Source organism: Schistocerca serialis, chromosome 2, assembly GCF_023864345.2.
Source record: "Schistocerca serialis cubense isolate TAMUIC-IGC-003099 chromosome 2, iqSchSeri2.2, whole genome shotgun sequence".
Taxonomy (NCBI): Eukaryota; Metazoa; Arthropoda; class Insecta; order Orthoptera; family Acrididae; genus Schistocerca; species Schistocerca serialis.
The window spans coordinates 783,016,258-783,088,346 of NC_064639.1; positions in this window are offsets into that span (position 1 = coordinate 783,016,258).

Genomic DNA, 72,089 nt, shown 5'->3' on the forward strand with positions numbered 1-72,089 from the left:
ACTCGAGATTTCAATATCTATCACTTGCTAAGCGCAGACTATTGATCCTACAGAAAAAATGGATACTATTTTTGCTATAAATTTAATGTAGGCCGGCCGGTGTGGCCGTGCGTTTCTAGGCGCTTCAGTCTGGAACCGCGTGACCGCTACGGTCGCAGGTTCGAATCCTGCCTCGGGCATGGCTGTGTGTGATGTCCTTAGGTTAGTTAGGTTTAAGTAGTTCTAAGTTCTAGGGGACAGATGACCTCAGATGTTAAGTCCCATAGTGCTCAGAGCCATTTAGAGCCATTTAATGTAGGCAGGTTTTGTACTGGGATATTTTTTTCACTAGAGGCCATGGTTTACGAGTTATTGAAGGAAAACGCGTTTGAAGATCACTCTTGTAAGTTTTCACTGAATAATTCGAAAAGTAAGGCCTCTACAGAAAGTGTATCCTAATACAAAATTTAACTACATTACATTTCCTAGACAACAGTCCAAACTTTGAGACCTACCGTACATTCGCGCCCGTGAATGAGGTACCAAAATTTTTGCATCCTTTCTGTTACTCATGCTATTCATCTATGTAGAATAATGGCACATGTAGTGCCGTACTATAATACTATAGCAGTTGCAATGTCTGTACGTTATCTTAGTTGGTGTACATAGTGCTCACAGAAGACTTCAGCTGAAAACAGTTGACTGAATGATCAGCGTACGTGCGTACGTTTTCTTTGTGTTTCCATTCGTCAGCTGTGAACTGTAGAAAGCGGACGAGATATGTTGAGTCGGGTACTTGCGCAGTCAAAGTCAGTTTTGGGTTATATTTTTAATGATGTCATGCTTACGCGAATGATACATTGTGAAACGTTCTTGAACAAGTTTTGAAGAGAGAAAGTAGATTAGTTAATAAACAATGTATGATGGTATTAAAAGAAACATATTCCTGTTTATATCTGCGTAATGAACAAAGTTACAAGAAGAGGGATCATAAGCTAAACCAAATTTTGTGTATACAATTTTTTATTTAACTTTTGGACAATAAGTGGTTAGAGGTGGTCAAGTTATATGAGACAAATTGCATGTGGCCCTGGCAGCGATGGATTCTGTTTGAAACCTAGAAAAAACTTAAGAGTGAAGAAACATCCGTCGAATGTGAAGAGTATCTGCAGCTGTGACTACTACAATGCTGCGTGGGAGAGAATTTCCTTGCCTGAGAAAATAAAAAAGAAGTCTCGCTGCACTACAAGCATTGTATTAACTTTGTCAATGGAGGATATGATAACAAATATTTGTCTGTTTTTATTTTGCAAACAAAATGATTAAATTTACTATGTTTTGTCGCCGGCCGGTGTGGCCGTGCGGTTCTAAGCGCTTCATTCTGGAACCGCGTGACCGCTACGGTCGCAGGTACGAATCCTGCCTCGGGCATGGATGTGTGTGATGTCCTTAGGTTAGTTAGGTTCAAGTAGTTTTAAGTTCTAGGGGACTGATGATCGCAGATGTTAAGTCCCATAGTGCTCAGGGCCATATGTCTTGTCTCGAAACTATTAAATCACCTCTCGTAATCTCAAACGTCCGTTTTTATGAAGCAGCAAAACACTGATTCCGTTTGCTCTCTTAACTCTGGAACTATCCAAGATTTTTACGATCACTGCTACCCATTCGTCGATTCGACGAACACCACCACTTTTCATGGGTATAATCAACAATAACAGCAGTGTATGTGGATTTGATCCTCGGAATGTATGTAATACTCGTGTAAATCAATAAGATATCAAAATTTCAAAATAAGTAGGGTCAGACGAGGACTAGTATGGGGATATAGGTAAAGAACTATTTCAGAAGTGGGTTTGTTCCGCCGTTTATTAATGTAAGAGCAAACAATTAAATGGCTTCGGTCTTTTGGGCAACCACAACTTGAAAATCTGTAAGGAAAGAACAATATAACTATGTAACAATAAGCATTTCAATGGATTCCACTGTAACAATCAGAGTAATACTGCAAGAATAAAAACACATTACTGTATAGAGATCTAGAAACAAAAAGAAACACCTATTCTTCAGAGGCTCCTCACCATGCATGTTCGTGAATTAAAGACTAGTAAATAAATACTTTTAAACGTGTACTTTACATACTACAACAACCAATCAGTCACGGTAAATTACGAGTACACAAATATTACACACACACACACACACACACACACACACACACACGCACACATACACATATATATATATATCAGAGCTCACAAAGAAGCCAAACAATCTCCACAAAGCATGTGTTTATGATCCCCACAAATATTTTTATTGCACTTTTCGCATATTGATTTTTTTTGTAAGGACAGTATGCACATATTTTTCTATCGCCATGAAGACGACTAGGTTGTTGGATAGGTTGTTGGTGGCTATTATTAGCTGGTTGCATCACATTCAGGCAGCTGTATATCATACTGTTGAGCAATCGTGGCGAATGCAAACTTTGTAGGTGCTCTTTGGTTATTCGGAAGATTGGCAACATAGATGACATAGGAGTTGTGAAGAGCTATGTTCACCATGTTATAGAAGAGGGAGAGGGGCCAACGTCTAGTTCTTCTACCACAACTCATATTACTGCATACTTGGTCCAAGGAATCCACTACTCCTTTTGTAGAATTATAATTCATTACAATATGTTGTTTGCCAGTTTCTTCATTTATGTTGTTGTCATAATGCATCGTAGAAATGAAAATAAACATTTTATTTTTCCTGGTTGATTTGAACGAAACTCTGGTGACTTCCTCGGAAAACAAGAAGCAGCTTGAGCCGGGGCCCCTATTCATGAACTTGGGATCTGTAAAATCCTTCGGTAGTTCTCGCTTGTTTTTCTTTATTGTCCCAAGCATAGTTATTCCATGACTGGTGAGTAAGGTCTTTGCAAGAGTTATGCTACTGAACCAGTTGTCGCACGACAAATTACGGTCAGAATTGCTCAGAGGCTCCACGAATTTACTAGTGATGAATTCGCTAAAGGACATTTCTCTTGGGAGCGTTGTTTTGCCGGTGTATATTTCAGCATTGAACATGCAGTTTGTTGAATGATCACATATCATGAAAATTTTAACCCCGTACTTATTGGGGTTAGATGGTTAGATGGAAGGTACATCTTGAAAGGACAACGGCCTCGAAATCCAACCAGCTGCTCGCCAGTAGTAACATAAGGGATTGGTCTGTAGTTGCTTTTACAATTTATAAGGAATGGGTCCCATATGAAAGACAAGAGGGCCAATCTGTCTATCTTTCACCTTTCTGCTCTCGTTTCTTTGTCATTGAATCGCAAGCAATTTATGAGAAACTTGAATCTTGATGATGACATTGCGGCACGATATATTTCTCCGTACCTCGTTGTATCAAACAGAACGTCAACTGACATGTGATTGCCCTTTTTAGCAGCACTCATCACAAGCAGTCCAAAAAGGGATTCGAATTCAGCTTTTGGTACTTCTTTTGTGAAGCCAGGCGAATTTTTGTATTGAACGTTGTGTTTTTATTTCATCGTTGGTGTAAGTAATCATTGCGTCCAAAATATTTGAAACAAACAATAAATGAAAGCACTGACGTGGACTTTGTGCATTTTTCGCGTGACCTGCAGGGCCTGGAGTGAACTGAATCACATTCCCCTCGGGCGTTTTCCCCGTTTGTTTGATAGGTGTTGTCTTCCAGCTGTAGCTACCACCTTTCCAGGTACTAAGAATTTACCCGTCTCAGGTGACACAAGAGGTGATGTAGTGGTTGAGCTGTTAGTTTCAGATACCCTTTTTTATGACACTCTGTTCGTTTGTTTTTCTGCATGGGTTCAGAAGTTGAGGTTGAGACTTGAATGATGTGGTTTGCACATTCCTGTTCCACGTTGTCGATGGGTCGACGATTGGTCTCATCTCTATCCGACCCTGAACTCGAGGAAGGCTCACAGTTAGGGTCGGCCTCTTCTGACATGTTCAACAACTCATCTTCAGAGTCCTCTTCCTCCGACGACAGCACGTCGCCCAAATATTCTTCTAAAAGTGCTCTAATTTCGTTATCGTCCAAGCATCTTCTACCCGAAGCCATGTTCTGTAGGCAAAATGAAGAGTGTTGTTATTACTACCAAAATATGTGACGAATTTACTAATGGAACTACACTACTTCTAGTAAATGTGCGCTGTTACTGCTAACCCTTCGTCATATCAATGAAGGAATTTTGTTCAAATGTGTGTGAAATCTTATGCGACTTAACTGATAAGGTCATCAGTCTCTAAGTTTACACACTACATAACCTAAATTATCCTAAGGACAAACACACACACCCATGCCCGAGAGAGGACTCGAACCTCCACCGGGACCAGCCGCATAGTCCATGACTGCAGCGCCCCAGACCGCTCAGCTAATCCCACGCGGCGAAGGAATTTTATTCTGCAATGCTACCCATTAGTCGCTCTGACGAGTATGGTTTCTTCTCTTACTGCTACTCATTCGTCGTATCGATAAACCGACATCTAAACTATTGAAGGAAACTCACCAGGGGCTGAGTGCCGCCGACTGCTCGTGCCAAGGTCACGTAGAGTACTAAACTGCGCGTCATTTACGACGGCGGCCGAGTTTAGGTTCGTTCTGCGCATCTGACGTCACAAAACACAGTCAGCCAATGAACAGAGAACGACGTTGCCAGAGTTCGACTGGCGAGTGTCTTCAGTTTTAGTAATGTTCAGTCATAAATAACGTAATTGTACAAAAGCAATGTCATAATAGCAGACTTTCTATAAAAGAAAATTTGGAAAAAGCATTCTTTATACCAATTACTTCATATTCTATTAATTAATTAAACCAAACAAGCAATTAGCCTCCTAATTCAGGCGATAGCAAGAAAAGGTGTTTGTATCATTCTCACAAACTTTTCCGCAATAAAGAACAGAGGTAATTGTTTATTTCCTATTGTACTTCGACAAAACGTGAGTAAGTCATAGTCATACCAACAGTGTTTGTCTGTATTTTGCGTGACATGTTAAAGTCCTCCAGGAGCTCTCTTAAATGACAAGATGCGTTAGCGTAATGGTATTCTTTTGCAACAGTATTGAAAGTATTATTTAGAGCAGAATCTCGATCATACATTGCCGAGCTACTTGATTGTCGGACGCAATTCTTTGCTTCACTGCTTTGGCAACATGATCGTATTCAATGTTTTCGTCGACTGATCTATGTTTTGGCAAGTATTTGCTGTCTGTTATGACAAACACAAATTGCTTGTGCACTGTGCCTCACTGACAATATATTTTAGTTTTTTCTATGTTTTATTACGTCCATAGCCGGCCGAAGTGGCCGTGTGGTTAAAGGCGCTGCAGTCTGGAACCGCAAGACCGCTACGGTCGCAGGTTCGAATCCTGCCTCGGGCATGGATGTTTGTGATGTCCTTAGGTTAGTTAGGTTTAACTAGTTCTAAGTTCTAGGGGACTAATGACCTCAGCAGTTGAGTCCCATAGTGCTCAGAGCCATTTGAACCATTTTACGTCCATAATTCAGTTTTGTGTACTTCGCCAACTTTGTTTTAATCAGAACATTTTAGAAAAAAATCGAAATAACTCTGGTATAAATAAAACTTTTATTACAGTCGCGAAAGACGGAATATTTCTCAATATTACATACGACACCTATGTGGTACTTAAATGAGATATTGTTATACAGTAAATTTTATATGAAATTTAGGTAACTTGTCCACATTTCATCCTCAACATTGTGGTAACTAAATTCGACCATACGGAAAGTATACGCTATGGACTTTTACCTCTGCAAACGCTTCAGAATTTCGTGCAATAGTTTACTACAATTAATGTTGCACAGTAACCGTGTTGAACATCGAAACATAATTAAGTCATTTTTGGGGGGAAGGGATCAGTCAAGAAGATGTGCAAAAATCAAATTTTTGGGCCAAATAGTTTTTGTGAAATCGAATGATAAGTGTGTCAAAGCAGTCGGAACACAATGTGTCTGCACAGCCGAGCAGTGCAGTGATGACAGAATCGCGCGCAGCGTGGAATGCTGGGAGCACATCTCTGTAGCAGCGAAAGGGTTAATGCGGCCGTGAGGCTTTACTTCACAATCTGAGCACTCCCCCCTAAACGGAAGTTTGTGAACTATACTACACTATGCCGCTGCTTCTCTTGGGGCGTACAACTGGCAACGCAGCAATATCCCGCGTCTGGGCGGCCATGCGCGATCTGCGAAGATAAAAGAATTGAACTATAATTACTCGAAGCATAGCTGAGCGCGCACGACGCTAGTCAGCGGTACTGTGGCTCAGTACATGCAAGGATGTTAACTGTACTAGTAAACATCCTTGCATATTCGTCGCATCGACGACAGGTGCCATGCCAGGGTTGAGCTTAACCTTATATTACAACGTATAGCGCACAGTGACATTAAGGCTCGTTGAGCTGCACTCGCATGCCCTTAAAAGCCTTAAATGTTCACACACACACGCACACTACGTGGCAGTCTGCTGACAGACGTCGCTATTTTTCGTGCACTCAGTTAACGCAATCCGTCACGGCAGATGGGGCCGACGCCGGGCGTGCAGCACACGCCATTATCCGAGCCAACGTCATGTCGCTCCTTGCGCTCGGTTGTTAGCCGGGCCGCCGTCGGCCAACGAGCTCGTTACGTTAATTCTGTGTCCGCATTTGTTGCCTCCAGCGCGGGAGGGAGTGGGGAGTCTGTTATTTAGGTTGCGCACTGCTTCAGGCGCCCATCCAATCTACAAGTATTTACCAACTGTGCAAATGAATTTGCCTTTTCCCGAAACTAATCAAAATATCTAATAACTCAAATGCGAGCTGCTGCGTCTGTGTACTCGCTGTAAATGAGAACGGTTTCCGATTCAAATTCTGTCGTTGCCCTTACACGAATACCCCACATTCAGCAAATCACAACCTACAATGGAAGTACAGGACCTTCTGTATTTCACCTTATTTTTACGGACGTTTGTCATTTATGTCATACACGTTAAGTTTAGTCCTTAACTTCGTTTGTTTTTTTATACAGCTTTGTATTTCGTTATATTGTTTACCTGCATTCAGTCCTCATTACGCTACTAGCAAATGCAGTCGATAGAGGATATTTAATGACTGCGCCACTCATCATTTGAAAAATCTGTAACTAGAGAGAAACGGTGAGAGTAAAACAAAATGAAATATGAGGTTCGAAAACAAAATGTAAGCAATGTGGCAAACATATATAAGACACTTTTTTACAGTGACTTCATTATTTCCATTCTGACGACACCATCCATAGTCAATAACGTTGTTGTTGCCCGATAAAGTGAACATATGCTACGTGAGCAACATTATTAAATTGATTTCTAACCTACTTTGCTAGTCGTGGTATTGTTAGAACTGGAAAACGGGAACTGAAAGTAATCGTAAATAAAGGCAGATTTCCTGAACACAAGGACAGGACGGTTAACCAATAACATAAAAGAGAATCGCAATTTATTTCGTATGCTGCGACCAGACGTTATTGTAAGTCTTAAATGGACTATTGCTGAAAGTCTAGGAGAAATAAATGCAATAGATAAGGATATGGTAGCATTTACAGAAGAAACAATGAAACAAACAAATGAATAACAAAGCAAAATCTCAAAAGCCTTGTACGATTGTTTGCATAATGCTCCAATAAATACAGGCATTCAGTAAATCTACATCTACATCTATACTCTGCGAGCCACCTTACGGTGTGTGGCGGAGGGTACTTATTGTACCACTATCTGATCCCCCCTTCCCTGTTCCATTCACGAATTGTGCGTGGGAAGAACGACTGCTTGTAAGTCTCCGTATTTGCTCTAATTTCTCGGATCTTTTCGTTGTGATCATTACGCGAGATATATGTGGGCGGTAGTAATATGTTGCCCATCTCTTCCCGGAATGTGCTCTCTCGTAATTTCGATAATAAACCTCTCCGTATTGCGTAACGCCTTTCTTGAAGTGTCCGCCACTGGAGCTTGTTCAGCATCTCCGTAACGCTCTCGCGCTGACTAAATGTCCCCATGACGAATCGCGCTGCTTTTCGCTGGATCATGTCTATCTCTTCTATTAATCCAACCTGGTAAGGGTCCCATACTGATGAGCAATACTCAAGAATCGGACGAACAAGCGTTTTGTAAGCTACTTCTTTCGTCGATGAGTCACATTTTCTTAGAATTCTTCCTATGAATCTCAACCTGGCGCCTGCTTTTCCCACTATTTGTTTTATGTGATCATTCCACTTCAGATCGCTCCGGATAGTAACTCCTAAGTATTTTACGGTCGTTACCGCTTCCAATGATTTACCACCTATGGCATAATCGTACTGGAATGGATTTCTGCCCCTATGTATGCGCATTATATTACATTTATCTACGTTTAGGGAAAGCTGCCAGCTGTCGCACCATGCATTAATCCTCTGCAGGTCCTCCTGGAGTACGTACGAGTCTTCTGATGTTGCTACTTTCTTGTAGACAACCGTGTCATCTGCAAATAGCCTCACGGAGCTACCGATGTTGTCAACTAAGTCATTTATGTATATTGTAAACAATAAAGGTCCTATCACGCTTCCCTGCGGTACTCCCGAAATTACCTCTACATCTGCAGATTTTGAACCGTTAAGAATGACATGTTGTGTTCTTTCTTCTAGGAAATCCTGAATCCAATCACAAACCTGGTCTGATATTCCGTAAGCTCGTATTTTTTTCACTAAACGTAAGTGCGGAACCGTATCAAATGCCTTCCTGAAGTCCAGGAATACGGCATCAATCTGCTCGCCAGTGTCTACGGCACTGTGAATTTCTTGGGCAAATAGGGCGAGCTGAGTTTCACATGATCTCTGTTTGCGGAATCCATGTTGGTTATGATGAAGGAGATTTGTATTATCTAAGAACGTCATAATACGAGAACACAAAACATGTTCCATTATTCTACAACAGATTGACGTAAGCGAAATAGGCCTATAATTATTCGCATCTGATTTATGACCCTTCTTGAAAATGGGAACGACCTGCGCTTTCTTCCAGTCGCTAGGTACTTTACGTTCTTCCAGCGATCTACGATAAATTGCTGATAGAAAGGGGGCAAGTTCTTTAGCATAATCACTGTAGAATCTTAAGGGTATCTCGTCTGGTCCGGATGCTTTTCCGCTACTAAGTGATAGCAGTTGTTTTTCAATTCCGATATCGTTTATTTCAATATTTTCCATTTTGGCGTCCGTGCGACGGCTGAAGTCAGGGACCGTGTTACGATGAAATCAGATGAATACAGACGCCCACAAAAGAAACTGCAGAAAGCGCAAATTCGCAAAGTAGAAATGGTTAAAGAAGATACGCACAACTATAAATGTATACGTGACTATAAGCTATATCCATGCGACGCAGCCGGCTGCTGTGGACGAGCGGTTCTAGGTGCTTCAGTCCGGAACCACGCGGCTTCTACGGTCGCAGATTCGAATCGTGCCTCGGGTATTGATGTGTGTGATGACTTTAGGTTAGTTAGGTTTAAGTAGTTCTAAGTCTAGGGGACTGATGACTTCAGATGTTCAGTCCCACAGTTCAAGCCGGCCGCGGTGGCCGAGAGGTTTTAGGCGCTACAGTCTGGAACCGTGCGATCGCTACGGTCGCAGGTTCGACTCCTGCCTCGGGCGTGGATGTGTGTGATGTCCTTAGGTTGGTTAGGTTTAAGTATTTCTAAGTTTTAGGATCTGATGACCTCAGAAGTTGAGTCCCATAGTGCTCAGAGCCATTTGAACCATTTTGAACAATAGTTCAAAAAAGTGGCTCTGAGCAGTATGGGACTTAACTGCTGTGGTCATCAGTCCCCTAGAACTTAGAACTACTTAAACCTAACTAACCTAAGGACATCACACACATCCATGCCCGGGGCAGGATTCGAACCTGCGACCGTAACGGTTGCGCGGTTCCAGACTGTAGCGCCTAGAAACACTCCGCCACTCCGGCCGGCAGACCCATAGTGCTTAGAGGCATTTGAACCATTTGAACCAGCAACCGCTCTACAACTCCGAAGAGGAAACAGAAGGGACACTGTTTTTAGGAAGGTTTAAGGAAACACCAATGTGCGCAAAACAAAGAATGCTGTGTTTCTTTGGAACATTTCGGAAACTATAGACAAACTATAGAAAACAGAGGGAGAACCCACAATTTGGCGTGCCTCTGACAGCGAGCTATGCTACCAGACACTGACTTCACAAAAGTTAGATGTTTATGCAGTAAAAAAATTACCAGGATTTGCTAATGTTAATAAACTGGAGATTAGAGAGAGAGATACTCGACTATGCTTCTGAGAACCCACTTCCTTGGCCACACTGAGAGATAGAAAGAGAGTGAGATGCCGTTTTTAAACACAATGGTAGGATGCACATGACTAGTTACCTGCCTGAAGAAAAACTAGGAAGGGGAACAGCGTCTTCTTAGAAACATTTTTTACCGGTTGGTACTCAGAATAACCATAGCCTAGCCAATTCAAACAGCATAAGAAATACAGGGTGGAGGAATACGAGTATTCGTTTTAGTAAGCATTCAGTAAAACCATACTTCATCTCCAAATAATTGGGTGCCTTGACCTCTGGGAGCCTCCACTGTCAGGCTTCACTTATACCAGCTTGTGGCACCACTAGAGGAGATGAGCTGAGGGATTTAGAAAGATTTTCGGTTGACTAGAACTTCACTGCAGTCAAGGACCCTTGGTGTGCCGCCTATGACTGATTCTCCAGCCGCAACAGCCTCCACCTATAGTCTGATATGATGAGATCGAACTACGACCATGAAATGACGTGTAGTGTCAGTAAAGACAATTTTATAGCGTTTTGTTTTCAGAATGAAATGACTAGCTTGCTTATAACTGCGGTAACTGTTACAAGCATTACCTTCCCTACTACTATCGGTCTTTTATACTAACATCACGACTATCACAGCACAATTTCGTAACAGCAATTGTTTGATTTTCGACGTGATTATCAGGATCTTTATGTAGACACTCTTGTCAGATGTGTCAAGGTTGTACTAGAGCATTGTTATCGATATCAGGTGATTTATGGGTCACTTTAATTGGAATAAACCGAATTAATTGCGATTCTTGTTTCATTTATTAGTCATTGAGGGTATCAAATCAATTCATGTCAGACCACATAGCCAATTTGCACACTTCCAGTTTAGAGAAACCGGTAGTTTACAATAAATAGATTGGCTGTTTCAAGGAAAGAAACATGAGAACTATTTATGGGAAGGGAAATAGAAGTAGACGAAGCAGGGGAGAGTTTGACCGACCACTGAGAAGCAAAACTAGAAACAAAGCACTTGGACCAGACAAGATACCCTTAGAATTAATATCCTTGGGAGGACAGCTGTAAGAGTACGTTGTAATGATGTTCACTAGAGATATCAAAAATGGCCCTGTTGATTTGACATTATTAAATCGTTTCCCACCAAAGTAATGAACAGGAAATTCGTGGTTCAAATGGCTCTGAGCACTATGAGACTTAACATCTGAGGCCATCAGTCCCATAGAACACAGAACTACTTAAACCTAACTAACCTAAGGACATCACACACACCCACGCCCGAGGCAAGATTCGAATCTGCCACGTAGCGGTTGCGCGGTTCCAGACTAAAGCACCTAGAACCGTTCGGCCACACCGGCCGGCAGAAATTCATGTTCTACAAAATAAAATAAAAATCACAATTAAATCAGTTTACTAGATTAAACTGCTGGATAAATGTTTTGATAAACATTGACAGTGCTAAACGAATACCTCGCCAATCGGGGTCAACGGATTTGGAGACAGGCTGTAGTAAACGCATATGAGGTTAAAACAAAGAAATTCTTGAAGTTGTACCACGGTTGCCGATACGGTAGCACTAAAATGCAGATAACGCTATAGGAAGGTATGCGTGCTTACCTATGACCATATTTCAAAGCATTTTGATCATAAAACTGTAAGCCAGTCTTCACAATGAAGCCTGAAGTTACTGAAACACAGTAATAATGACTTGACTGTCCTCAAATTTTGTCTCACTGTCAAGGCCAGATCTCACCATGATAATCTGCAGATGGTGGCTGAAGTGGCTGCAAAATCAATCATTGGTTCTGTACCAACAACTTGCTCCTCCAGCTAAATTCAAATCAGCCGGGATAATTTCTAAGTCCCCAGCTCGTCTACCTGTGGAGGCACCTATTGCAAAGATGCTCAGCCAAATAGATCGTCCTGTGATGACTGCAGAGGCTGCCGGAGAAGTGAATGTGTCATCTGCTTCCTAAAAGGAAGACGCGTATCTCAACGTTCTTAGTGCGTCACTTCATTTTGATTGTCTGAACTATGGATATTCTGAGTGGAAAAAGGTCTTAAAAGACGTTGGTTCCGTTCCCTAACCCTTATTTCATGCAGAAACAAGCTACGAGGGTCACTCCAACAGAAATGCACGCTATCTTTTTAAAAAATCCATCTTTTATTGTACATGTTTGAAAGTTTTACAGTGTGTAGATACATCCTTTAGGAACAATATTTTCATTTCTCCACATAATTTCGATCCCTCTCAACTGCCTTACGCCATCTTGGAACCAGCGCCTGTATACCCGCTCGGTAAAATTCTGGACCAGCCTGTTGGAGCCACTGTTTGGCAGCGCGTACAAGGGAGTCATCATCATCAAACCTTGTTCTACGAAGAGAGTCTTTCAGTTTCCGAAAGAGATTCGTCTCCACCAATCTCGTACTGTTCCAAAAGTTCGATGCATACCGTTTTTCTTGTTTCTTTGTGAGCTACTGCCAACATCCTGGGAACCCACCTGGCACAAACCTTTTTTAACGCCAACACTTTCAGTATTCTGCAGACGCTTCCTTCACTTATCCCAACGTAGCGTGACAATTCGTTCACTGTGATGCGTCTGTCAGCAGTCACCAATTCATTAACTCTCTGCACATTGTCTGGATTGTGTGCAGTACGACTCCTGTCGCTGCGAGGACAATCCTCAGTATTGCCGTGCACGCTGTCATCACGTAACCTGCTTGCCCGCCGACTAACTGTACTGCGATCGACAGCAGCATCTCCATACACCTTTTTCCACCTCTTTTGGATGTTTCCCACTGTCTCGTTTTCACAAAAAAAGAGAATGGTTCAAATGGCTCTGAGCACTATGGGACTTAGAACTACTTAACTACTTAAACCTAACTAACCGAAGGACATCACACACATCCATGCCCGAGGCAGGATTCGAACCTGCGACCATAGCAGTCGCGCGGTTCCGGACTGAAGCGCCTAGGACCGCTCGTCCACCGCGGCCGGCTCGTTTTAAAGCACAGGAATTCTATGACAGCACGTTGTTCCTGACGAACGTCAAATGTGGCAGCCATCTTGAAGACATGCTGTGAGGGCGCCAGTCACGACAACGGGTTGAACTAAGTTTGAAAACAAGCGGGAAGGATGTATCTACACAATGTAAAACTTTCACACATGCAGAATGAAAACTGTATTTTTACAAAAATAGTGTGCATTTCTTTTGGAGCGACCCTCGTATTTCACAATTGTTAACCAGTCTTCCTGGCTCTGATATGGTGTTAAACATTCTTGTCTCGTACTGTCTAAGCTGGGTGGCGACGTCCCATGCCTTTGTCCTACCTGCTCTGGCCTTCACTGCGCTTTCAGAGGTTATCTATAGTGGCCCTGCTTTCTATGGTTCTGGACACAAAAGCATTTTCCCGTGTCCTGACAAAAACCGCACAGCTCCTCCAACCAATGGCGCAACTGACATAGGGCTAAGCGGGGCAGTGACCCAGGGCCTTCTGGCCTCCATGAACGACTTTCGGGAAAGTGACATAATATCTTAGCTGAATCAATAATTTTAGACTTCCAAACTTTTGATACTGATCAACAAACCCCTAACGGCCAAAACTGAAATATAACTGGGTATAAGGCGTATCTGCTAAGACGTGTATCTTGCCGATATTCGGGTGTTGTCGGTTGAACTCAGAGTTGCCATGGCTGCCAGTCTTCGGGAATGAACGGTGAGTGGCGCTGAATTACGGTGTGTGACCACATTTGAATATGAAGACTCTGCAACATATTATTACGGAACAGTGTTGCTGCCGCGTGTCATATCAAACTTCGGAAGCGATAGGTACCGCGCACCAAGTCGCAGGTCCTGCAAAGCACCGACCTTTCCTGCCTGCGTCTGACAAGGCCTTGCTCCGCAAGTTTCCAGAATCCCACGCGGCAGCGAGGAGCTACGTCGTAGTGGACAAGCAATAACACGGCATTAAGCATGGTAACTCAACTGTTTGTTTACGGAATTCCCCAAAGTGAATGATTCTTAGTCATCGATCCCGATAAAGTATTGTCACCACTTGCACTCTGAATTTCATAACAGAAGAAGAAAAATGTGGATCTCGGTCTTGGATTGTTTTGTGTTCTTGTTACTGATCGGGCCGTCATCAGTGTAGCAAATCACAGCTTCAGTGGTGACCTGTACAGCTGTATCCATCGGATTCACACATCGAGGGAGTTGAAGAATTACTATATGTGTTAATGACGGTAAGTACAGCCTTCAGTGGCTTCACTTTCTTGACGTGCTGTTTTTGTGAAGTGACATATGCTTTCCGCCTGGCTGTTGTAGTGCGGGTTTTCGAAGCTGCGCCGTATTTTAATTAATTGTCTTAAAAAAATTATTCAGCTAATTATAAACAGTAAAAACTTTTTTAAGGAATAGTATGGATCGAGCTCGACTCCGACGTTTGGCACTCATAGCAATCGAAAACAACGCTCCATGAACTCTAGATTTAAAGGTACTTACTGACGATTTTGCAAAAACTAAATCCAGAAAAGATATTGTAAAATAAATTGTCTGTTTCGTTTTATTGTCTACCTATGTTATTAACTGTAATCTACTACAGCCACGAAAAAAAAGGCCGCTGCCTCCGACGATTACCGAAGATTACCGATAGGAAATCGTAGCTCTAAACGAAATCAGGCCGATTGGAGCGGCGCGCTGAGCTGACAGGGCACTAGTCTAGCATCCCGCCCCGACCCTTTGTGGCGCAGTGGATGCGCGAGCCTTCAATTGACTGTTCCCACCGTGCTTCACAGCAAGGGTCCATGTTTTCATGGCTCAGTAATGCTTCTCCATTGTTTATTGTCTCTTAGCTTCTGCCCGTGACTTCGTACGCCTAGTGTAGGCCAACATTAAAAATTATCCCTCGGGATCGTTTCATCAGTATGAATGTATCCATTGTCCTGCCCAAGAACTTCATCTGTGTGCAAAATTTCATCGATATTCAGCCAGTGGTTTTTGCGTGAAGGCATAACAAAAAAACAAACTTTCACATTTATAATATTATTAGTTAGTACGAGTAAATATCACCTGCTGCGTTACACATGATAATTTACTTAGTAGTATGTAGGTTTGCCTTACTATGCCTTGCGGTGGGCGTTAAGTAGCTGATGATGATGTAGTTTTGCATCTGTAAATTATTTAGTTTATTTTAAATAGGGCCGAAATTTCGTTTTTGCCCTGGGGGTTTGCTTACCTGGCTACGCCACTGCCTCCAACCACATGCACATTGTTGAAACATACTCCGCTATTGTCCAAACACAACAGGAGACCGTACCTAAATTGTGACTGTTGGCATCCAGCACCTAGGAGTGGTTACCTCAAAGCACATGGGCATTGACTCTTGGGGTGGTTTCGCTGCTGGCTAACGCGACCTGCTGTGCATCCTCACTTACAGCTCAATGCAACGTGCTTTCATAGTGGGCTCTTATTTGGGTGAACATGCAGTTCAGTATGGAAATGTAATTTACGAAAGTTAAGTACTGCCAATCACTGGTACTGATACATATCTCACTTGTCACTGGGGAATTATTATTCTGATTTGACTTCTTAAAAAAAATCTGATTTTATGTCTGTTATGGGACAGCTTTGAAAAAAATGATCATGGTACACAATCATGACAAAAGTGTTTCACCCGGTACATCGTATATTTGCCATAGACAGAATACTACCTCGCTCCTAGAAGAATGTAACAATCCAGATATCAAAGAAATTTGGTGCTGTCAGAAGTGGTCATCATTGAACCATCACCGAATCACAACCGAGGCCGCTGATGTATGCCTGTGCAGTGGACATAAACCAATTCGAATCCAAGTGATACTTGAAATTTTCGCTGCCAGTGCTCGGCTGGTAAAGGAATGGGAGTTGGTGATGTAAAGTTGCTGATCACCAGTCCTTACGCCAATGTCCTGGATTAAATTACAAAACTTTCCATAATACCTCAGGAAGGGAGAGCGAGTGACACTGTTGATGGTGATCCGCCCGTTGGATGGGACGCGAAGTTCAGCGGCCTCACTGATGCTATTCAAGAGTAGTAGGATTCATGATTTTGGTTGTATGGATACTATCTCATGCTCTCATGTAAGGCATGTTCCTCTATCTTGCGTTTTGTGTCTCAGTGCTGGAAGAATCCTCAGAGTCAATAAACACTATCGATGTCAAACAAATTCAGCAAGTGAACTGTTTGTACATAACCTCGCAGTGGTTGGATCCAGTTGTCATATGCCACCTGCCACAAATAATCCAAAAGTCCCAAGCGGGTTGCATCATGCAGCCTCGCAGGCGCTCAGCGGCCAACGCGGCACTACGTTTTCGATTTTTTTCAAACTGTTGCATCCTTGAGCCCCCGTTTACCAGATGTACGTCTAGCGATTGGCGGCTGACGCTACAGATTAGACTTTATTAATAATTACAGTACAGGGTTACATCACCAGTTACAGTTACATTCTCGGCAAGTACAAAAAGTCCTTTCATCCATACATGTATTTTTTCATCATTACTAACTGTATGACAAGAGCGAGTATACAATGTAAAACGCATATTACTATATACATAACTAGGTCTAGATTGGGTCTTAACATTTGTTCCACAATGCCAGGTCTTATAAGCGATGCCATCTTGGTCGGCGAATGATACCAATCCAGGTAGAGAGGCATTCCTACATCGGACGATGGCGAGAGTAAACCATCCACTTCCAGTACTCCCTGTGACAACGTCAAGACTGAAATTGACATCCACGGGAAAAAATCGGGCCATTCAATATGACACCTTGAGCAGTTCCATTTGTGCCAAGTTTATTTATATACTGTGGTTTTATCAACGTCTATTCACGCAAGGATGAAGAGAGGCTGTAGCAATTCAAAAAAACACAATAAAGAAACAGGAATTAAATTACATCACTTGCAGGCCTTTGTGTTAAACAAAGCAAATTACTGCAGGCTGCAAACATATGCGGGTGCTACTTCCCAATCCGTGGCAGCGGTCTGACGACGTGACGACAAGCGTGTTGCATTGTTATACAGCGTGTAATGGGTATAATTGTAGACATTTCTATTGGTGACCGAGGACGCTGTACTGAACAACATTACGTTAGCATTTACGTCGTCGCAGACTTATAGTTGATTAGTACTTCGAAGGACATGTGGCAAGAGCAAGCCATTAATGGTTATTTTCCTCTGGGCAGCGGGTCATTTGTTGAAGTGTGAATGTATGGATGCAAAACGTTTAGTCTGTGCTGACAGGCGTAGTCGACTTAGTGGTGCATTTGCGACCATGCAGAAAACGTCACGTCGTAAAGTCTGTGACTTCTTTGTGGGAAGGCTGTTCGACGCAGAGAAAAAAAAAACAACAAACCCATTAATGGGCGTACATATGAAGGTGCCACACATAAAAAATTGCACTTATAATCATTACACTCTGTCTATCAATCCAACTGACGGAATGTTCACTTCCTTTGTCAATATACTGCTCACACAAGAAATTTCAAATAATCACTAGCTTTGTTCATATGAAATGGATGTCCTATTGTGGTATGTTCAGGTACATTGCTATGGGTCCTTGGGTATTTGTTAACCCCTGTTCCTAAATTTGCAACGACATTAAAACACGTCATTCCAATCAATTCTTCCATGCAGTAGAAACAAGATGGTAGCGAAAGCAAAGCCTCCTTCCATTTGACTGTCAGTGTGTCGATCCTGGTTTTGTCCGTCACATATTGTTACCGCATCTCTGATGTTGGTCGACGATATATATTACAATAAGACAAACTGATATAATGTAATGGTACAACGACAGTATAAAAATTATTTTAAAGAATTACAAAGATATTGCTGTCGGGACACTGACTCATATATTGTTATCGTCAAATATTTTCTACTTTAACTGTGTTGAATTGAAGTTAGTGAAGAAACGTGAGTTCCTGGAGTCTGTAATTTTGTTCAAGATCTCATTTACTCGTTTCTGGCAATTGATAACGATTCGCATTTTTTCCGGGGGAAATTTTGGCTTATCTTTAAATTGTTTTCTATTGCAGCGCTGTCTCCCGTTTGATCTATACATTCTACAGTAGTTTATTTGTTACCTTTATCAAGTCTGACAACGGTTAATAGTTACAAAATTTGTGCCCGTTCGGGCAATGTGTGTTTGAGATAATTTTGCATGTCAGTTTATAAATTCTTGATTTGTTGAGTTTCGCAGCCGACTATGAGATGTTATACACCAGTTTCTTCCTTAAGTTGTTGGTGGCGGCGGCGAAAGTGGTTCTGAAATCGGTGTTATTAGACAGCTTTGCTACTTTGGCTGAAATGATCACTAAATACGGTATAGTTACATACTTAGGTATTTGTATGTCGTTGTGGGTGTTGATCTTGACAATTTCGTTTTGCTTTTTGTTGTATGTTGTGAAAGTACGTCTGTTTCGTTTTCATGATAGCCGTTGTTGTAGGCAATAATTTGTAGCTGACATTTATACGTCATAGCGTGATTCATACTGAGCACACATGATCTGTGACTTCTCTCGAGTTGTTGTGAAACTTGCAGGAAGAGTGAAATTGTAGACTGTGCTATATGACTGCTCGTTGGCTGTGTGCTGGTTCTTTATATATATATATATATATATATATATATATATATATATATATATATATATATATATATATATATTAAACCTGTGTGACCATCTCCTCGCTTTACCTTAGAGAATTGTACTCGACTTTGCGTCCTGGCTGCTAATATACCAGGCCTATAATAAATGGTGTCTATATTGTGACTCTTATTTGATTAACTTGATAACCAAATTAATTATTTTGGAAATATGCGCAACGGAAACTGGTGCGAGTTTCTCAAAGATAACACGTTCTGGGGTGGTTGAACTCAAAGCCGTCCTATAGCAGCTGGTAGCCTGTCTAAATTCACATTGCAGATTATTTCTGTCTTTCCTTAACTTTAGAAAATCGAACTAAATAAGATACATCCAACCCATTTCATGTGTCAGGTGGCTGGGGGAATATTTCTTAACTGAAATGCTGACCCTCATTTAATAGATTTATTTTCTACTTTGATGAAAACTTTAGAAGCCGACACATTACAATTTTTCTTTCGTTCCAAAACTTATATCTGAATCAGCGTTACCTCTCATGGGTAGGACAATGACAAACCGAAAACACTACACGAATAATTTCATATGTGACACATAATTTCATAATAACACAAAAAATATTTAACACATAATTTCATAATAACACAAAAAATACATAAGTGGGCCACACCGTCTTTAGGGGGAAAATCGTCATTCATTCTTTAAGACTCACTTATCGTCATGAATGAATTACACCACTAGAAATTTAAGGTAGGCCACTGGTGAAGGTAGTTAACCTCTATCAGAGAAAAGATTCTGGGCAAAAATGATGTACTATTGGCGCCAAAATGAAGTGAGAACTGAACTCACAAAGAAAGTACCAAAAACAATTAAATTTCGCGACAGAAATTTCTCGATCTACCATCCGATACGCAATCTGCACTCATTGAGCTAAAAGTGAAGCTTATAACTCGGGAAAGAGCTACATGAACTGGTGGTTCCTATTGTATGCTCACTACCACAAAGCAAAATTTCACACACACATTTCAGAGAAAACTATTGCAAATAAATTAAAACCGCAACCTGTACCGATGAAGGTACGTTGAATGCGTGCTATGAGCATACCCTGTCGTGAATTTTTAGCCATATTACCTCATTTCTATCTCACCAAATCTGCGAGCTACTGTGCTCCCGCTTCCGGTTCGTCTCATGGCTGGTCCCACCGTGCTCTCCACGCGCCAAAATCCGACCAACGTTCCTATTCAAACGCGGTGGTGGGGAGACTCACCTCACCCCCGCACCAACTTTGTAACCTACCCTCGTGCCTGTTTTCATCTTTGCTTGCTGCTCTGGCCTACCTGCCGTTATTCTTGTAATGTTGGCAATGACTGCTATTCCCTTAAACTGTTCCCTTTGGTCCATGCTGCCGCTACATTTGACTTCCATTCATACCCATGCACACTCATACAGGGTGGAACATGGAGTATACATACAAACGCTGTGTGACCTCTTTGTGAAATGATGAAAAGAAATAAACAAATGCTTCAAATATTCCTTTCACCCAGCGAAGTATTGAAGCTGCTAGCAATCAAAGAAAACTTATATCTCGATATAGAAAACATAATCACTTCCTACTGTAACCTGAGGCAAAACGAAAGTAACGCCTCAACTGGAACAGGAATCTAACCCAGAACCTTATCTCTCCAGCAAAACATTTAAGAGGGTTTCTGCGAAGTTTCGTAAAGTAGGAGAGAGGTACTAAAAGCAGCGAAGCTCAGTTGGAAAGAGTAGTGACCTCGAAAGGCAAGAATCCAGGTTTGAGCCCCTAAGCGGCACAAAGTGTCATCTACTGACAATTTCTTAAAATTTTTCTTAACATGTGGTTGATTCCTGTGACGCCTCAATGCAATTCATGTGACTAATTTCCTCCCCTCGCAGCTTCTTCATCATCTCCCTATCCATTCTCTTTCTCTCTCTGTTCCTCTCTTTCTCTCGCACCCCCCACTCTCTCTCTCCCTCTCTCTCTCTCTCTCTCTCTCTCTCTCTCTCACACACACACACACACACACACACACACACACACACACACACACACACACACACACATCCCTTACGGTTTCGATAACATAGGACTAGAGCAGTATCACTGCCGGCCAGATGTGTCTGGGTCTACTACTGTGCGGTGACGCCAGATGCGGGACGTATCAGCGCGCTAGTGCAGCGCGGAGCCGATAAAGCCCGTGCCCGCGCATATTCCGCCGCCGGCAGAGGCCAGGAGCGTGCGGCGTGACTGGGGTGCGGGATTCTAAGGGCATAGTAGAGCAGCCGGGCCTTGTCAGGGCCCCCGCACGCCACCGCCGCCCAGCGCGTCTCCCAAACAAGGCGGCGGCTTGCATACTGCATCCGCCGGGCCCCTGGGGGCGCCAAGCCGCGGTCTCTCGTGTCGTCGCATCTCTGCCAGCTTGTGACAGCAAACACTGCTCATGCTTTCTTATACGTTTTTCCCTCAGGAATTACACTACTGGCCATTAAAACTGCTACACCTAGATGAAATGCAGATAAACGGGTATTCATTGATGTGATTGCATTTTCACGCAATTTGGGTGCATAGATCCTGAGAAATCAGTACCCAGGACATCCACCTCTGGCCGTAATAACGGCCTTGATACGCCTGGGCATTGAGTCAAACAGAGCTTGGATGGCGTGTACAGGTACAGCTGCCCATGCAGCTTCAACACGATACCACAGTTCATCAAGAGTAGTGACTGGCATATTGTGACGAGCTAGTTGCTCGGCCACCATTGATCAGACGTTTTCAGTTGCTGAGAGATCTGGAGAATGCACCCAGAAAGGCGTGTACAGGACCTGAAACATGCGGTCGTGCATTATCCTGCTGAAATGTTTCGCAGGGATCGAATGAAGCGTAGAGCCACGGGTCGTAACACATCTGAAATGTAACGTCCACTGTTCAAAGTGCCGTCAATTCGAACAAGAGGTACCCGAGACGTGTAACCAATGGCACCCCATACCATCACACCGGGTGATACGCCAATATGGCGATGATGAATACACGCTTCCAATGTGCGTTCACCGCGATGTCGCCAAACACGGATACGACCATCATGATGCTGTAAACAGAACCTGGATTCATCCGAAAAAATGACGTTTTGCCATTCGTGCACCCAGGTTCGTCGTTGAGTACACCATCGGAGGCGCTCCTGTCTGTGATGCAGCGTCAAGGGTAACCGCAGCCATGGTCTCCTAGCTGATTGTCTATGTTGCTGCAAACGTCGTCGAACTGTTCGTGCAGATGGTTGTTGTCTTGCAAACATCCCCATCTGTTAACTGAGGGATCGAGACGTGGCTGCACGAGCCGTTACAGCCATGCGGAAAAGATGCCTGTCATCTCGACTGCTAGTAATACAAGGCCGTTGGGATTCAGCACGGCGTTCCGTATTACGTTCCTGAACCCACCGATTCCATATTCTGCTAACAGTCATTCGATCTCGACCAACGCGAGCAACAATGTCACGATACGATAAACCGCAATCGCGATAGGCTACAATCCGACGTTTGTCAAAGTCGGAAACTTGATGGTACGCATTTCTCCTCCTTACACGAGGCATCACAACAACGATTCACCAGGAAACGCCGGTCAACTGATGTTAGTGTTTGAGAAATCGGTTGGAAACTTTCCTCATGTCAACACGTTGTAGGTGTTGCCACCGGCGCCAACCTTGTGTGAATGCTCTGAAAAGCTAATCATTTCCATATCACAGCATCTTGTTCCTGTCGGTTAAACTTCGCGTCTGTAGCATGTCATCTTCGTGGTGTAGTGATTTTAATGGCCAGTAGTGTAGATGTATTCAGCAGTAGTCTGCAGCCGTGCGTAATACTGGGTAAGCCGTCCGTTGACAGTAGCAGTCTGATTTCGGTCTTATAGATACTAGAATACACCTCATATAAAGTTCCAAACAAAAAATTTGCAGGCCGGCAGTTGTGGCTGAGCGGTTCTAGGCGATTGAGTCCGGAACCGCGCTGCTGCTACGGTCGCAGGTTCGAATCCTGCCTCGGGCATTGATGTGTGTGATGTCCTTAGGGTAGTTAGGTTTAAGTAGTTCTAAGTCTAGGGGACTGATGACCTCAGATGTTAAGTCCCGTAGTGCTCAGAGCCATTTGAATCATTTTGAAAAAATTAGCGATGTGAGAAAAGTACACGTGGACTAAGGGTTCCGTAGGAACGTAATTATGTATGGCTAATCCGGGAGAGTTCCAACACTTTTTTTTCCTTCAGCACAAAATTGCGCGTTTTTCAACTTGTTTTTGGCTTCTGGCAACATGTTCGTATAGAGTAACATACAAACGTAAGTACATTAACTGTTGAGGGGCTGCCATTTAAAATAAAAGATTAAATGAATTCACAATTGCGAATAAGAACAACCATCAGCTGTAGAAGGAAATGAGGACAATGAAAATTTGTGCCGGTCCAGGAGTCGAACCCGGATTTCCCGCTTATTGCGAGCGGTCGCCTTACCATTTGGCTATCCGTGCACGACTCACGACCTGACCCAAATTTCTATATATCGTCAACCATGCGTAATCAGAATAATACAGGCGCTGCAATATCGTGTAAAATATAAGAGATATGATGAAGTCAAAATATACGTTTGTGGTTCATCTCACCCACAGTTGTATTGGTGAAATGGTTCAGTGTACTGCGAGAGGTGGTCCATATAAAATGCTAGCTGCACGACATTTCATTTGATTTGCGAAAGCGTAGGATTTCAAAGTTTCGAACGATTCAGATTCCGTGGTACTGTACATGTTGAAAAGAGTCAGCTAAAACTTCATATCTGTGTTTGGAATATGTTTTAATGAATACAGAATTATTCTACTAAAATTTTTAGTCCAAAACAAATTCACCAGTTTATTATGAATCTTAAATGAACATGGCCTTTTCTAATGATTTTTTAGTTTTGATGAAGCATTAGCTTATCGTTCTCTCACCACAGCAATTACACTTTATACCAAATGCTGATCATCGTGACCAGTCAAAACACTGAACCCAATAGTCATTTTTGTTAGTTTCGTAACTGATTTCAGCATAGACAACATCTCATTCATCAAAGCAACTTCCGTAATCTCCCATAATGTCTGCAGCTGATGAACACGAAGAGATGTTTACAGTATTTGTCTTATTTGGCTTCCTCATTCTGTTTTTCTCTTCACTGCTGTTTCCCTTTGGTGATAATTTTGTGCCTTTTTTCTGTTTCCTTTATTTTCTTACTTCTTTACAATTCAGTACTTTCAGCAGAGTTTTTTACCCTGGATACAGTTGCTGCGTTCCGCTTAAAATTCATGGTTTTGTCAATAGAAGGAACAGGTGATATTTCTTTCCAACGTTTTGTCTGTGTTGGCTTGGTAGTAGTCGGTTTTGAGGTGGTAATCTTGAAAGTCTTAGGCTACGTAGGAGTGGGGTCCGAAGCCGTGTCAGTGAAAGAATTTGACTTGTGCACATAATACTGCTCTTTTGACGTGCTTGAGATCAGTGTGTCTTTTGATGAGCTTTGAAATGGTTGGTTGCTCTGTATATGAGATTCTGCTTTCCTATTTGTTGGCACAGACACATCATTCGACAAATAAGCATAGTCTGGGACCACGACAATCTTCAGTGTGATTACTGCACATGCCATGAAGCTAAATTTATTTCTGCCTCATCCCTCTCACAAGTAGTGCATCTCTCCTAAATAAAGCTGGTTCATCTCTCCTAATTGTCTGGGGGAAATGGACCACCCCGACATCTATCTGTAGGCAGAGAACTCGGTGGTCATTTTAAGTTAGTTTCATTCGTACACATTTGTCAAGCTCGTAATATAAAACTGCGTCAATATTGTGCAGAGTAAGCATTAACACTAAAATTATTTAAATACGCGATAAAACTTCCCAGTTTACCAGAATAGTGAATGTGATTTTTCTGCAGAACTAACACAAACATGACAGCAACACTTCTGCACCTCGTTGGTCAACAAAAGATCTTTCTCGCAACTAGCGGAAGCTGCTGTCCACCGGCACGTTTGTGAAATACGCCAGTGGTCCCTCTGTCCCCAGTAGTCTAGCTCCTCCGGACTTAACCTGTATACATAGTCCATCTATCCTGGGAGCCGAAAATGTCAAAGATGTTTGCCTGTCATCGGTACAGATACTGGCAAGCTATTGATATTGGGAATTCCAAGACGGAGCAAAATCTCTACAGTAGTTCCTCATACTTGCCCGGACATACAAAAAGAAACGAGCAGGGGACTTCAGTTCATATATGTAGAGAGAGAAGATTTAATAAAACGTTCTTTTTAATTACTTAGTAAAACATGACTACAGCGTACATTTTGTATTTGAATGTAGTAATGTTCGTTAATTATGCTTTTAACGGATAATGAATGCAGTGTATGTTCAGATGACAAAAGGTATTTTCACGTGATATAGTCACAGTTCAACGAGTTTCAGATTTTTTTTATTTTACTTGTACTGTGAAATCTTGCTTCTTGCCTAATTTCATGATACAAGGTCAACGGAAAGCACTCTATAGGTTTTGGTTGTTGAGTTTGCCAATATCAAGACATGTGACATAAATTGCTGTGTCTTTGACGAAAGTGACATTGAAGCTTAAATGTTTTACACCTCCAAGGTACCACAGACATTAATATGTGGGGTACATTTGAAGCTGATACACCCGGTCCCGAGACTAAGGATTTTTAATAGTCAGATAGACGGGCGGACTACAAGGCGACACTATGAGGGTTCCGTTTTATAGAATGAGGCACGGAACCCTAAAAACAATAAAATAGTATGGAAATATTTACAAATATCTGAAATATTTATTTCGTAATAAACAAGATTTTACAAGTTCAAAACTTTTATTATTCTTGTCTTACTGTGTGTCGCACTCCATTCATCCGTTCTGTTTAACTTCGGCAGCTTACTTGCACTTGAACTTCATTCTTCATTCCTGTTGAATGAATTTGGTAAGACTCCGTCTTACAATTTTGTCGTGCGTTTTAACTGAAGAACAAGAATAGTTTGAGTAGGAGGAACACAGTCTTCAACATGCATAGAGCTTTCCAAATTTTTTTACATATTTCGAGACTTAAAGTTGTCTTTCTGCGAAGCTGTTGTATGTCAAATTAATTGACGACTAGTTACCTTAAGTGTGAGCAGGAACTTTAATCCCATACTTTTGACGATAGTTATTATATTATACCAGTACACGCTTATTAACTGATTGCTAATTATGGTGTTGGTTACGGTTAATTGTACATTACTGTTCCAAAGACCGCTGTTTTGTGCTAAAACTAGTTTTTTGTTTGTTTCCAATTAAATGAATGGTAGTTTAGATGAGAAATTACCTTAAGAAAGCAAGAAATTCGACAACAACCTAACAATACTCTTCGAGTTTTTGCTCACTTCGAGTACTTTCTATTCGATGGAAATTATTGTGAAAGACGGAACGCGTCACCATTGGATGTCTCCTGTCGCCGGTTGTGGCGAAATTCTTTATTGCTGATTTCGAGAAGGAAGTCCTGGAACTAGCATAACTAAAACCAACTTGTTCCTATCGCTACGTGAATGACACGTTTGTCGTTTGGCCGCATGGACGGGACTGCTGAAGTGAATTTTTCGATCACTCCAACTCGCTGCACCCCAAAATACAGTTCACATTGGAGATGGAACCGTGTGATGTCCTCCCGTTTCATCATGTTCTAATGAAACGAAAAACTGGTGGAAGGTTTGGACATAGTTCGTGCACAAAACATACACACGCTGATATATGTGTCCATTAGTCTCCTCAATTATAAAAATGAAAGCCTTTTATACACACTCCTTCACAGTACGTGATCCATCTGCGACCAAGACACCCTTCCAACTGACCAACTGCACTGCAGCATCCTGAGACGACATTCCGAAAAAGTGGGAACATCAGCAAGCAGATAATACGTGCGTTTGCACAGGCTGTACCTAGACAACAGCAGAAGAAGAAACACCACAAATCACCAGGGTGCATCATATTTGCCAACAATTAGACCAGGAAAATCAGCAGGACTTGGAGTGACATAATGTTAAATGTTTATTTCGTCTGCCTCAAAAAATCTTGACACTACTAGCCTCATTTAAGGATCATGTAGGCGTGCCCTGGCACGAGTGCCGTAGCGCTTAGCCTTACTGTGCGCTTCCCCCACAACCACACCACACACAGTCTATGCGTAATGAGGGAAAGAGGGGTAAACTGCGAGCACGTCGCATTTATATGGCCGTGCAGGGCGTACGACATGATTTTATGTTTCACACTTCTCAGCAACAAAGATCACCAAAAATCAAGTTTTCAGTGTTATTTGCTTCGACGCACTGAAGACATAATACAATTTTAATCTAGTACAAACTGTTGGAATACGGACAGAGCAAGACAGTTTCACTCAGAATGCAACGTAAAGATGACTTAGTTTCACTATCGGAAAACGGTCTTCCACACAAATACGTCTATAGAAATATTTTCGCAGTTTTGCAACCTCATTATGAAGACGGGGAACTCTACCTGAGGAAAGCAATGTAAACGTCCTGGGAAGTTTTAACGTAAAATGATTTGCTATCAAAAGTGGAATTAACTTGTAGGTCACTAAGCTACATCTGTGCATGCAGAGTGGGGATAGAGGGGGGCGGGGGGGGGGGGGGCTTTCAACTGTAACGGCAAACCGTCTCGAAAACAGAGGTAGTATACTCAAAACGTTTAGGACACGTTCCTTGTAATGCTTTCAAGGCTACGATGAATTCTTCAAACTCTGTATTTTTTTAACGGAGATGAGCTTGGGAAACTGACTATGTTAGTCAGAATGTGTCCCTTCTAAACCGCTATTTTCTTTATAAATGCGTACCCATAAAATGAGAGAGAAGCTGTTTCCCACCTTGCAATGACAGTGTGGGCAGTGTGCAGTCAGGTACACTTAAAATGGGCGAACTGCAGTCCGTTCCGATGTTCTAATTTTCGTTCCTGCACTCCTGTTTCCTTGATAAATTCAACAATGGTGAGTTTTAGATCGAAAAACAGTGCCAAGCATGTCTCTTGACTTAACCAACGTACTTTACAAAAATGTACAGGGGGAGGAAAAATTCGCGCACTCGGACTTCGCAGCGCGATTCCTCATATTCTAGCAATACAAAAATGCCTGTCACGGAAGTTCATCCTATTCATATTTTCATCATTAAATGGACGTTAAAGACTGGCAATCTGGCAACACTGTATTCACATGTGTGGTAACTACCCCTGTCAGCATATTGGAGTAGTGTTGTGCAACTGGTGAAGTAAACCAGCGTTTTGGGTTGGTATGCAGGTGTTCAGGGGTTCGATTAGGGATCAGGGCGTGTTCGTTTTTATTTGCTAAATGTAGTCGGCATGATACGGTATATGGTGTCTCAATCGTCATACAGCTATTACAGTGGGTCTACTACAAAACATGTGCACTTACATACTACGAATATAGAAATGGGAGTACAATCGTTTTGACAGGTCAGATTTTAAAGCGAAAGAGCTTTCTGACGACATCCGGAGAGCTCACCATTTCACCACTGAAGACAAAGCTGGAGTTTTGTAAGAAGTCGATGCCTCACCTGCACAGATGAATGACAGAGGCTGAAGAACTACCACCTGGAAACGATGAGACCTGGCTGGTGTGGAAATCATTCAGCATATTACGATCAGGAGTTTGGCGCTCCAGAGAAAACCTGAAGAGATGGGGCTTCACAGCAAAAGAGACGTCCTGTGATTGTGGACAAGGACAAACCACAAGCCACTTGCTTCAGTGCCCTTTGTGCCCAACATCCTGCACGAAGATTGATCTGCAATCCACTCCAAGCGCCTTGGAGGTTGCAAAGTACTGTGCACATGTTATATAAAGGCAATTTTTATCTGTCTATATGTATATGTATTTATTGATGTCTATGGCTACTGTAAATTTGTATGTTTCTGATTCGAGAATAATAAATGCGACTGCAAAATGTGTATTGAGAATTATCACCCCCCTGTTCTGCCGTTCCCGTTCACTTTGAAGAACTGAGACGATAGGTCACTAGACTGCCTCTTTTTGCGCAAACTGGACCTGTGAACGTCCTTCATTCCACAGACAAATAACGAAGTATAAACAGCGCTGAACCGAAGCATGTTGTGCCGACAGAAAAGAAACTCACCGCAATACTAAACGAAGTACGCATAGATCTATAGTTAAGCTGGCTAAGGCGCATTGAAAGTCATAGAGGAGGTGAAGAATCTCTTTATGCGTCACAAACGGTGCATGACGCGTTTTGGAATTGTTTCCATCTTCAGAAATCGAAGTGCAAGGCTAGCAAAAAGTCAATATCTTTACGAGGTATGTACGTGATTGTCATATCATGTCACATACACGGTCTTATGCTGCCTTTGCAACTGCATATCTGAAGATAGAAATAATCCAGGAACGCATCATACATACTTTGTGATCAATAAAGTGATTCTTCTCCTGGTGTATGACTCCTCATGCCGGTCGGTATGGCCATGCGGTTGAAGGCGCTTCAATCTGGAACCGCTTGACCGCTACGGTCGCAGGTTCGAATCCTGCCTTGGGCATGGATGTGTGTGGTGTCCTTAGGTTAGTTAGGTTTAAGTAGTTCTAAGTTCAAAGGGACTGATGACCACAGATGTTAAGTCCCATAGTGCTCAGAGCCATTTGAACCATTGACTCCTCACGCGACCTACCCTACCCAGCTTAACTACAGATCTACACGCACTTTCTACAATGGTCCCGTGTGTCCTACGTGACTTTTGTCACACCGTTATTACTAAATGAAATGTCCCACTGTAACGAATACTTTCGGGAAGGAACCAGCAAAACCGACACAGGCCGAGCCTTGGCCCGTAAGTGGCTCTCATACCTGTCCCGCATGAAGTTTGGCATGTAGTGGCTGGACCTGACTGGCCTTCGCAAGCCAGAGGTCTACCAAATGCTCTTCCAGTGCGGCAAAGCACACATTGGGGAACTTAACGCGTGGTAGACGAGAGGCACCATGATATGGACGGCACAGTGAATCACGTGAGACCACGAAATCAGCCATGTCCAGCTATAAGTATAAAAACTGGGCACGCTATTGATTAAAATAACACCAAAATACTTAAACAGTCATCCTTCTTCTGGTATTCCATGATTAAAGAGGCCACTGAAATGAGGGTTCAAGATGACTTAATTAATAAAGATACAGCTAAGTCAGTGGTGAAATCTCTTAGTTAGACTAGAAAAAGAAGGGTAATCCTGTACAGTGAGGTCCACACCCGTCGGCGACAGTGTGGGCACTGGAGACGTTTTCGAAGCCAGGCGCCGCTACCCACACCAAAGTCACCATCTACTGCGGTGGCCGCACGGATTGCTATAGGGGGGGACTCGGAACGGAGCAGCAGTCATCAGGGACCACCTGAAGATGGCAACAATCTGATTGTCGTGACACTATGGAGTACCTATGACATGATCCGGCGGGACACCCGAGAATTCTATAAGTTACTTAGAGATTCGTGTCTGTAGCTGAATAAACAGACACGAATCTCTATCACACAGCCTTCGTGAACTATTACAATATCACGCGAGGAGATCCACTTTCACAATTATGATATCAAAATTTGCGATCGTAATTGATTTGCCCTTTCATGGCACCCTACCTTGAGATCAACAGTAGACCGCTTAGTCTGACGACTGTTGATGTGCTCGTAGAGTCATTATGGCGGCCAAGACTCAACTGTCACTAGCAGCTGAGCTGGTTACCTGTCTCTGTTCTCATGGCTAGTCGCATAAGATGTAACGCATGAAGGAATACCTTTCATGGTACTACACTCCTGGAAATGGAAAAAAGAACACATTGACACCGGTGTGTCAGACCCACCATACTTGCTCCGGACACTGCGAGAGGGCTGTACAAGCAATGATCACAAGCACGGCACAGCGGACACACCAGGAACCGCGGTGTTGGCCGTCGAATGGCGCTAGCTGCGCAGCATTTGTGCACCGCCGCCGTCAGTGTCAGCCAGTTTGCCGTGGCATACGGAGCTCCATCGCAGTCTTTAACACTGGTAGCATGCCGCGACAGCGTGGACGTGAACCGTATGTGCAGTTGACGGACTTTGAGCGAGGGCGTATAGTGGGCATGCGGGAGGCCGGGTGGACGTACCGCCGAATTGCTCAACACGTGGGCCGTGAGGTCTCCACAGTACATCGATGTTGTCGCCAGTGGTCGGCGGAAGGTGCACGTGCCCGTCGACCTGGGACCGGACTGCAGCGACGCACGGATGCACGCCAAGACTGTAGGATCCTACGCAGTGCCGTAGGGGACCGCACCGCCACTTCCCAGCAAATTAGGGACACTGTTGCTCCTGGGGTATCGGCGAGGACCATTCGCAACCGTCTCCATGAAGCTGGGCTACAGTCCCGCACACCGTTAGGCCGTCTTCCGCTCACGCCCCAACATCGTGCAGCCCGCCTCCAGTGGTGTCGCGACAGGCGTGAATGGAGGGACGAATGGAGACGTGTCGTCTTCAGCGATGAGAGTCGCTTCTGCCTTGGTGCCAATGATGGTCGTATGCGTGTTTGGCGCCGTGCAGGTGAGCGCCACAATCAGGACTGCATACGACCGAGGCACACAGGGCCAACACCCGGCATCATGGTGTGGGGAGCGATCTCCTACACTGGCCGTACACCACTGGTGATCGTCGAGGGGACACTGAATAGTGCACGGTACATCCAAACCGTCATCGAACCCATCGTTCTACCATTCCTAGACCGGCAAGGGAACTTGCTGTTCCAACAGGACAATGCACGTCCGCATGTATCCCGTGCCACCCAACGTGCTCTAGAAGGTGTAAGTCAACTACCCTGGCCAGCAAGATCTCCGGATCCGTCCCCCATTGAGCATGTTTGGGACTGGATGAAGCGTCGTCTCACGCGGTCTGCACGTCCAGCACGAACGCTGGTCCAACTGAGGCGCCAGGTGGAAATGGCATGGCAAGCCGTTCCACAGGACTACATCCAGCATCTCTACGATCGTCTCCATGGGAGAATAGCAGCCTGCATTGCTGCGAAAGGTGGATATACACTGTACTAGTGCCGACATTGTGCATGCTCTGTTGCCTGTGTCTATGTGCCTGTGGTTCTGTCAGTGTGATCATGTGATGTATCTGACCCCAGGAATGTGTCAATAAAGTTTCCCCTTCCTGGGACAATGAATTCACGGTGTTCTTATTTCAATTTCCAGGAGTGTAGATAGGGCTGTAGAGGGTAAAAACCGTAGCGGAAGACATAGACTGTAGTCTATCCAGTAAATAACTTAGGACGTAGGCTGCAGGTGTTACTCTGAGATGAAAAGGCTGGAACAGGAGAAAAATTCAATCCTCCGTTGGCCATTTCAGACTAGCCAGAAGATTGATAACTCAAAAAAGATTGATTTCCATAAGGCGTGTGTCCACCGCATGCGATACAGTTGTGGCCAGTCATACATTGTTCAGAAGCTCAGGAACGTGGATGACCGGTGTACTGAGAAAAAGCGTCATACACGCAAATAACAGCGGAGTAAATTTGCTATTGCATGATATTACCTCGGTACCGGTCATTCTATGGATGTGACAACACCGAAGACTCTCGTGTACATTGCCAGCTACTGGAATAGTGTTATTAAAGAAGCTGTTGAGCTTAAATTAGCGAGTGACCTGATAAAAAGGGACGGAACTTACTGCTTAGATTCTGCTTGGAATTCCGCCCTGTTCCTCATCAAACAAAAAAGGGAGATAGTTATTGCTACTTGCTCACCCGTTAGTAAGTGATATTCACTTCGGATAACTCTTGGCGATGGTAATTTTTGATGTGAAGTTGCTCTAATTGTTTACGATATTTATGTTGTCTTTCAGCTGCTGCATTTCAGTTCTTTGTCACCGTAGCATTTACCGAGGATTTACATTTTCCTGCACAGAGCCCTACCATTGCAGTCGTGGCTTCAATATGAATGTTTTCTTGTTGAAGTACCGGTGGTTGCCGAAGACGCCACCCGACAATATTCCCGTAAGTTGTTTGAATTTCCTGACGCCGGGAGGAAGTCAAGTTCGGATTAGAAAACTTTGGAAGGGTAATTCCAGTCCGACGTTTGTCTGAGACCAAGGTAAACGTTCCGAAAACCTCGGGTGCACTAGGCCGCTGAAGCTATTTCAATTTATTCTTGGGACCAAGTTTCTGTCTAAAGACTCGCTGTTATTTTCAGCCTTTGTCCTTCTCTGATAGTTCCTTGGAGGCACCGGAGTATGTTCGTTGAGACGTTCAAGTTCCTGCTGATAGAAGGGTTGACTTTTATAGACTGTTTGGCCTGCAAAATACCCGGTTCCGTTAATGGTGTTCATTGCGCTGGTGTCTACGCTATGACACCTTGTCACACATCGCATTTAGTTATACCTCATTAATACCTGGAATTAATGACAAAAGGCTGCCATACCTGAATATGAAAAACTGTAATTTGTAGAATGTCTGTAATACTTTCAATAGTTCGAAAGCTGATGACATTTCTTACAACACTACCATGCGAGCTGTCACGGTCGATGTCAGCTTTATTTAAAATTTCTGGACTGGGAGGCTCACGAATAAAATGTACACCAACGTTTGGGCCCGACTTCGGAGATAAACCGCAATTCTATAGAAAGCTGAAAGGGCCATAAAGTTGTAGACCATTATGAGCTGTATATTAGTCAGTTGATCCCGAATGGGTGATAATACGAGTACAAGTATCTGGTTGATGACATCATACTCGATTAAAATTCCTACTTCTTAGCTGCAAAATTTATCATTGAATTTACATATTTCTGTTGTCCCTGTAAATAAACGTGCATCATAATTGTTTGCCTTCGATAAAACCTAGCTTCATTAAATTTTATTTCGTGCTATTCACTTTAAAAAACCAGTTCCGCTATGACTGACTGATCAGTTTGTCCAAATCAATTGTCACCATGTTAGGTCCCCGTCTCTATCTCAGCTTGTGTTCCCTTTTTAATGACCTACTCGTCGAACGGACTTCTAAACTGTAAACTCCCTACTTAGTGCCTCTCATCACTCGACGTATGTCGAGATTCATGCACTTGCAGTTCTAAATAAAAACAATCATCACGGTTCCCTATGAGAAAAAAAGGGACTTCGGCTCTCCACTCCGAGGAAAAAGTGAACCTCAGTTCTGACAACATGTTTCTTGATGAGCATCCTACATGAACAGTGTTGCAGTGTTCATTAGCGGTTCTGTAACTGAAGAGACATCTTTTGGAAACCGTGACCGCTGTTACCATAAGAAGGAACACCGTATGGACGAGTCACTCCTTTTCATGCAGGTATCGGGTTTCCACTTGGCATATCTCAATGAAACGATGGTCCAACATTAAAATTTTACATACTATATAATTAATTGTGTAAGCTCACCATCCTTTCTGGAAATACTACAGTTGATTAAATTAATAAGGAACCCGATCTTTCGAAAGGACACGACTTACAAACCAATCACGTCACGCAAAATGTGAAACTTTGTGCTTACTGCCCACGATGTGCCCGTGATTAACAGCCACATGGCAATAACCAATGTTCACAAGGATTCTCTGCAATGGAATACGATATCCACTGATTTAGTTTATTGATGATGAAAAAAAGGACACTTCTTATCCAAACTTATATAATCCACAAATCAATATCACTTTATTCTAGAGAAGCCACAGTTCGTTCACGCAGGTTCAGTATGAATCTGATTATAAGCGTATTAAGGTCAACTATAAATTATGCAGCTTGCCGTAGTCCACGCTGACAAGGGGTATTGACACGACATTTGGTAAAGTTAATGTAATTCTGCGTAACGCATAAGATTCTCCAGTAAATACACTACTGGCCATTAAAATTGCTACACCACGAAGATGACGTGCTACAGACGCGAAATTTAACCGAATGGAAGAAGATGCTGTGTTATGCAAATGATTAGCTTTTCGGAGCATTCACACAAGATTGGCGCCGTTAGCGAGGCCTGCAACGTGCTGACACGAGAAAAGTTTCCAACCGATTTCTCATACACAAACAGCAGTCGACCAGCGTTGCCTGGTGGAATGTTGTTGTGATGCCTCGTGTAAGGAGGAGAAATGCGTACCATCACGTTTCCGATTTTGATAAAGGTCGGATTGTTGCCTACCGCGATTGCGGTTTATCTTATCGTGACATTGCTGGCCGCGATGGTCGAGATCCAATGACTGTTAGTAGAATATGGAATCGGTGGGTTCAGGAGAGTAATACGGAACGCTGTGCTGTATCCCAACGGCCTCGTATCACTAGCAGTCAAGATGACAGGCATCATATCCGCATCGCTGTAACGGATCGTGCAGCCACGTCTCGTTCTCTGAGTCAACAGATGGGGGCGTTTGCAAGACAACAACCATCTGCACGAACAGTTCGACGACGTTTGCAGCAGCATGGACTATCAGCTCGGAGACCATGGCTGCGGTTACCCTTGGCACTGCATCACAGACAGGAGTGCCGGCGATGGTGTACTCAACGACGAACTTGGGTGCACGAATGGCAAAACCTCATTTTTTCGGATGAATCCAGATTCTATTTACAGCATCATGATGGTCGCATCCGGGTTTGATGATGTCGCGGTGAACGCACATTGGAAGCGTGTATTCGTCATCGCCATACTGGCGTATCACCCGGTGTGATGGCACGGGGTGCCATTGGTTACAAGTCTCGGTCACCTCTTGTTTGTATTGACGGCACTTTGAACAATGGACGTTACATTTCAGATGTGTTACTACCCGCGGCTCTACCCTTCATTCGATCCCTGCGAAACCCTACATTTCAGCAAGGTAATGCACGGCAGCAGGTGCAGTTACTGTACGGGCCTTTCTGGATACAGAAAATGTTCCAGTGCTGCCCTGGCCAGCACGTTCTCCAGACCTCTGACAAATTGAAAACGTCTGGTCAATGGTGGCCAAGCAACTGGGTTGTCACAATACGCCAGTCACTACTCCTGTTGAACTGTGGTATCGTGTTGAAGCTGCATGGGCAGCTGTACCTGTACACGCCATCCAAGATCTGTTTGACTCAATGCCCAGGAGTATCTAATGGTTGGCTCTGAGCACTATGGGGCTTAACATCTTAGGTCATCAGTCCCCTAGAACTTAGAACTACTTAAATCTAACTAACCTAAGGACAGCACACACATCCATGCCCGAGGCAGGAGTCGAACCTGCCACCGTAGCGGTCGCGCGGTTCCAGACTGAAGGGCCTAGAACCGCTCGGCCACTTCGGCCGGCCCAGGCTATCAAGATCGTTATTATGGGCAGAGGTAGTTGTTCTGGGTACTGATTCCTCAGGATCTATGCACCGAAATTGCGTGAAAATGTAATCACATGTCAGTTCTAGTGTAATATATTTGTCCAATGAATACCCGTTTATCATCTGCATTTCTTCTTGGTGTAGCAATTTTAATGGTCAGTAGTGTATATTGCTTGATTTGTAAAAAAAGTGATTCCGGTACTGTCGCTTTGCGGGGGAGAGGAAGGTTTCTTTTTAACTTAGGCTTCCTCAAACGTTACAGCAGTTTAACACTTTTTTTTCATTACAGTTAACGGCATGGTATATCGGCGAGTACAGTCACAAATCAAGTGCTATATGTGTATATTGCGGGGAAAAATTTAGGGCACAGATTTAAAGGTTTCTAAATCACTCAAGATTATTTTCTGCAACAGCGAATTGATTACATTTACAGATCGATAGCACAAACGGTTCCGAGGAACCAGATGTCGACAAATGCCGAATCACTGATATTAGTATATGGTGTAGCCTTCACGGGTGGCAATGCAGGCGCTGACGCTGGCATACAGTTGATCGTACAGATGGCGAATACTTTTCTGTGTTACTTTATGCCATGCCTGCTCGACTTGTTCCCACAGTTCTGTGAGATTTGGCTGACGAGTAGCACAAGGGACTTCTCGTCCCTTCATATCCGACAGGTGTTCGATCGGAGAGAAGTCCATAGATTGTTCTGGCTAGCAATGTTGCTGTACGTCTTGGAGAGCACGTTGAGTTCCACGTGCAATGAGAGCAAGCATTATCCTGTTGGAACAACACATCACCTTCCGGTTGCTAGAACGGCATAAGAATGGTTCTAACAACATTCTGCACGTACCGAGCGCTGGTTAGAGTCTCCTCCAGAAACAGCAAAGGTGAGAGGTATTTTAACGCACCCCAGATCATAAGACGTGGGATGCGGTCGGTATATCTTAAACGAATGCACTCTTCGAGACAGCGCTCACAAGCTCTACGTCGTACGCCCACAAGACCAACACTTCCGTGCAGGCAGAGTCTGCTTTTATCGCTGAAGACCATGGTGCGCCATTCCATGTTCTAAGTCATCCTCTGTCGGCACCAGTCTAGTCATGCACGTCGAAGCTGTGGCGTGAATGGAATACAGGCTAGAGATGTGCGTGCCCGTAGTCCAATTGCTAATAAACGGTTCGCAAAAGTTCATGTTGACACGTCTGGGCTCACAAGCCCTCTAATCTGTACTGTGGTATCTGTACAACCTGTCATTGCTGCCCTTACAGTACCACTATTACGGTGGGTGTTTGTACTGCGTGAACGTCCAGAACCTCGTCTAGGGGTGAGAGAATGTTTACGTGACTACTGATACCACATCGTTGCACAACTGACGCAGCACGTCCAACTTCTGTAGCAATCTTCTGGAAAAAATATCTCGCCCGCAGAAGGTCACCACTTCACCGCTTTCAGGCTCATTAAGTGGTTGTAGGAAGCACAAGTGCATCTCCGTGGCATGATTGCTTGCTTGCTTCACACGTCTGTAACAAACTTATTTTTCTGTTGCGAGCATTCACTATTAAAAGTTAGACACAAGTGGCGCTCTGGTCGCTAAGCCTCTACGATATCTATTGGCGAACGGCGTTGAAACCATTATTGGTACATATTCTATACCCAGGTGGCATACGTCGTTACCGCATAAAAATTGACGTCGTCTCTCCAGGTGCAATAAATTTCCTTTTTCTGCACTGTATGTGTACACACACATATATGATAGTACGATTTCTTATCGTGGCTTTCAGTCCAAAGATCAGTTTGATGCACCTCTCCATGATAATCTTTTCTGTGCAAGCCTCTTCATCTCTGCACAACTTACTACAACCGACTAATATTTGCAGTTGCTTACTGTAGTATACTTTCATTTCTCTGAGCAATTTTCACCCCGCACACATCCTTCCACGACCAAATTGAGGATTTCTTGACGCCTCAGATTGTGTCCTTTCATCTGACACCTTCTTTTAGGCAAGAAGTGCTATATATTTTCTTTTTACCCCTTCTCGATTCAGTACCTCTTCAAATAGTTATTTAACCTACCCATCGAATCTTCATCATTCTCCGATAGCAGCACATTTTAAAAGCTTATGTTATCTTCCTTTCTGAACTGATGATCGTTCACATTTTACTTCAATACGTGGCTATAATATAGACAAATATTCTCAGAAAAGACTTCCTAATATTGAGATTTATATTCCATATTAACAACTTTCTCTCTTTCAGGAAGATTTTTTTTGCTATTGGTAATCTGCATTTTATATCCTTTATGCTTTGCCCATCGTTAGATTGTACACCTAGAAGCCGTTTTTATGATCAGATTGACCTCTCTGATGACTTCTTTGTCTTGTTACAGGTATACTGATGCTGAAGCTGGCCCGGGAGACATCATCGTTGGCCAGCTACAGCGATAAAAAATAAATGGCTCTGAGCACTATGGGACTTAACTTCCGAGGTCAGCAGTCCCCTAGAACTTAGAACTACTTAAACCTACAGGTATACTGATGCTGAAGCTGGCCCGGGAGACATCATCGTTGGCCAGCTACAACGATAAAAAATAAATGGCTCTGAGCACTATGGGACTTAACTTCCGAGGTCAGCAGTCCCCTAGAACTTAGAACTACTTAAACCTAACTAACCTAAGGACGTCACACACATCTATGCCCGAGGCAGGAATCGAACCTGCTACCGTAGCGGTCATGCGGTTCCAGTCTGTAGCGCCTAGAACAGTTCGGCCACTCCGGCCAGCAGGATACAACGATAACCTACGTACAGTGTAATAATAACATTTCCTAACACCGATGTATCAAGAACTGTCGCTATTGGTTGCATAAACCCGCCAGAAGCCCTACTACTACCCTCTCGAATCGCGCTCAACTCCCCCCCCCCCCCCTTTTGACTGCTATTCTTCTTCAATCGCTTTCTGTTTACTATATCCTAAGTGGGACCGTGTTAGTGGGTGATCGCATCCAGCCGTACGGACATCATCACAAGCCCACATCACGTGATTCCTAGATAGAATTACTAAACCTTTCGAAAAGGTAATAGAAAAAGTTTCTGTGATGGTCATCATGCAAGTGCGCGCGTCGAGGGCTCCACTTCTTCAGTTATTCGCCTACTCAAATAGCAAAACTCGCCTACTACTTTTACTCCAATTCACTACTTTAATTCCTTCAGTATCGCCTGATTTAAATTAGATCCCTTTTTTACTTTGGTTGATGTTATTCTTACATCCTTTTTTCAAAACATTAACCATTCTGTTGAACTGATCTTCCAAGTCGTTTGCCGTTTGTGAATAATTTATAGTGTCCTCATTTCTTCTGTACAGATTGATCTGAGGCAGGCTACAGTCCTGTTTCTCTACCTTCTCAACCACCGCCTCCCTTTCATGACTACCATAACTACAGTTTGTATTTTGTCTTCAACCTTCAAAACTTCAACGAGTGTATTCCAGCCAATATTGCCAAAAGCGTTCTCTGAATATAAAAATTCTGCAAACGTAAGTTCGAGTTTCTTGCGCCCAACTCCTAGAATGAGTGGTAGGGTCAGTATTGCCTCCTGAGTTCTTAAATTTCTCTGGAATCCAAACTGATCTCCCCCGGAGTCCATTACCAGAAGTTTTATCCATCTCTTAGCAAACAATTCATCTCAGGATTTTGTAGCCACGACTTACTAAACTAACATTCAGCATGTGACTTCTTTGGAACAGGAACTAGTATGTTCTTCCTGAAGCTGCTTAAATAATTCCCACTTTAGCCCTTTGGGGAGTGCCAACAATATACAAAAATTTAATTTCAAAAGTTTCCAGACAGTTGAAATTTATCATCTTAATGAGAAACGGATACAATAAGAAACCGGCAAAAAAGGAAACAATCAGTTAGTTTAAGGAACTGATTTTACTTTGGAATTCAATATGGAAATTTTTCACAGAGTTAACCTTTATTGTCGCTGTAAGCATCGAATACAGCAAGAAAAGGGCAAAAAGTAAACAATCAATTTTTTTTTAACTTTGGATCGACTGAGACATTCAATTTTCAACCGACAATCATTTCATGAGATATATATGAAAGCTATTTCGCATTTTTCCTGGACACAGTTTCACATCTCGGACCTTCCATGACCTCATAACATCTAAAACAAATTGTAATCCTACATAACAATAAAAAATGACCTAAAATTTAATAAATATATGTCAAAAGTACATAAAATCGGTGGTTTCATACGAAAGGAACTGGAAAATGGTGGGTTCATAACTTGTACTGAGAGGGCTAACTTTCGTAGGTCCTTCGGCCGTGACTCTGCCCAGAAGTTAACTCATCCAGATTCAACCTTCTAACACTGAACCCACCACTCACTCCGCGATGCTCCCTATTGTAAGCATCGTCTGCACGATACGACGGCATTCCAACAACGATATGAGACAAGAGAAGGTAAAGCTTGCTAGCTTGCACGTGTTAACCTCCTCAGTCCTAACGCAATATATACACTACATCCCAGTTTCATTTTTTCTAGCTCAGGGAATAAACTAAACTCGCTGTGCCTAATTGTAGCATATACTTTAGATTATGGGTGTCCAATTGGTTAGCTCAACTGGGCGACATTGGAAAAAGACGAGTATTTTTGTGCTACACATAATATGCATAACAATAACCTCCTTAAAAAAAAGGGGGAATGGACCAATGTGGGAGTAGCATCGTGTGGCGAGGAGTTAGAAACTGAAAACATTCAATTTATCATTACTTTATACAAACAGAGTTTTTATTTTTATATATTTATTTATATATTTTTTTTACCGTTCGTGTGATAGGTAGATCCTTACTTGTTGATCCGCTTTATTGCATCTGCTTACAAATTAGTTTATCGCAGAGGCAGCATATCTTCGAGAAATAAAAGTAATTTTTGTCTGCTTTAAGTTATTTTAGACTAGAATTCATTTAGAACACGTTGAAGTATGCTAAGATACCCTACGCTGATGAAAAAGTGATCGTTTCCTTCTTTACAATAATACAGCAATCCATATTTTCTGTGTGTAGCACTCGCATTAGTTCGGCAACGGCCTATGCATTTACATTTCAGTGCCACTGTTTCTGTAATTTTTAGAAGATTAATATTGAATTTTCTGAGAATTTCAGTTATTTGCTAACATAAGACGCGCCAGTTTTTAAATTTACTACAACATTAATATTACTTTGCGTCAGAACAATCATTGAACATCAATACCAATTTTTATTTAGCAAATCTAAACTTAGAACTGAAGAGGTTAAGTCAGAGAGAAAAGTGTCAAACACACTTTTCTCTTACAGTCAGCAACGTGATGTTACACTAGAAAGTACACTACTGGCCATTAAAATTGCTACACCAAGAAGAAATGCAGATGGTAAACGGGTATTCATTGGACAAATACACTCCTGGAAATTGAAATAAGAACACCGTGAATTCATTGTCCCAGGAAGGGGAAACTTTATTGACACATTCCTGGGGTCAGATACATCACATGATTACACTGACAGAACCACAGGCACATAGACACAGGCAACAGAGCATGCACAATGTCGGCACTAGTACAGTGTATATCCACCTTTCGCAGCAATGCAGGCTGCTATTCTCCCATGGAGACGATCGTAGAGATGCTGGATGTAGTCCTGTGGAACGGCTTGCCATGCCATTTCCACCTGGCGCCTCAGTTGGACCAGCGTTCGTGCTGGACGTGCAGATCGCGTGAGACGACGCTTCATCCAGTCCCAAACATGCTCAATGGGGGACAGATCCGGAGATCTTGCTGGCCAGGGTAGTTGACTTACACCTTCTAGAGCACGTTGGGTGGCACGGGATACATGCGGACGTGCATTGTCCTGTTGGAACAGCAAATTCCCTTGCCGGTCTAGGAATGGTAGAACGATGGGTTCGATGACGGTTTGGATGTACCGTGCACTATTCAGTGTCCCCTTGACGATCACCAGTGGTGTACGGCCAGTGTAGGAGATCGCTCCCCACACCATGATGCCGGGTGTTGGCCCTGTGTGCCTCGGTCGTATGCAGTCCTGATTGTGGCGCTCACCTGCACGGCGCCAAACACGCATACGACCATCATTGGCACCAAGGCAGAAGCGACTCTCATCGCTGAAGACGACACGTCTCCATTCGTCCCTCCATTCACGCCTGTCGCGACACCACCGGAGGCGGGCTGCACGATGTTGGGGCGTGAGTGGAAGACGGCCTAACGGTGTGCGGGACCGTAGCCCAGCTTCATGGAGACGGTTGCGGATGGTCCTCGCCGATACCCCAGAAGCAACAGAGTCCCTAATTTACTGGGAAGTGGCGGTGCGGTCCCCTACGGCACTGCGTAGGATCCTACGGTCTTGGCGTGCATCCGTGCGTCGCTGCGGTCCGGTCCCAGGTCGACGGGCACGTGCACCTTCCTCCGACCACTGGCGACAACATCGATGTACTGTGGAGACCTCACGCCCCACGTGTTGAGCAATTCGGCGGTACGTCCACCCGGCCTCCCGCATGCCCACTATACGCCCTCGCTCAAAGTCCGTCAACTGCACATACGGTTCACGTCCACGCTGTCGCGGCATGCTACCAGTGTTAAAGACTGCGATGGAGCTCCGTATGCCACGGCAAACTGGCTGACACTGACGGCGGCGGTGCACAAATGCTGCGCAGCTAGCGCCATTCGACGGCCAACACCGCGGTTCCTGGTGTGTCCGCTGTGACGTGCGTGTGATCATTGCTTGTACAGCCCTCTCGCAGTGTCCGGAGCAAGTATGGTGGGTCTGACACACCGGTGTCAATGTGTTCTTTTTTCCATTTCCAGGAGTGTATATTATACTAGAACTGACATTTGATTACATTTTCACCCAATTTGGGTGCATAGATCCTGAGAAATCAGTACCCAGAACAAACACCTCTGACCGTAATAACGGCCTTGATACGCCTGGGCATTGAGTCAAACAGAGCTTGCATGGCGTGAGAAGGTACAGCTGCCCATGCAGCTTCAACACGATACCACAGTTCATCAAGAGAAGTGACTGGGATATTGTGACGAGCCAGTTGCTCGGCCACCATTGACCAGACGTTTTCAATTGGTGAGAGATCTGGAGAATGTGCTCGCCAGGGCAGCAATCGAACATTTGCTGTTTCCAGAAAGGCCCGTACAGTAACTGCACCTGCTGCCGTGCATTACCTTGCTGAAATGTAGGGTTTCGCAGGGATCGAATGAAGGGTAGAGCCGCGGGTAGTAACACATCTGAAATGTAACGTCCATTGTTCAAAGTGCCGTCAATACAAACAAGAGGTGACCGAGACTTGTAACCAATGGCACCCCGTGCCATCACGCCGGGTGATACGCCAGTATGGCGATGACGAATACACGCTTCCAATGTGCGTTCACCGCGACGTCGTCAAACCCGGATGCGACCATCATGATGCTGTAAATAGAACCTGGATTCATCCGAAAAAATGAGGTTTTGCCATTCGTGCACCCAAGTTCGTCGTTGAGTACACCATCGCCGGCACTCCTGTCTGTGATGCAGTGCCAAGGGTAACCGCAGCCATGGTCTCCGAGCTGATAGTCCATGCTGCTGCAAACGTCGTCGAACTGTTCGTGCAGATGGTTGTTGTCTTGCAAACGCCCCCATCTGTTGACTCAGAGAACGCGACGTGGCTGCACGATCCGTTACAGCGATGCGGATATGATGCCTGTCATCTTGACTGCTAGTGATACGAGGCCGTTGGGATCCTGCACGGCGTTCCGTATTACTCTCCTGAACCCACCGATTCCATATTCTGCTAACAGTCATTGGATCTCGACCAACGCGAGCAGCAATGTCGCGATACGATAAACTGCAATCGCGATAGGCTACAATCCGACTTTGATCAAAGTCGGAAACGTGATGGTACGCATTTCTCCTCCTTACACGAGGCATCAAAACAACGTTTTACCAGGCAACGCCGGTCAACTGCTGCTTGTGTATGAGTAATCGGTTGGAAACTTTCCTTATGTTAGCACGTTGTAGGTGTCGCCACCGGCGCCAACCTAGTGTGAACGCTATAAAAAGCTAATCATTTGCATATCACAGCATCTTCTTCCTGTTGGTTAAATTTGGCGTCTGTAGCACGTCATCTTTGTGGTGTAGCAATTTTAATGACCAGTAGTGTACATGTGTAGTTGAAAGTTGCATCCTCTCCTTGTCAACAAACTGCACTCCGTAACTGTGCAGTGTACCACGCTGAAATCGTTTGTACGAATACATAAGAGAGATTTATCCGGATGGAGATCTTTCATGGTAGTGCAGCACTAATCCAACGACTGTGAAGTCTGGTTCACAGAATGACAGTAGGTCGCGAAGCTCGTTTCTTGAAACCAGCGTTGTGAAACTAGTCTCATAGATGGCTGTCTACACGGATAAATCAGCGAACTCTACATTTTCGACTTTTTGTGTTTGGTTCCCTCTCCCAAATCTCCTATTAAGTTTTTGTGAACAACTGAGCACCATTTTTCTATCAAAAATGAAAACTATGCATAGTAGCGGTGGGTTTCGTGCTTGTCAGCTTGAAATATTTGAAATTGAGATTAAACAATCATGTTCAGATTCGTTGCGGGATAAACCGAATACGCCATGGCTGGCATTCAGCGACCTTGTCGAAAGAAACAATTGCTGAAGATTCCATAGGCTACCTCATCCACCTAAGAATGGCACCAGAAAAACTCAAAGATCTTCTTAGTAAACGTGGAGATACATTAAGGAATTAAGGTACTGAACACGAGAAGCAGTATCATCGCAATGGAAACTGCAGTTCACAATGCGTTTGTGATGGCATTCTCATTCATCTCTACAGCATTCACGTCGTACATCAGACTCTACAATTGGTCAATTTCTTTTCGATATTTGTGATGCCAGCTTTTTGGAAAGTACTTTTTTCTTCCCTCCAACTTTCAGGCATCAGAGTGAAAACTTTTTTTCGACGTTTACTTTAAAGTGTATTTTTTGGATAAATTTCGTATATGCTAGTTTTTTAACCCGTAAATAATTTAAAAATAAATGTAGAATAACAGATTGCCTTTTGCTTCAGAATATTAATTGTTCTGAGATGACACAAGTCGCAAAGGCTGCAGCGGGAGTGAAAATTATGAAGTTTAGTTTGGATTTGAGAAAACGAACTCCCGCTGAACCTCAGTCCGCTTGTTGTTAACATTATTCTTCCGATATGACGAATCCGGGTGCAGAGATGGCTGTGGGAGAGCGATAAGTTGGGTGACTGTTGAACATGTCAGAATACAGCCCAGTGCGATGGAATTTGTCGCAGTGCACGGGAAGAATAATCGGACTTCGTATTACAAACAATATAGACAATGCCCAAATGTGTGTGAAATCTTATGGGACTTAACTACTAAGGTCATCATTCCCTAAGCTTACACACTATTCAATCTAAATTATCCTAAGGAGAAACACACACACCCATGCCCGAGGGAGGACTCGAACCTCCGCAGGGACCATCCGCACCGTTCATAACTGCAGCGCCTTAGACCGCTCTGCTAAACAATATAGACTGCACGTTCTAAAACAATATATGCAAGTATGCATATGGCAAGATGCTAATGCTGATTAATCGTCACATCTCCAAACTTCCGCTTCCCAACGGTATCAGGCTGCTGCGATACAGGATAAGCTTGTACAGGCAGGTAGTGATACACACTGAAGCGCCAAACAAACTAGTAACGACATGCGTATCCAGATACAGAGATATGTAAACAGGTAGAATACGGCGCTGTGGTTGGCAACGCCTATGTAAGACAAGTGTCTGGTGCAGTTGTTAGATCGGTTAGTTCTGCTGCAATGGCAGGTTATCAAGATTTAAGTGAGTTTCAATGTGGTGCTATAGTCGGCGCACGAGCAATGGTACACAGCATCTCCAATGTAGCGATGAAGTGGAGATTTCACCGTACGACCAATTCACGAGTGTACCGTGAATATGAGGCATCCGGTAAAACATCAAATCTCCGACATCGCTGCGGTCGGAAAAAAGATCCTGCAGCAACGGGACCAACGACGTCTGAAGAGAATCGTTTAACGTGACAGGAGTGCCACCGTTCCGCAAATTGCTGCTGATTTCAGTGCTGAACCATCAACAAGTGTCAGCAGGCGAACCATTCAACGAAACATCATCACTACGGGCTTTCGGAGCCAGTGGCCCACTCGTGTACCCTTGATGACTGCACGACATAAAGATTTACGACCCGCCTAGGCCCGTCAACACCGACATTGGACTGTTGATGACTGGAAACATGTTGCCTGGTCGGACGACTCTCCTTCAAATTGTATCGAGCGGATGGACGTGTACAGGAATGGAGATAACCTCATGAATCCATGGACCCTGCATATCGGCAGGAGATTGTTCGAGATGGTGGAGGCTCTGTTATGGTGTAGGGTGTGTGCAGTTGGAGTGATACGGGACCCCTGATACGTCTAGATACGACTCCGACCGGTGACACGTACGTAAGCATCCTGTCTGACCACGTGCATCCATTCAAGTCCATTGTGTATTCCGACGGACGTGGTCGATTCCAGCAGGACAATGCGACACACCAGAATTGCTACAGAGTGGCTCCAAGAACACTCTTCTGAGTTTAACGCTTCCACTGGCCAACAAACTCCCCAGACATGAATATTATTGAGCATCTTTGGGATGCCTTGCAATGTGCTGTTCAGAAGAGATCACCGCCTCGTACTCTTACGGACTTATTTACAGCCCTGCAGGATTCTTAGTGTCAGTTCTCTCCAGCACTACTTCAGACATTAGTCGAGTCCATGCCACGTCGTGTTGCTGCACTTTTGCTTGTTCGCCAGGGCCTTACACGATGTTAGGCAGGTTTACCAGTTTCTTTGCCTCTTCAGTGTATAAGGTACATATTCATTAATTAGCAACTCTTGTTAACTCAAAAGCATGAGTATTGTTGATAGTTAACTTAATACTACAAATATGGCGATCTTACATCGGTCTATACGAAGTAACAGCGTGCACTAAGTAGGACTCCAAGGAACCTCCTTTATTAACTCTAAACCAATAACGAAATTATTCCGTCGACTCTAGCACATCGAGTTCAATGATATACATACCTCTCTGCATGTTCTTTAATCAAACGATAAATTTATTTGATTACAGTGGCTTTGCATTTTTCGGACTGGCTATTTTGTCAGTATCTTCAGGACGGCTTCGTACATACTGCAGGGCATCTTGAAACACGTATGTAACGTAGCAGCGATGGTGAGGCACGTTAAAATCTTTGACCAGAGAGCCTATTATCGTGGTTAGTCTGCGCTTGACCGCGCGAGTGTTGCGAGCAGTACGCTAGTAGTTGTCGTGCAGTGCAGTACAGTAGTAGTCGTCATGTAGAGCAGTACGCTAGTAGTCGTCATGCAGAGCAGTCGGTCAGTAGTAGCAGCCCAGTGCGGTTGTGTGATGTAGTCTGACGGCAGTAGTGGTTTAGTCCTGTCACGGTCGCGAGCGGGACGGGACTAAACCACTACTGCCGTCAGACTACATCACGCAACCGCACTGGGCTGCTACTACTGACCGACTGCTCTGCATGACGACTACTAGCGTACTGCTCTACATGACGACTACTACTGTACTGCACTGCACGACAACTACTAGCGTACTGCTCGCAACACTCGCGCGGTCAAGCGCAGACTAACCACGATAATAGGCTCTCTGGTCAAAGATTTTAACGTGCCTCACCATCGCTGCTACGTTACATACGTGTTTCAATCTATACCATCCTCCTGTTGCAGACAGCAACCTAGATTAATCTTATTATTTCGTCCTGAACGTATTTTGCTCAATAACTCCTGCATCGTCAACCTTTCAAGTTTCGTATTAAGATGAACAATATCAACAACAGTACTCTGCCACACTCTGTTCTTGTAACGGGTGCCATTAAGCCCTGGAAACACCTACCCATGGCGTAACTTGCCACAAGCCGAAAATTTTATCTGATCCCTACTTCGTGTGGGATTTATTGAAACACCATCTAACGTAAAAAAAATACACAGAACGACAATTTTGGGTGAAGGGTTCCGAAATTGAACAATTCTGTCAACGACTTTCGCAACCCCGCGCCGGGAATGTGTGTTGGCTGGCAGCAGTGTTTTGAAACTTACCGGCCTAAGATAATACTGCTGGACTTCGAAACTTAAGTGTAGAACCTACATTCATATTAGTTTAACTTTTATCGTTAATGACTTCTGGGGATTGTCTAAATTCATAATATATCCTTAATGCAATACATGAACAATTTGAGAATATTATATTTCCATTAGAGGATCAGTTGACAGTTGCAGACAAAAAAAATCTGCAAGAAGTAAAAAGTATTTGCAAAAGAAAAGAAGAATGAAGTTGACACGTGGTAGTGGTTTTTATTTTCCTGGTGTTCCCTAACGATGCTGCCTCCTGTTACCTTTGTGGCAGTTTCTCCTCAAAGAAATCGTTACGACGGAAGTGGTGGTGTCTGTAAATGAGACGCCATGGATGTTGCGATATCTGATGAGGCACAAAAGGAAGCGGCACACAATTAAGAAAGTGAATAAACAAAGTTTGATCTTTGTTTTGTCCGGTCGCTAATGAGAACTTCTGTTCTGTGTTTTGCAGGACTCGAGCTGTTCTCTGTGCCGGTACCGCTGACTTCCTACTTTATCTTTTATTCCCTCGCAATTCCTAGACCTCCACCATTCGTTATCTCATTAGTCTAGCTTTACGACAGCACAGTTCAAATGTTATTCCTCATTTCAAACTTCTTTCAACACGTATGTAGAAAGATGAAAGTTGTCATTTATTCAGTACTATTCGACGCACGCTTACTGAACGTATTTAATGGAACACTAGCTACAGAGACACGACACGGTAATGCAAACAGTTTTTATTATTCAGTACAAGCAAATACAGTATTTCATTGTCTATTAGAGGTCATAGCCGTTAGACAATAGTAAACAATTAATTAGCTTCTTGTGTATTAATATGTTGTTGTGCTGGAGCGAATACACGGTGTCTTTATTATATACATACGTCTGTATATATATATATATAGAATAATCTTGCTAAGCTAATTTCCTGTAACTTTAGTTTTTTTGTGTATAAGGTGCATTTTCTCAGGGCCTATTTATAGTAGAAAGATGAAATTTTCTGTAGTTATTCCTTAAGACCTTGTAATATATCTGAATTAAAAGATATGTGGAATTATTTTGTATTAATGGATGTAAATTTTAAAATACTTGTTAAAATGTATAACTTTTTTTAACATTTACAAAAAATAAAATATCTGAAAAACTATACATTATTTTTTCAAAATTAATAATTCAGCATAAAAGCAGAACATATCTCTGCGTTCTGTGAAAAAATCAAGAGTATCGTCCAAATAACAAATGATAAAATGTTCCTAAATTTTTGCTCAATTTAACATTGTAAGCATAGGGCGTTCCGTATACCCTTGACATCTGTGTTCATCAGTCCCCTAGAACTTAGAATTAGTTAAACCTAACTAACCTAAGGACATCACACACATCCATGCCTGAGGCAGGATTCGAACCTGTGACCGTAGCGGTCACGCGGTTCCAGACTGAAGCGCCTAGAACCGCACGGCCACACCGGCCGGCAGCTGTGTTATAGTCGACTAAATATTTAACTCGGGCACGTTCTTATTAACGAGATGCTGATCCACTTTAAGGGCTAGGTCCAAAACGACGGCCAGCTGTATAAGCCAAATCAGCTTACGGCAAGAACACCAAACGGAATTCAGTAGCAAAGCTCAGGCTTTTCATGAACGACGGCGGGCACTTTACCGCACACAGGGAATGGTGATCACCACTATTCCTGCTCCAATCCTAGCAGAATTAAGGACAGCGTATGTGGCCAGAGCCATAAATCAAGGCCCCAAGAAACACATCTAGTCGATCTCAAGGTCCGCTATTATACAGGGAGAGTAGAGGGGCGACCCTTCAGTAGGCGTATGGACGCCTTTCAAAATGAACAGCCGCCATGCGCAATGAGACCTCCATGGCTAGCTAGCTCAGATTGAAATTGAGTGTTACTCTTTCCCAAACATCAGTCCCCACCACTGTGCACGCAGTTGTATCAAGCTCGAAGTACCACAAGGCCGCCACCTATCGAGACGCCACGAAAACCGTAGCTAGATAATGACGTTTCGCAAGCAAAGGGATTTATGTGAGCGAGCACACGGCTTACACACACCGTACTTTCAAAATACTGTCGTGAAGGAGAACTTAATAAAATAAAACATGTCTGTAGTAGGCTGTGATGTAGATTATCATTATTTAAATCATGCGATTAGCTAATTCCGATTACTTGTCATTTTCAAGCAAATGTATAATATTACATATTACATATCGAAATTGTCAAATTATTTTTCACCAGATTCCATCTTTATGACGTCTACTTTCTACGCATAGTGAAAAATGTTTTGAGAGTGATGACATTTAATATGTAATATTACAGATGTGGTTTAAAATGAAAAGTCGCCGAATCTAGCTTATATCTCGATTCAAATAAAGATCGTCTACGTTACAGCCTATTACGCACTACTATTTCTGTTGTGAAGCGTTTGGAGGCTGTGGATCCCCACAAAAACAACATTTCATGAAGGACAATCTTCGGGAATGTGTTCTATATTAACAGGCAGAACCAGGTACTATAGGCTGCGTCTATAAAGTATGCAAATTACCGAATACCACTAGGTATCAGTAAACAGCAGAACCTGAGTAATATAAGAGGAAGAGCGGTATTTTTTTTCCAAAGTAACTACATTGTTTCTACCATAATAAACCCATAGCTGTTCCTCTTACATCACTCCGTTGCTGTTGTCGTTTACAGCTTCATGCCGACCATTTACCAAACTACAATTTTTCCAGAAAAAATGTATCAGCTGTCTACACACCCACACCCACCCACCCACCCACCCACCCACCCACACACACACACACACACACACACACACACACACACACACAGGTGGTTTCGGGAAGAATAGAAGAACTTTAGTGGGTGGCAGTATAGACCATTTCGAAAGGAACATTCCACATAACATGCCTCCAATTTTTATTGGTTCACAGATGTAGCTGTTAGAATCTAACCTAAACAATAGTGGCAGAAGGTGTTAGACAAAGACAAACGATTAAAAACTTCCATCTTTGACTTCAGTTTACTTTCAAATTCACTTGGTAACACCACCTGTAACTCTTTTGAAGTCATCTTGGCGTTCTTTTATGATATCACTATTCATTACCTGAAAGTTTAATTCTTCTCATATGTTTATTTTTCCGTTGTAAAAATCAAATGGCTCTGAGCATTATGGGACTTAATATCTGTGGTCATCAGTCCCCTAGAACTTAGAACTACTTAAACCTAACTAACCTAAGGACATCACACACATCCACGCCCGAGGCAGGATTCGAACCTGCGACCGTAGCAGTCACGCGGTTCCGGGCTGAGCGCCTAGAACCGCACGGCCACCGCGGCCGGCTTTCCGTTGTAGTCGCTGACTTAATCATGCCCATAGGCATGCGCTGCAAGAGATGGCTGTTTAGACTTTTGATAGGTGGTGACACTAATAGGACTGGACAGTGTAGATAGGTTTAACTGAGTGAGTTTCCGAGTATCAAAGTTAACGACATGAACGCCCATATGTTCAGACTGCATTAAGTTAGAAGCTTGACATTCTTGTCACCACCAAGAAACCATAGACCTAAGTATTTGGCATAAATTTAAACTCGATATCTCTACCCGTCCGTGAGAAGAAAGGGTCTTAAAGCAAGGACAGACGGGTGTTCAACAAAGTTGAGATACAGAACGATAAAACTGACAGAATGTAGCTAAAATGTTGCTCTATTCGACTTAGTTACTGTGCTTTCTATACCTTTTTGGAATCGATGAAAGTAAGTGGCAGGCATTAGTTTTGGAACGACCCTCGCATTCATTACTGGATCGCAGTGAAGTGGCTAGGGGTGCCGCAAGCTAATATGGCGGAGGGCTGTCTCCCGTAATGACTCCATCCCAGCGGCGTCGCGCTTCGACCGCTCTGTGATGAGGCCCGTAATGGTGCTCGGGTGAGCAACCCGGATCATTCTCTGCCTACACGGCTTTCGCCTCGCCCGCCCTAATTTAGACTGACGCGCCTGGCACGTCATTCACAAGTGGTCGCAACTGGCTGTCGATAGCGGGCCCTCAGTAGCAGTTTGCTGCTTCCTCGCGGCACCCCCAGCTGGAAGAAATGAGGGCCAAAGTCAAAATGATACAGCATTGTCGGATGGGTGATAGCGTGTGTCAGTTCGGCCTACTAAGTACACAATTATTTCTTCACCTGCAAAAGGATTTCATTTGTCAAGGTTAAAACCAATACGATAGTAGAAGCAAATGCTAAGGATCTTTCTTTTTCTACAATTTAATGGCGAATACGACACAAAATTAAACAGCTGAAATGGTTAGTGTGTCAGTTCAGCCATACTAAGTATACAATTATTTCTTAACCTGCAAAAGGATTTCATTTGTCAAGGTTAAAACCGATACGATAGTAGAAGCAAATGCTCTCTTTTTTTTCTACAATTTAATGGCGAATACGACACAAAATTAAACAGCTGAAATGGTTACCCAATACAGTACGCCTACGGAAGAGAGGCCATCTCTTTGTGTCCATGAGCATAATCTTTGCAGGCTACGGTGAATGATTCTTAAAAGCACAGAATATATGCCAGTAATGTAGTATGTACGGTGCAGAGACACATATGACGTTTAATACACGCTTACTACTATAAGCTTGATCTCCAAACTACCAGGCAACAGAAACTGCGCAGCTGAGATTAATAATTGTGAAGTGGGAAGTGAATGTGTTCTAAGTACCAAATTTCACATTTCTGAGGATAACGGAAAACAATGTATCTTTCCCTGTGAATATAACAGACATGTATAGAAAAAATTGAGAAGGTTTACTGGTACTACAAAATTATGTGTTCACCGCATCACCTGTCAAAAATGATGAGGCAAATTACAAAATTAATGCTTTACTAAGGACGTTCTGAGGATCATAACAAGAAATTGACTGTTTCTAGGTGCCAATTTTTACAAATTGAATCTTGCAAGTAGGGGAAAGAACAGCAACCAGACACTGTTAATAATGCTGTTTATTTACACAAATAACGCCGCTATTGGTTTCAAACCGACAAGCTAATCTACAGACAGCTGTGGACGTTGATATTACATTTGTGGTTGTTTACATTCGTTGTCGGTTGCTTTTTCCAGCAACTAATGTAAACAGCAACAAATGTAATTATAAACGTGAACAGCTGTCTGAAGAGAAACCTGTTGGTTAGAAAGGGGTAGCGGTGTTATTTGTGTAAATTGGCAATGGCTGGTTGCTGTTTTCTTGTTTACAAGGATCAGCTTGTATTTTGTACAAAGAAAAAGTCTCAAAAACTTCAATTTTCGACAGAGCAGCAGGAAGAACGTTTCTGTTCCAAGCGCCATAAATAGTATTAATTTATTTCTGATAAAACGAGTACAGATATAAATTACCAACATCTTAAATAGTGGAACTACAGTCAACAAAAACCATTTCTCATATCTTTTAAATTTTGGAATTGCAGAGGCAAGCATAGCTCGGAAGAAATGCTATGCACCGTTTACTAACTCATATTTGAATGACTTTCTCCATGGTTTGACACCTGGATCAAGTCTAGAGATCTGCAACAGTCTACAGTCTACCGAGAACACAACAGCACTAAAACGCTCTTTTTTTAATGTGGCACGTAGAACTTTCAGACACTGCACTTGTTGTAATCCACTTGTTAATATTCGTACGTAGCTCATAACTAAAATTGGGAAGTGTGGTGATCAAAATGAGGCATTGGGGGTACTTACCATAAATTTCTATCCCGGAACTTATGTCAGCACAGAAAAATACCCTCCAAACAGTGACCTATAATCTGTGCGCAACGGAATTAAATGCATATTGTTATATGGCCAGGCTTACTGATTGGAGTACTTCATATCTGTCTCCTTCAGTATCAGATTCATCACATTACTTCCCCTAATAACATGATATCTCAAAAATTGTAGACATTTGAATTGTAGAACTTACAAAGGAAAAATGTTTATTTTCAATCAAAGTTCGACAGTAACAATTACATTGATTGATAAACTTAACTACTACAAGCTGGGTGAAAGTAATTAGGTTTGGCAAAGTGGAGGAAGTGGAGGAAAGATTTCCGCGAATTTCCCTTTGAGGAACTGAACGGGCATGGGAACCTAACAAAACTGAAAAAACCTGAATGTCATTGTTTGGTCGCCCCTAAACTTGCAAGTACATCGGCTCTCCCTCTTAAAAACAGATCACATGCGTGAACAAACTCCTGTATGGAATTACTCTCCCGCAGCTCCGAGGATCTCATCTGTACCTAACAAAGTGCGTTGTCTCGAATGGACGCTGACTGGTCCGGAACCTGCCCAATTAGGCTCCCGTAGCCGACTCGTTTAATTGACGGCTCTGCTGGCCGAAGTCCTCTTTTTCTACGACGCCCACGGGGGAAATATTCTCAGGCTCCCACGGCCATAGTGTCTTTTCTGCACGCCGCCCACAGGTTAATGGTCTCCTCTATCTTCGCTTCGTGAAATGTCCATATTACTCCAAGTGGAGCAGCCAGAAAATATGTTAGAACACGAATACAAGCATTGTTCCGCATCTATGCCCCAATTGCACGTGTTCTAGCATCAGAAAATCCGCTTCCATACCATTTTTAAGCATCGGCTCTAACATGGAATAGAGCGTACCTAATTGCAGGCCTCCCATTCTGTATTTTTACAGAAGTATGCTGGCGAGCGCTCACGCTATCTTAAAATTCTTCTAACCGACCATTCCCAAGGCGGACGCTGCATTCGGTCCTCTTTCCACAGAGTTTTGTCTCGTGAATAGTTGCCCAGCTAAGGGGACTGGACGTGGTGTCCCCATTTCACTTTAGGAATGTTTGCCCTGTGATCAGACCATAAAATTTCGCTGGCGACTTTTGCCATCGTCCAAGGCTCCCTTTGACAAAATGCGCCAAACACAACAGAACAGCTTCGAATTGTACTGGGCGCTCTAAAGGCCAGCGCCTGCTCGCACCCCTCATCCAGCGAGCCTTGTACTCTTTCTAGATGTAGAAAAAGAAATTATACAAAAGTATGATAAGATACTTTGGTCTCTTTAATCGAATTCTAAAGTTAAATGTGCTTGCAAATGTAGATGATATCAAATTAACAAAATAAATAAATTGAATAAAAGTACAACAATTTTATTTCAATTTGATGATTTTGTAGTAAAATTTATACATTTTCTGCAATGAAAACTAAAGAATGCAATCATTTTATAAGATGCCGCTCTCCGCTGCAATTGTGAAATAATAAATAAGTTCATGTGAGTTTTCCCCGCTGTTACTCTGAAACCTCTCACTGAGACGCATCTCACACAGTGATACAAAATCAGTCATGAATCGTAGGAGTTAATCTAACTAGATATAGTGGTAATCCCGTTGGTAAAATCATCGTAAGCCACCTATTAGTCGAACTGCGAAAGTCGCCACTAAGCGTGGAGTGGAAATCAAAGCCCTTAATACTCAATTCCCAATTGCTTTCTAGCCGCAGAATGCAAGCCTTTTTACCCTAATAGCTACTGACATTTGCTAAGCCGTCCAAACCGTACGCTCTGATGCACCAATTTACTCTACACACGTTACTGGCTTTCTAGGTCACTTAAACAGCAGTCGGTGATAAATATTTCCCGAAAGTTGAATTTATATTTTGAAATTCTGGCTCTAAAGATTATGAAGTAATGAATGTTTTAATCGAAAGTTAGAGGATTATTGAGCATTTTTCACTGTTGATTTTTAATGTATCCGCTTATCTGGTATTATTCATGGGAACAGAACATCACGAGTACGTTAATTACAGAAGCGCTGTTTTTTATTAACGGATTTTTAGGAGTCAGAGGGTTTATTTTCGGAATTCACAAAGTCCTCTGTGTCCTAACTGAGTAAAATATAAGCTCACAGTGAACCACGCATCAGTTACTTGTGAACGAACTACGTTCGAAGATAGCGTGTCATATAGTACTACCCTTTATTCTCCTGCTACTTTATATGCACTATGTAACATGTCAGTTCACGCGAACTAATCTGTACTGGTCCATCTTTATTTCTCATCAGTGTTTTTCGTGTTGCATTCGTTCGGTATTGCATCACATGGATGGTATCATATTTCTCCTCAGTCTCTGAAGCTACTTAACGCAGTGTCCTCTCTTTTTTATATCTGGCTCTGCATTTCTTCCAACAATTAGAAAGGTCGATAGTTTTGGTAATGGAAGGTGTGGTCCGAGAAATTAGGCGCTGAAACTGTTTGTACTTCACATAATCTCAACGATAATACGACACACTTCGTTCTGTTGCGCAACACAGTATTGCAAATATACCAATGGTCTAAAATTAAAACCAAATAGAAGCGTGAAATTACAGTGAACTCCAGGCCATTAGCTGCTTACAGGCGTTGATAAATATCAACGGGAACAGTTGAAAAAGTATACTCTGACCGGTACTCGAACCCGGGATCTCCTGCTTACATGGTAGTCGCTCTATCCGACTCTCTTTCTTTTTCTTTTTTTCGTCGGTCGGTCGTCCTACCAGACGACGCGTTTTGGCTTGCCGATCGATCATGATCAGGCTATGTGTGTGAGTGTGTGTGTGCATCGACTCCAGATTTGTCTTCGTGAGTGCTTAATTGCTGTTATATCGTTCAGGTCTTCCTGCAAATGTTTGTCAGGTTGTGTGTGTAGTTGGCGTCAGTCCCACTGACGATTATTTTAAATGTTGTCGGCGTAGTTGCTCTGAGAAATGGTCCTCTCATCGGGCGACGTGTAACTGTTTCTCTGAGCGCTTCTGGGCCCCTTCAATTACCATCTTGTGGATTTTGGGTCGATCCTTTCCTGGTGCGCGGATGTCGGTTAGCCAGTGGGCATGTTTCCTCTACAAGGTTTGGTCCGAGCCAGTATTTCCGCCGTCGTGTGTCTGGAACTGAGTGGGAGACGCACCAGCATTGCAGACGGGACGGACCAGCGGGCAGACTGGTCGGTTGCTGCGGACCAGGGAAGATATCTGCGCGCGGTGCAGTCGCTGGCTCCGCTGCCGGTTCCTGTGCAGTGTCGGAGCGTGTGTGGAGCTTTCCGATCGCTGCAAGCTTCGTGGTTCACCGACCAGGACGTCAAAGTTGAGAGGTGTTTTAAGTACCCAGGCCTCGTTCATTCATGCTGTGGTTCGTTTCGGTGGTTCGCTGTTGGGGAGGATTTCCTGTGAGCAACACCGAGTGTTTGTACATATTTGATTGTCGATAATTACGTCCGTAACATTTTGTGTTTGACTTCTCATGTACCGACTGGTGGCAAACAAGTCGTTTTGTCCGTCGGTCCGTGGTTGTCCCTTGGTTGGGTTCCGACGAATCAAGTGTAGTTGGGCTCATCACCTGTCTCGCCTAAGTGAACGGGGGAAGACCGACCTCCCCGGAGGCTTCTGAGTGCCGTTGTATTTATTGTCTTTCCCATCGGTGTTTAATTATCTGTTTCCAGCTACTTAAAACGGTTATTTTTTACTTTTTTTGTAAAATTAATTGTGGGATTTCAGTATTGTAACCGTATACTTAAAATTATCTTTCAAGCTTAAACATTGCGGCCTTCTCCCTTTAAAAGATTATGGTAATATATTTTAAAATTTTGACATTTCATTGCGGCCTTCAGCCATTGGTATTGCACCTTCCATACGTTTGTTCTATCTACCTTGCCTTGAGGCTTTCCACCTAGCTGCGAGATGTTTTTTTTTCTATTTTATTGTTATTTTAATTGGATTTTTATCTTGTTGGTTTTTAAAATTTCTAGTTTGAAGGCCTTCGTCCGTGAAAGAGTTGCATTTGGTAAAGGTTCGGTTATGTGCCGCTTTGGTTGTAAATGTGTTATTAAATTACAATAAATTACGATTAGAAGGTGAAACTGACCCCAACCTTATTTGGCCCTTTCCACAATCCTAATTACCTGTTCTGCCCAGCAGGCTTAGCGGTCGTTTCAGTTACCATCATCTGATGAAGTTTGAAGTGACCAAATTGTGGGTCAAGTTGTGTCCGATTGGTCGAATCGTGCAATATCCAGATTTGTGGAGCTTTCGAATGCGACAGTGGTCCGATGTTGGATTGCAAGGGAACGTGGGAGTAGGCGTCAAGGTTATTTTAACGACATAATTACGCTCATTTTATGATAGAGGCACCACATAATTTCATGCGTATAAACGCATTTTGGCTGCATATTACGGTGTTATCGTTTAATTTCATATATGATCGACGTACGATTGATTTTCGCATCGTCTCTACGATTGATGGATGACGTCCGTTGTTTCAGCCAGCCTTCACAACATGTGGGGTACGTAGAGGAATCGAAGTAAAATGTCGTTTCCATAGTTACCAAGCTGGCGTCCCATTAACTGTCCATCACCTGCAGAGATCAGCCAGCCCTTACGCGACCAGTACCAAGATTGACCAAGTTCTTATCCACACTTTTACTGTCTTATATAAAGTTTTAGTTTGAAATGAATAACTAATCCCGTTTTTTAGTTTAATGGACAAAACTAGTGTATTTTAGGGGTAGTTTTTATTAATTATACTGACGATTGATAGCCATTGGCCAGTGACGGTGTCATGTTGGAGGCAGGGGATGGGGCTATCACTATTTATCCACTGTTTTACAGTCAGCAGCAGATTACACCCCTATAGAACAGCCTGCTTAGCCAGCCCAGCTCCTCTCACCATCATGGGTATACTGTTCATAGTAATTATACTTATCGCTTTCTTGTATGAGGAGCTGGGCACACACGTGACGCCTGCAATGTTGCGACATGCCGACAGACTTTCGAGGTGATTGACGAATATGAATTAAGCAACTGAGTCCTCAACTTGACATTTGTTGTGGTACTGCTGACACACTTGTTCACTAGTTAGCGTAATCAAAGGATTGTGCTCGCTTCGTTCCTCGATTCGTAAATGAAGAGCATAAAGGGGAGAGAAGGAACATCTGTAACGGATTGTTTATTCGTTATGAGGTTGTCAGTGACGATTAGTTCCGAAACAGTCACAGGCAATGACACATGGGGTCAGCATTTTGGACCAGAAACGAAATAGCATTACATGGAGTAGCAACACGCTATGCGTCATTCAAAGGAATTCAGAACAGCTCCCCCCCCCCCCCCCCCCCGCCCCCCCTTCCTGTCGAAGCCGAGGCTACAGTCGTCTTAGATATCCTCCCTGACAGTCAACCTATCTAATCCAAAGTCTGTTGAAATACTGTTAGGAAGATTAAGAAATAATTACAGCGTTTCTGTGGTCACAAAGATGCGAACACACTTCTCTCAAATTAAGGTGATAAAGGCCATAGAAATGAATGGAGAGATCGTTGTGCATAGGGTTTTATAGCCAAAGAATTTGACAGCAATATGGTGTATTTAAATGGTACTGTTTCGAGAAAAACAAAAATTTGTCGCATCAATTACACTGCTGGCCATTAAAATTGCTACACCACGAAGATGACGTGCCACAGACGCGAAATTTACCGACAGGAAGATGATACTGTGATATGCATATGATTAGCTTTTCAGAGCATTCACACAAGGTTGGCGCCTGTGGCGACTCCTACGATGTGCTGACGTGAGGAAAGTTTCCAACCGATTTCTCATACACAAACAGCAGTTGACCGGCGTTGCCTGGTGAAACGTTGTTGTGATGCCTCGTGTAAGGAGGAGAAATGCGTACCATCACGTTTCCGACTTTGATAAAGGTCGGATTGTAGCCTATCGCGATTGCGGTTTATGGTATCGCGACATTACTGCTCGCGTTGGTGGAGATCCAAAGACTGTTAGCAGAATATTGAATCGGTGGGTTCAGGAGAGTAATACGACACGCCGTGCAGGATCCCAACGGCCTCGTATCACTAGCAGTCGAGATGACAGGTATCTTATTCGCATGGCTGTAACGAATCGTGCAGCCACGTCTCGATCTCTGAGTCAACAGATGGGGACGTTTGCAAGACAACAACCATCTGCACGAGCAGTTCGACGACGTTTGCAGCAGCATGGACTATCAACTTGGAGACCATGGCTGCGGTTACCCTTGACGCTGCAACACAGACAGGAGCGCCTGCGATGGTGTACTCAACGACGAACCTGGGTGCAAGAATGGCAAAACGTCATTTTTTCGGATGAATCCTAGTTCTGTTTAGAGCATCATGATGGTCGCATCTGTGTTTGTCGACATCGCGAACGCACGTTGGAAGCGTGTATTCGTCATCGCCATACTGGCGTATCACCCGGCTTGATGGTATGGGGTGCCATTGGTGACACGTCTCGGTCACCTCTTGTTCGCATTGACGGCACTTTGAACAGTGGACGTTACATTTCATATCTGTTACGACCCGTGGCTCTACCCTTCATTCGATCCATGCGAAACCCTATATTCCAGCAGTATAGTGCACAACCGCATGTTGCAGGTCCTGTACGGGCCTTTCTGGAAACAGAAAATGTTCGACTGCTGCCTTGGCCAGCACATTCTCCCGATCTCTCACCAATTGAAAACGTCTGGTCAATGGTGGTCGAGCAACTGCCTCGTCACAATACGCCAGTCACTACTCTTGATGTACTGTGGTATCGTGTTGAAGCTGCATGGGCAGCTGTACCTGTACACGCCATCCAAGCTCCGTTTGACTCAATGCCCAGGCGTATCACGGCAGTTATTACGGCCAGAGGTGGTTGTTGTGGGTACTGATTTCTCAGGACCTATGCACCCAAATAGCGTGAGAATACAATCACATGTCAGTTCTAGAACAATATATTTGTCCAATGAATACCCGTTTATCACTTGCATTTCTTCTTGGTGTAGCAATTTTGGTTCAAATGGCTCTGAGCACTATGGGACTTAACATCTGTGGTCATCAGTCCGCTAGAACTTAGAACTACTTAAAACTAACTAACCTAAGGACATCACACACATCCATGCCCGAGGCAGGATTCGAACATGCGACCGTAGCAGTCGCGCGGCTCCGGACTGAGCGCCTGGAACCGCGAGACCACCGCGGCCGGCTGTAGCAATTTTAATGGCCAGTAGTGCATTTAACGATCCTCGTAGCATGTCATTTCAGGCAACGCAAAGCAGTCCGCGGTTGTACGGTTTTCGCCCCTGGCGTCTGTCAGAAAGCGCACAGCCTCTCTGAATTGAACCCTGGACCCTGGGAGACGGGCTGGTGTATCAGGTGACGGCAGCCGCTGAAAATACTCCCCTCGGCACACCCAGCTGGAAGCATCGATTTTGTCTGCCAGCTTTAGACAAGTGGCTCCAACTAGTAGACGACACTGCGCAGTGAGTGGCCGGTGTGTTCTGGACTGCAGATTGCGCCGTCGAATGCGGGATGCGGAATTAGTTTACCAGCTGAGTAAGGCGTATTTACACTCCCTTCAGTCGTGTGCGTGTGCGTGTGTGTGTGTGTGTGTGTGTGTGTTGTATGGCAGGAGGTGGGCAGCCGGCACGTACTGCGCCATGCAGCAATACGGTCAGCCAGCGACGACAGAACGCTGTGGCTTCTGGCTGCCCGATGACAGCTTCTGCCAGCACTAATGCAGCTGCGGCTGACCTGCATGTTACTGGGCTGGTTACGAAGTCCCACCAGCAGCTTAGGTCGCTTCAATATTATCGCATTCCATACCAGTACTAATTACACTGAAACATTTATAGAGAGAAACACGTAATTACTGCACTGTATACCACACACAACAACAATACTCCTTTGAGCTGGTTTCTCAGGATGGGGCAGGATAAGGTTACGGTTGTGGATGGGACCGTAATCAGTTACTCTCAGTTGCACAACAAATACCTAATCTTTATTAATAGAAATCAAAATTTTAAAACAATCTCTTACAAAAACCTCAATTGACTGTATGACGTCTGAAGGCCTTATCACAGAAAAAAAACTTCCACAATTTTAGAGCCGAAGGCCACCAACAATAACCTCAAACAACAAACGGCTTAAGATCTCAATTAGAAGTGAGAAGAACAATTTCAAATAGCACATATTAAGATAAATACTTCGTTTTAAAACAAACTGTAGCACTGTAACTGTAAGAAGTGAAATTATCACTCGGCTGAAGGCCACATACAATTTCAAATAAGAAACGGCTGAAGGCTTGAATTAGAAGTCAGGAAAACAATTCCAAATAGCACACATCTCAACAAATATCTTCCCTTTAAAATAAGTTTGCAAAAAAAAACTTATTGTAACACGGCTGCAGGCCTTATTATAAAAGAAGTGAAATTATTGCTCGGCTGGAGGCCACGCACAACTTTAAATCACAAACGGCTGAAGGCCTGAATTAGAAATGAGAACAATTCCAAATAGCACTTTTAAAATAAATAGGTTGCTTTTAAAACAAGGCCTTATCACGAAATAGATGAAATTACTGCTCGGCTGAAGGCCTCAAACAATTTCAACTAACAATCGGCTTAAGGCCTGAACTAGAAGTCAGGGAAACAATTCGAAATAGCATTTTTAAAATAAATCACTTGCTTTTAAAACAATTTTCCTTAAAAATAACTTACTGTAACACGGCTGAAGTCCTTATCGATAAAGAAGTGAAATTATTGTTCGGCTGAAGGCCACACCAATAATAATTAGAAAATTACAAATATCAATAAAACAAACATGACAATCTAAGGAATCAGGACAAGCGGTTCTCAGAAAGTGTTCCAAGGGTCAGCCTGGGAAGGTAACTCGAACATAAGGTAAGGTGAGACAGGCAGCCAAGAGTTGTTCTCACGTAACAGGATGGCAATTAGAACTAGGGGCAGCTTAAGCACCGACCGACCGACTAACCAATCCACCTAGCGTCCGATCACCGGTAGAACTATGGAATATTTTTAGGCAAGGGTGAAAAGACAGACAGCACTACGTCTTCAGAAAACACCTGAGGCCGAAGGAAACGCTAGAACCAAGGTAGACTTCCCAAAAAAAAAAAAAAAAAAAAAAAAAAATGCACAGTACAATACAAGAGGCTGTCGAACTACACGCCGTGTCGGACAGCATCAACACGACGAGGAAACGTACACCGCCAGAAAGTACGCTAACCTCCAGGGCAGGCTACTTGGGTGTTAGCGGCCACAAGGCAGAAAGTACCGCTGGTTGCATTTCACTAATAAAATAATACTAACTTCAATGATGAATAACAAATAGAGAAAGACGGGTGCAATATTTCACCGCCTCGAAACACTTCACTCGTTGCCGCCAGGTTCAGATACCCTGGGAGCAACAACCCGCCGACCAAAGGCGAGTTCTCAGAATATTCAAGGTAGCATTAGCAGTTAACTCTTCACTCAACTTAAACATTCAGTGTTCGGTGTGCAACGAAATCGTCGCTCTCGCAGCTACACCTCCTCGATCCGTCCGGACGGAGTGGCCGAGCGGTTCTAGGCGCTACAGTTTGGAACCACGCGACCGCTACGGTCGAGGGTTCGAATCCTGCCTCGGGCATGGATGTGTGTGATGTCCTTAGGTTATTTAGGTTTAAGTAGTTCTAAGTTTTAGGGGACTGCTGACCTCAGATGTTAAGTCCCACAGTGCTCAGAGCCGCCCCCCCCCCCCCCTCGATCCGGCAGTGACAGCACACCAACGGCCCCAGCTTGCCCTTCCGCTGCACAGACCTGCTGTCCGTTCGCAACCACCTCACCAAATCCAGTATGCAGACACCACTAAAATGACTGCTCATTCAAAACCACAAGATACACACAGATCCTTGTAAACAATTCCACCAACAAGTCACAATACTAAAACGAGTCACTCTGAAACAACACGGACAAATTATAAGTCGGCACAAAAACAGAGAAGCCAGAAGCGGTCGGAAGACCAAATGCACGCCGTCCGCTGCGACGACCGACCAACCAACGGTCGTACCCACTCAAGTGAGGGACGGGAAAGATCCCAGTAGAAATTGTCGACTGACAACTTATTGCCATGAGGTCACTTCGACGGGGACACACACACACACAGATGAAAGTTGCACTACTCCTTGACGTGGTCGTACACTCCCGTGACCACATCCTTCCGTCGGTCAGTGCATGTGTGTCGCCAGCGATCGGGCGAGTACTGGCTGTCCGGACCTCACTGTTGCTCCGTCCCAACTCCCTTAGCTCGAAACACAACGACCCGGAAATACTAGAGGCCGCTACACAGATGGTACCACAGTACGCGCTATCGACCTATCGATAAACGTTGGTGCTGCCACTCATGGGCAGACAAGGGGAGCAAACGTAGTGGCGCCAGTGAACACACTAAGAAAACGAGACGCCACTATCGCTATTACAATATGTCAAGCTATGAACGGCATTAACGCAAGCCTCACAACACGGCACAACTCCATACCTATCAACAAACGGTATTGTATTGTGTTGTACTGTATTGACCTGGGTACCTAGAAAGGAGGGAGAGGCTTCGTCCCCGCCGTAACCGTCAGTGGCACACAACACCACAACAGGCTATAGCAGTCCACTCACCCCACCTCGGCTCCCAATGGACCCCCCCCCCCCCCCCCAGGAATGTCTTACACCAGACGAGTGTAACCCCCAATGTTTGCGTGGTAGAGTAATTATGGTGTACGCGTACGTGGAGAAAGTGCTTGCGCAGCAATCGCCGACATAGTGTAACTGAGGCGGAATAAGGGAAACCAGCCCGCATTCACCGAAGCAGATGGAAAACCGCCTTAAAAACCAACCACAGACTGGCTGCTACATCGGACCTTGATACTAATCCGCCGGGGACCGGCACGCTATCCCGCCCGGAAAGCAGTGCGTTAGACCACACGGCTAACGGGGCGGTCATCAGCAAACGGTACTTTGTGTTAAGGGAAACAAAGTGCTAAACGTTTTTGACTCAGAAAATTTCTCACGACAATCACTGTGTCAACATTTATAGAGGGATTAAATCTACAGCCATCAAACCAGAAAACAAAGAGTCAGACATAAGATATACACCGTGGTGACACAACTCATGGGATAACGATATGCACGTGTGCACAAGGTATAAAACGGTAGTACATTGGAGGAGCTGTCATTTGTACTCAACTGATTAATGCGAATAGATGTCCGACGTAATTATCGCCACACAACGGGAATTAACAGAGACTGAACGCGGAATGGTAGTTGGAACCAAACGCATGTGACTTTCCATTTTGGAAATCGTTAGGGAATTCAATATCCCTACATCCACAGTGTGGAGAGAGTGCCCAGAATACAAAATTTCAGGTGTTACGTCCCACTACCACTACGAACAACGCAGTGGCCGACGGCTTCCACTTAATGACAGAGAGCAGCGGCTGTTGTGTACAGTTCTAAGTGCTAACAAACAAATGATACAGCGTGAAATAACCGCAGAGAGTATTGTGGGACATTCGACGAACGTATCTGTTAAGACAGTGCGGCGAAATTTGGCGTTGATGGGCTATGGCAGCAGACGATCGACTCTAGTGCCTTTGCTAACAGCACGACATCGCCTCCACCGCCTCTCGGGGCTCGTGACCATATCGGTTGGACTCTCGAGGACTAAAACCGTGGCCTGGTCAGATGAGTCCCGATTTCAGTTAGTAAGAGCGGATGGTACGGTTTGGGGGTGGAGCGGACCCCATGAAGCCATGGACCCAAGTTGTCACAACAAGACATTGTGCAAGTTGGTGGTGACTCCGTAATGGTGCAATGGTGTGGGGTGTGTTTTCATGGCACGGTCCAACTGAACCGGTCATTGACTGGAAATGATTCTGTTCGACTACTTAGAGACCAATTGCTGCCATTCATGGTCTTAAAGTTCCCAAACAACGATGTCATGTCACCAGGCCACAGTTATTCGCGATTGTTTTGAAGAAAATTCTAGACAGTTCGAGATACTGATTTGGAGGTCCATATCGCGCGATATTAATCCCATCGAATATTTATGGGAAATAATCTAGAGGTTATTAGTGTACAAAATTCGGGAACACTTTCGCAATTATGGACGGCTATAGAGCCAGTATGACTCAATATTTCTGCAGGAGACACCCGTCGACTTGTTGAGTCCATGTGGATGTTGAGCTGCCGCACTACGCCGGGCAAAAGGTCCGACACGATATTAATTAGTCTCCCAAGACTTTTGTTACCCCAGCGTATGATCCTTTTCATTTCGCGAAATGTTCTACATTCTACATTCTACATTTATACTCCGCAAGCCACCCAACGGTGTGTGGCAGAGGGCCCTTTACGTGCCACTCTCATTACCTCCCTTTCCTGCTCCAGTCGCGTATGGTTCGTGGGAAGAACGACTGCCGGAAAGCCTCCGTACGCGCTCGAATCTCTCTAATTTTACACTCGTGATCTCCTCGGGAGATATAAGTAGGGGGAAGCAATGTATTCGATACCTCATCCAGAAACGCACCCTCTCGAAACCTGGACAGCAAGCTACACCGCGGTGCAGCGTGCCTCTCTTTGCAGAGTCTGCCACTTGAGTTTGCTAAACATCTCCGTAACGCTATCACGGTTACCAAATAACCCTGTGACGTAACGCGCCGCTCTTCTTTGGATCTTCTCTATCTCCTCTGTCAACCCGACCTGGTACGGATCCCACACTGATGAGAAATACTCAATTATAGGTCGAACGACTATTTTGTAAGCCACCTCCATTGTTGGTGGACTAAATTTCCTAAGGACTCTCCCAATGAATCTCAAGTTCGCACCCGCCGTACCAACAATTAATTTTATATGATATTTCCACTTCAAATCGTCCCGTACGCATACTCCCAGATATTTTACAGAAGTAACTGCTAACAGTGTTTGTTCCGCTATCATATAATCATACAATAAAGGATCCTTCTTTCTATGTATTCGAAATAAATTACATTTGTCTATGTTAAGGGTCAGTTGCCACTCCCTGTACCAAGTGCCTATCCGCTGCAGATCTTCCAGCATTTCGCTGCAAGTTTGTAATGTTGCAAATTCTCTGTATACTACAGCATCATCCGCGAAAAGCCGCATGGAACTTCCGACACTATCTACTAGGTCATTTACATATATTGTGAAAAACAATGGTTCCATAACACTCCCCTGTGGCACACCAGAGGTTACTTTGTCTGTAGACGTCTCTCCATTGAGAACAACATGCTGTGTTCTGTTTGATAAAAACTCTTCAATGCAGCCACACAGCTGGTCTGATACTCCGTAGGCTCTTACTTTGTTAATCAGGCGAGAGTGCAGAACTGTATCGAACGCCTTCCGGAAGTCAAGGAAAGGTTCAAGGTATCGAAACGAGGTTTCCACCAGTTAATTGTACGCAGAAGCCCACGTAGTTGTGTTGTACACTATGTCTTCAAAAGTATCCGGACAAGCCTATTAAATGTGACATTGACCACTAGAGAGCTCAGTGGCTTTGAACGTTTAGCAACAAACCCATCAGGCACGTTCCAATTCTTCTAAAGCTTCTAAAAGTACCCAGAAGATGAGATTATGAAGTGGAAACGCGCGTGATCAAACACAGTTAAACCAACGCCAGGCAGACCTTACGTACTAACGGACAGGGACCGTCGGGCATTGATGAGTGTGGTTGCAAATATCGCATGAACTCTGCGGAAGGAATTACTCTTGAGTTCCAAAGTTCTACCAAAGTTCCGTTACTACAATGATTGTGCACAGGGAATTAAAAAGGAATGGGATAAATGGTCGCGAAGCAACTCATTCTGTAGTTAATGCTATGCGATGCTTGAGAACCAGTAGAGAGTGACGCCCCTGTATAGTGGATCACTGAAAACGACTGAACGATGAATTACGCTATGCCATGTGACAACATGTTGGAAGGTTTCCATTTAGACGACTGCCTGGAAACGCTACCTGCCCTCTCTTCTAGTGCCATCGTTGAAGTACCGAGGAGGTGGTGTTACGGTATGAGGATATCGTCCACTTATTGCACTTAAGAAAGCGCTAAATGCGGAACTATTCTTCAACATATTTTCAGTTCTAGCATTAATAAACTTAACTGAGGCAGCTAGCCCGTTTTTGCGTAACATACTCGCAACCTATGGATGAAGGGCAACAGGCTGAGTGCTTATTCCTAGATTTTCGAAAATCTTTTGACACTCTGCCCCTCTGCAGAACGTTAACAAAGATAGGAGCGTACGGAATAGGTTTCCATGTGTGTGACTGGTTCGAAGATTTCTTACGTGATAAGACCCAGATCGTAATCCATGGCAGCGAGTGTTCATCAGAGAAAAGGGTATCATCAGGAGTGCCCCTGGCAAGTGTGATAGGACTGCTGTTATTTTCTGTGTACATAAATGATTGGACATGATGATGCTGTAGTGTACGAGAAGTGTGACTGTAACAGGATACAAGATAACTTAGACAGAATTTATAGTTGGTGCAATGAATTACAACTCGCTCCAAATTTGGGAAAATTTAAATTAGCGCAGATGAGTCGAAGAAAGAAACCCGTAACGTTTGAATACAGCATTATTAGTGTGCTACTGGACACAGTCATGTCCATTAAATATCTAATTCGCCCCGATACCTGTGTGGTCAGCGTGACGGATTGCCGTCCTAACGGCCCGCGTTCGACTCCCGGCTGGATCGGGTATTTTCTCCGCTCAGGGACTGGATGTTGTGCTGTCATCATCATTATTTTATACCCATGCGGCGCGCAGTTCGTCCAATATGGCGTCGAATGTAATAAGACCTGCACCAAGGCGGCCGGATCTGCCCCGCAAGGGGCCTCCCGGCCAAACGCTCATTTCCATTTCCATTAAATATCTAGGCGTAACGCTGCAGAACTGTATGGAATGTAACGAGCATGTAAGGATTGTAGGGGGCAAGGAGAATGGTCGACATCGGTTTATTGGTAGAGTCTTAGGAAAGACACAACACTAGTGCGAACCATTCTTGAGGACTGCTGGAGTGTTTGGGGTCCCAACCAGGTCGGATTAAAGGAAGACATCCTGTCACAAAGCAGCACTTGGGAGACAGTGATTTTTGGACAATAACATCCATGAAATGTTCTGGCCTGTCTAGTGTTCAGACCTGAACCCGACGGAACGTCTTTGCAATGAGCTGAAACGTTGAAACTTAGACTTCGGTCAGATCTCACTCTCAGGAGAGTCCTGTAGGCTGTATACCATGCAAACACAGAAACAGAACATGCAATAAGGCAGTGGGCCAGACTGTTCTACATATAAACAGCTCTACGAAAGACAAATAGAGCGCACCGAACACGATGTTCTGTACAACGTCCATTAATAATAAGTACTACCATAACTGTCAGAAACCCACCCCCCTAACCGATGCAGGAACAGACGTAACTAATGACACAAACAGGCGAAGGTACAAATCGCCGTGGACTAGGATGAGAGGCTGGCGGCGAGCTGTTGTCCAGCGGCAACACATGGGGATGTTACAACCCCCAAATTCAGATACTGATACTAATTTAATACCTCAGATGTCACTGAGTTCACGAGAAACCCAACACCACAGGCAAACACAAACAAAGACAATTGCACACTACCCGCGCAACAAGTAGAATGTGATGCAACCAAATGTAGTCCCTATATTACGCCAGTTCGTTTTGTCTACATGGATAGCGCACACAGTTAGTACGAAAAAGATAACAGTAATGTAGCTGAATGGAAAGACACATCCTGCACCGGCACAACACCCCAGAAACGGGCATACAACGGTCACATTTTACGAACAAGTGCCCGGCAGAGATAAAAAACAAGTCACTATGAGGGGAAATGCTCAGCGAAAACACATCAAATTCCATGCTAACATAAACCATAAAGCAGGAAAGACGTGCTGAACTACAAAATTACCCGAAATAGGAGCAACGAACAAACAGTCAAGCACACCAACCAGACACAACCAAGGACCCCAAGCTGAATACCGTTAATTACGTAAACTACGAAAACTTAAATGTTAACCTATGGCTCAGCAGACTACAAAACAATGATGTATTTCAAATAGCTCTTCGCTATCTAATACGAACTAAGCATGAAAACGGGGATAAAGTCTGTTTTCCAACTACAGAACAAACTGACAGGATGATCCTAAGAGTTGAAAATACCCAACTATCACCAAAGAGCTATATAAGCTTTTAGGGGAGGCATGTGCGCGAAGGGGAGAGGGCCTAGACCTAGAGAAAGTATACAATGACTTCGTGAGAGCATAAGGACGCGTGTTTCTGCATTTTATAGAAAGCAGGCCCAAGTGTTTTTCCTTCACTAGATATCCCCTCTGAAGTTAATACAACTAAATTGCCAGGGCAGTACCCTGGTGCCGGCCGGTGTGGCCGAGCGGTTCTACGCGCTTCAGTCTGGAACCGCGCGACCGCTACGGTCGCAGGTTCGAATCCTGCCTCGGGCATGGATGTGTGTGATGTCCTTAGGTTAGTTAGGTTTAAGTAGTTCTAAGTCCTAGGGGACTGATGACCTCAGATGTTAAGTCCCATAGTGCTCAGAGCCATTTGAACCATTTGAGTACCCTGATAAACATGGAACTAGGTAGGCTCTTAGAAGAAAGAAAAGCAGACATCGTCTGCGTTCAGGAACCTTTCCCGCGAGGCGAGAAAATTTCAGGGCTCCCCTCACATTACATCAGAATAGCAGGAACACCAAACGGGAAAGTAGCGATAACAATAGTTAATAAAAACCTCATAGTAACACAGGTCACCTAGTTTTGCTCTGAACACATTGCCACAGCAGAAATAACAGACGGACAGGATGTATGGCTCATGTTGTCTATTTACACTTAGTGCTGTAATGATACAGAACCTTTCTTAGACGAAATAAAAGACACTGCACGACACTCAGAAAAAAAGGCTGCTCATTCTGATATCAACGCAAAATCCCCTTGTGGAACTCAAACAGAACTGACGACAGAGGGCAACTAGTACTTGACGTGGTCAGTGAATGCAACCTCTTCCTGCCGAATACGGAGGGTCAGCCACCTACTTACCGCGGAGACGCCGGTGCTGTAAGTAACATACAACTTTCTCTGGGGAACGCAATATCTCTTCCACTAGTCAATACATGGAGGGTATTAGGTACAGCCACACACAGCGACCACAATGCAATCGTCATAACCACGGACAGAGATCTCAATACACATAATATGGACCACGAACAGCAGCGTTTACTCGTAGGAAGAGCCGAATGGCAAAAAGTTCGAGATATTGTTGAGGCGTCGTCATTACACACTGTTCAAGGCAGTACAGATTACAAAACGCATGTACTGACAGAGGTCCTACAAAGAGCACGGGAAGCAGCTATACCACGGGGAAAAACTGGGTGGGGACAGAAACAACCGTGTTTGACAGAACTGGAAAGACTAAGAAAGGATTCACGGGACAAAAGAAAGTACTACCAACAAGTAAAGACAGCTCCTGAAAGACAGATAAGACTTGATCTGTATCGTGACGCTAAACAGAAATACCAAAAACAACTAAAGACAAGGCAAGGCTACTGGACCAATTTTGTAAATGCACAGCTACAGAACGACATCTGGGGACAGCCATTCAAGACGGAAACAGAACGAGTTAAGACACCGACAGTTCTGTCAACACTAAAACAA